Source organism: Oreochromis niloticus, linkage group LG12, assembly GCF_001858045.2.
Source record: "Oreochromis niloticus isolate F11D_XX linkage group LG12, O_niloticus_UMD_NMBU, whole genome shotgun sequence".
In the NCBI taxonomy this organism is placed as follows: domain Eukaryota; kingdom Metazoa; phylum Chordata; class Actinopteri; order Cichliformes; family Cichlidae; genus Oreochromis; species Oreochromis niloticus.
Genome location: NC_031977.2, coordinates 9,992,712 through 10,054,807, shown reverse-complemented (window position 1 = coordinate 10,054,807; position 62,096 = coordinate 9,992,712). Strand labels below are relative to the sequence as shown.

Here is a 62,096-nt window from a genome sequence, read left to right as displayed (position 1 = left end):
CCAGGTGAGATGAATGACTTTCCAACTTCAAATCAGCACGTAACTTCAAAACTGTTAATGAAAAGTGGCTGCACGATGGTGCGACCAGTGAGCTGTGTTAGGATGAGGATCGGTTTTGGAGGAATCAGCTTTCGTGTACAGCAATCAGTCGGCACACGCTCTCTCTGGTGGATTAAATGGCAGAAACAAGCGTGCTGTTTGAGTCACAGGAGCAGCAGGGGGTAGAGTGGCAGATGTTTTGGGACCAGGCTTCTTTCTCAGAAATATTTACTTGCTGCTAGGATGTTTTTTTAATGTTCAGGAGGTAATTAAAACTTAAAATTTAGAAGTCAGGGTCAGCGCAAATTAAATCTGTTTGAATCTGCTTTGTGCTAATTATTTTACTATACATTTCTAAATCCCGTTTCAGTGGGATTCATTATGCTGCAAAAAAGCAGTTCCGCCCTTGCTCTATTATTCAGGGTTCAGTCAGTCACAGACAGTCATTAAAGTTTCATAGTAAGCAGTTTGGTGGCTGAGGTATTTGCAAAGTGAGGTGAGTGCATATACCTTTTTGTTGTTTATGCCCAGCTCTCTGTGCTTTTTAAAGTCAAAAGAAAGCCATTCTTCTGGTCTCTTATGGCGTTAACTTGTTCCCGATGACTCTTGAGGTGCTATTATCAAGCAGCAAAGAAACCCACGTGATCGTCTCAGTTTGGCAAGCAGATGGATTTCAGCTTGAAAGCAAGAATAAGCACAAAGCAAACATGCAAGTGAGAAAGGTTTAAAGGAGTTGAGGTAGACACGTTCTTTTCAGTGTAAAAGTTGCCTATAAATGTACTGTGAAACTCAATTATTGCTTGCATATGCCAGTTCTCGCAGATTCCAGAAAAAGCTGAATGAAACGTGAAAGTGGGTCATGTTAGATTTGTTCAACAACATAAATAAGAAGTGATGCACAGACCACAGGGGATTTAAAGGAACCCAGCTTGGGATGATTGTACAGCAGGGACATGCTGTGATTTTTTTAAAAAAATTTAAGGATAGGAATACAGGATATAACAGCTTTTTCCACCATAAACATCAAAATTTCTTCTTATTCCATACATCCATATGTGGAAAAAACTTTTGAGATGTTTGTGCACGAGGACAAAAGAGACCCCAAGGGGATCGACCTCATGGACCGACTAGAACGGTGCAGTACGTTTCACCTCAGACACGTGCAGTTTTACTCTGGATTTAAATTACTCAACACAAAAGTGGGCCACCAACAATGGGGAGAGATCTTGCGATATTATATTGCTAATATTACTCTTCTCCATTTTATTTCCATCCACCATAAAATATATATTAAAAATCAATGTGTCTTTTAATTTTGTCTTTATAATGTATAGAAGTGAATAAATGGATGACAGGGAATCACTCTTTTCATGTCCTTACTGCTTCTTTTAGCAGACTTTCATGGCCAGTCTCAAGGGATGACGTAGTTCCACATTCTTATTCACGCACTGCAGTCTGCTAACAAAACTTACTAATCTTAAACTTACTGTACACTCACTGGCCACTTTGTTAGCTAACAACTGCTTGTTAATGCAGATATCTAATGAACCAATCAAATGGCAACAGCATGATGCATTGCAGACATGGGGAGGATGACCCGCTAACTGCAAACCGAGTGGGGGTGATGATTGTGATGGCTGTTGGCTGGTTGGAGTTTCCCAGAAAGTGCTGATATGTTGGGATTTTCCCTCACAACCATCCCTAGAGTTTACAGAGGATGGTCTGAGAAGAGAAGATATCCAGTGAGCGGCAGTTCTCTGGGAGAAAATGTCTCGTTGATGACTGAGGTCAGAGGAGAATGACTGCTTCGAGCTGATAGGAAGGCAACAGTAACTCAAATAACCACTTGTTACAACCAACAGATGCAGAAGAGAATCTCTGAACACACAAAATGTCTCAATTTCTGCTGTGACATTTGGATGGTAGGGTCAGAATTAGGCATAAACAACATAAAAACATGCATCCGTCCTACCTTATATCAACTGTTCTGGCTGCTAGTGGTGGTGTAATACTGTTTGGGATATTTTTCTGGCATACTTTGGTGCCAAATATGCATTGTTAAAACATACAGCCTATCTGAGTATTGTTGCTGACCGTGTCCATCCCTTTATGACCACAGTTTGCCGATCTTCTGATGGTTGCTTCCAGCAGGACAACATGTCACAAAGCTCAGATCATCTCAAACTGGTATTTTGAACATTGTACTCAAATGGCCTCCATAGTCACCAGATCTCAATCCAGTAGAGAACGTTTGAGATGTGGTGCAACGGGAGATTCACATCGTGTATGTGCAGCTGACAAATCTGCAGCAACTGTGTGATGCTGTCATGGCAATATGGATGAAAATCTCAGAAGCAGCACCTTATTGAATCTATGCCATGAAGACTTAAAGCAGTTCTGAAGGTAAAAAATTGTAACAGTAAAAAAGATGTAACTAATACAGTGACCAGTTAGAGTACGTTTAAAGCCTCCAAGAAGCAGACTTCATATAAGCTGAAAGGATATATTTGCTCTTAATATGCACAATATATATTCAAGATAAATACATTTAAGTAAATCCAAGAGCATACAAAGTAGATAACAGAAAAAGTTGGTAACCCATAAAAAAAGCACCAAGCCTGAACATTAGTGGTGTGTAAAAAATGCATACACACAAAAGTTTTTGATTTAAGTTTATTTCCATCCTTTTAAATTCAAATTACTGCAAAACTGGGTCAGTGCTGCTGCACTAATCAAATAAATAGAACCACTGCTGTCACAAATCATTCCCCAGATAACAAACCCCACGTATAACCCTGCTTTACACGTGTACACGTTTGGGAGCCGTCTGCTTATATCACTGTTTTGCACCACACGGTGTCACACGTCTGCTTAAGAACACATAAACATTTCAGAAATGAAAGTTTGGAAGCACCATCAGATGGTTCTAAACACACAGATGATTGTGAGGTGACTGCACAGCACACTGAAGGATAAAAGCTGTGCTACCGTCACTGCCACTTCTTCAGTGCTTCATATGTGCCCATGCCAGAGAACGTGATTGTGTATGTGAGTGTGTGTATCTGTAGATTAATGCCCTGCCCTTCACCTCCAGTTAGCTTATCGATCTAACACTGGAAATTAAATCAGTGACTGATGGCGAAGTGCTACATGCATCCGTTTTATTTTAGTTTAAGCAATTTCTTTGTCACAAACTATTTGTGATTTGAGCTCAAATATTCATTAATGTCCATTACTGGTAATTACGCTGCTCATTAAGTGCAGGGGCAGAGGGACCCATTAGAAATGATGACTTTGACCCGGACTCAAAGTCCCATTATGAAGCCTTGAGAGCATCCTTTGTTTACGCATGATGTATTTCAGTATCACTACCAATAAAGAGTTCCTACTGAGCTCCTACTTAATTTTTACACTTTTTCTTGCTCATAAATGTATCATAAGACCAAAAGAGAGCATTTGGAATGCTAATGTAGCAGTCTGACTAAAAATGTCACCAAAACCTTCATTGCAAAATACATTAATTCAGAAAATAAATAATAAAAGCGATATGGAGATTGAGAAATGTTTAACAGATATGATCTAAAACCTGCATCCTACCTGTACAAGCCAGACTGCAGGCTGCATGTGTGATTTATTTTACCACCAACTCCTTAACAACTTCTTAACAAGCTGACCTTTTTGTTACAGGCCCACCTGCCGAAGCCCTAATTAAAGACCCACGTTAACAGATTTTGCCAATAGACCCTTCGATGCAGGCTCAGATAGAGTAAAACTCACTGCATAATTCCACTTAATTACCGGTGAGGGAAACAATCTGTGCGCGGACTTCGCCAGAATAATGAAGTTTACGTTTGAGGTCCTCGCATTTTCCTTGGATATTTATCCCAGAACCCCCTCCTCCTCCTCCGTCCTCTGTTTCTTAATCATCTACTTGAAAGAAACACATGTGGTGAACCTCAAAATATGTGCAGACGTACAGACAAAGAAAACTAAGTAGTATAAAGGCGCAAATTAACTACCTCCAGCGGCCAAATGGTTCTTAAATAGCAATAATATTCAAGCAAAAGATAATGGAATATTAAACAGGACTGTGCTGTATAATGACTGCCTCTGCCTGTGACTCTTAAGAATTCATATGTGCCCGAAAAAAAGAGAAAGAAAATCAGGGCATTAAAGTTACATAACATTTCTTCGCTCATTATAATCTTAAATTTGGTGGGGTTTAATTCTAATGAGCGCACATCTTGCGGCACATGTTCACAAATATCCACACAAAAAGCTAACAGGCTTCCCATTCCCTCGCCTATAATTGATATGCAGGCTGCGTTTGTGATAACAATGAAGTCTACTTTAGGTTTTTCCGGTTGCGGAGTGCCACTCTGCGGCCAGAAGAGGGCATCTCAAGTCCTGAAACCGAGCACCGGCGAGCTCCGTAATAATCTAACACCAACATCATTCCTGTTGCTGTACAATTGATTTATTTTTAATGCCACGGTTAACGGCTCTAATCCACAGCAGCCTGCGCCTTTCCCCCCCCTCTCTCTCCACTGTCCACGCCTGAAGCGGGATATAACCAACTTATCGGCTTTGGACCACAGTTTATCCCTCTCAGATTTCTTCACTTGGTCGTTTTCCAGTGTTTTTTCTCCCTGTCTCTCTCGCTCTGCCACTTAACCTAGATTCAACAATTGGCGACTCGGTGTTTAGACTGTGTTTTTTTAATAGCCTCCCACGACAGGCGCTAAACTGTCACTCTCATGAGGATACGAGCTTGAGCGCATCCATCCGAGGGCTTTCGGGAGAAAAAAAAATACGCGTTATCGAGCTGATGTTGTGCGGTAATGTAGGAAACTACAGACGGGGAGGCTGATGCACACCTTTTGGAGCTGCTCTCATCTCCGACAGGTGTGCGATTGCGAGCAGAGCGGATCCGGCTTCGGCGCAAAGTGCCCGTTTTATCCGCGCAGACGGGCGTCCTGGTTAAGTGTCCAACTATTTGGGCAAAACGCCGAGTGCGTCTAAACATGTGGACCGGAGACGCATGCAACAGAGATCCCTGAGCAAGAGGAAGAGCCGACACCGAGCAAATATGGGTATGTATAGCCAAAATCTGTTCCGCAGGGTGCTTAAAGGGTTCATTCCTGCGCAGTCTTTTTTGTCGTTTGCCTAACTACAATTCACTTAGTGCTGGTGTCGCTGGCGTCTGTGCCCCCCTGCGGTTTATGACTGATGACTGCAGGCAGGGGAATCCGAAAGGAGGCTTTTCTCTCAGCAACTGTTTGTCACATTGTGCATCATGCGTGTGGTTTATCAATCACCTTTTCAAGAGCATGACTTTGGCTGATAATAAGTGTGTGTGTGTGTGTGTGTGTGTGTGTGTGTGTGTAGGTGTGCCATGAATGCTCCAGTGCAAATTAAGTAGGCAGGAAATTACCCCCCCCCCCCAGCAAATGTCTCAGAACATAGTGATAATATTTATTTGCTCGACTCAAAAATTTTGCACATTCTATTTTCATCTCTTTTATTCCCTTCTAGTTCATGTAGTCTACATGTTCTCTGTGTTACATGTTCTGTGCTCATAAACCTCTCACTTTCCTGTGTGTCTGCAGGACTTTTTGTGCTTTTCAGATGGCTTGTGTTCACAGTGGTGGTGCCCTCCTGGCTGCTTGCTGTTCCAAGCGGCATCCGTGAGCGTCCCTGCCCCCAGAGCTGTCGATGTGATGGGAAAATAATATACTGCGAGTCCAATGCCTTCCGTGACGTGCCAAACAACGTGTCTGTCGGCACACAGGGCCTGTCTCTGCGTTATAACAGCCTGGTGAGCCTTAGAGCCCACCAGTTTGCGGGCCTCAGTCAACTAGTTTGGCTCTATCTCGACCACAACTACATCAATGCCGTGGATGGCCAGGCTTTCCACGGGATAAGGAGGCTCAAAGAACTGATTCTCAGCTCCAATAAGATCACGCAGCTGAAAAACAACACTTTCCATGACGTCCCGAATTTGCGTAACCTCGACCTTTCCTACAACAAACTGCAGGTCCTCCAGCCTAATCAGTTCTGGGGTTTACGGAAGCTACTCAGTTTACACTTGAGGTCAAACTCCCTAAAAACAGTCCCGATGCGCGTTTTCCTCGACTGCCGTAACCTGGAGTTCCTCGATATTGGCTACAACAGGTTGAGAAGCCTCACACGTAATGCCTTCGCGGGACTCCTGAAGCTCATCGAGCTCCATTTGGAGCACAACCAGTTTTCTAAGATAAATTTCGCTCATTTCCCTCGCCTGACTAACCTGCGGGCTCTCTATCTGCAGTGGAACCGCATCAAACTGCTAACGCAGGGCCTGCCGTGGATGTGGACTTCCTTGCAAAAGTTGGACCTCTCAGGAAATGAGCTCCAAGTGTTGGATCCGAGCACATTTCAATGCCTGCCCAACCTTCAGACTCTCAACCTGGACTCCAACAAGCTCACTAACATCTCTCAGCAGACAGTGGATGCTTGGATCTCCCTCACAACCATCAGTTTGGCCGGTAATTTGTGGTACTGTAACCCCAACGTTTGCCCTCTGGTGTCCTGGCTCAAAGCCTTCAAGGGTAACAAGGAGTTTACAATGATATGTACCAGCCCTAAGGAGGCACAAGGAGAGAAGGTTACAGATGTGGTGGAGACCTACAACATCTGTACCGCAACTCCGACCCCTATCCCCTCAACGACATTGCCCCTCACAACGGCGTTTCAGCCTGAGCTGAAACCTCTCCCCACGCAGTCTGCAGTGGATAAAAAGCTAACCTGGAACAGGACAGCCTCTCCAACTCCTTCCGAGGCCTCCCCCACCATCCCATTACCAGACACCGAGTACGTGTCCTTCCACAAGATCATAGCCGGTAGCGTGGCCCTCTTCTTATCTGTGGCTATAATTCTGCTGGTTATCTATGTGTCGTGGAAGCGCTATCCCAGCAGCATCAAACAGCTTCAGCAGCGCTCGGCGGTTAAGAAGCGCCAGAAAAAGGCACGGGAGACCGAGCGCTCCTTTAATTCACCACTGCAAGAGTACTATGTGGACTACAAGCCTTCACACTCAGAGACTATGGATGTGCTGGTTAATGGGACAGGACCTTACACATACACCATCTCAGGCTCCAGGGAATGTGAGGTATGACCGTTGCCCTCCAAAAATCCATTTCCACTGCGAGGCATAAGAGGTAAATTTTCTAATGATCTGCAGGGTGAAAAAAAAATTGTTTTCTCCTCTGCTTCTGTCTGTAATAGGATAAGGACGCAAAGGGCAGTGCATGGTGACTTGTTTTGCAATATGCTGGGTTTGTTCAGTTCCATTCGATTACCCAGCTGTTGTTTTGAGTCATGCAATATTATTGCTAAAATATGATACCCATTAGCTGCGAGTGCAGCGGCAGCTCCTCCTCATGGGTAACTTACAGTAAGATGCATTACACGCAAAGTGGCTCCATCTTTCACTCCTGACACAAAACATCTCATTGATGAATCTGTGTATTCTCAGACTTTTTATTTATCCAAAACGGCTCGCCGTCCTGAACGAACTGGTGTAAACCGATTGGATCAAGTCACTGTGCAGATGGTCCTCTCCTATCCTGTGTGCTTGCTGCCACAGCTGTAGCGGCAAACGTGCAAAACGTGTGAGTCTTGATGTTTGTTTGCGACTGTCTGAAGTGTGCCAATATTTACAATCACACCAGCTGATTGTAAATCTCATTTTCTTTGCTTTTTCCCCCCCTAGCCTTTAGCAATTGTGTGCTTAGGTTTTTTTCCTCATTAGTTTAACTTACAAAGTTCAAACAGTCGCCACAGGCTGGGGAACACTATGAAGGCCTGCAGCCAAATAAAAGATAAATTATGCATTTGGGCTTGCATTTTTCCCCGGTTTTTGTGTAACGCTGCAGGAGGGGACTGCATTATGCTACTTTTGTTTAATCTCAGCACTATAAAGAAACTGTTTACTCCTGTGAAACTTTTACTCATGGAACTGGCTTTAAGATCCTTGCACTAAAACCAGACTTCCTCCACGTGACGGATGAGGCCCCTGCGTGGCACTAAGGGATCGGGACAGAAAGGCTAATCAATTTGCTCGTGTTTAATTAGGCACTTTTTTGCCCATGTATTCTTTGTTTTCTCTCCGAATGCTCTGTTTCTGTCTTCTTTTGTCCAGCAGCTTTTCTTTTTTCTTCTTTTTCATTTGGCAGTGTGGTTAAGTGTGATTAACAGAACATGTTTTGCTGGGAAAGATGTGGAGTCGCTGGAATCTTTGCGAGCACCTTTTTGTCAGAATAACCAGACATGCTGTTTAGTACAGGAGACATCTTTCTTCTCCGTTGTCTGTGTCAACGCAGCTCGGAGACAAAGTTTTATCTCACTGCAGCACAGCTCATTTTCTATACTCTACATGCACCATGTAAAGCATTTTATAAGATGTTTCACGTCAGTGGATTGTGCTGTAGCACCAGTTAGGTTCTTGCTGTGCCCTTTACTCAAGTCACTGTAAAAAGGCCCGCACAAATATGTTTCATTGTTTTCAGAAATGTCACTTGGTACCAGGTGCGCGGGTAGCTAAATCAGCTCTTTGTCAGATTATCTGTGGCAGAGCATTTCTCAAGCGCAAGGGAAGCTGGAGGTGAGATGGTCGGCTTATCAATCTTGTAGCTTTCATGTGCGAATGTGGCGTGGGAGCATTAAATGGCAGACCTAATGGGGCTTCTGCTAGCTGGAATAACTAATAGCCCATCAGAGGTAAGGAGCCGAGACTTCCCTCAGCTTTGTTATTCCTTGCCCTCTACAGCTCAAGGGAGCAGCATGAGTTGTTAAAAATGTAATGGGATTTTTTTTCTCTTCCATTTTTTTTGTTTCCTCTGTGCGTGTTACATATCATGCCAAACACTGCCATGCAATGTAAGAACACATGCTAGAGCCGGACACCTGTGAAACCACCTGCAGGTTTGTCGTGCTTGTTTAAGTTGCTGTGAAAATGTGCCCACTAGATCATCGTGTGCGTTAGCTATGAACGCTGCTGCCATTGTGCTCATCAATAGTGTCATGGGCTATTTGCATCACAATACAGGCAAAGTCTCTTCTGACACACGAGAAGTCTTTTTTCAGTTTATATTGAGAGGCACAGAGTGCAAAGTGGCAAGCGAGATGAAGGTGGGAGAGATGCTGTAAAAGGCTGCCCGAGGACTCAAACCTTCTTCTCAGGAGCGTATTGTAAACGCCAAAATCCGCTGCACTCCCCGCACATTATTTTAGCTATTCCAGATAGCAAGCACTTAAGCTATTAGCTGCATTTTCAATTAGGAGAAAGAGCTTTGTAATTGAAGCCTGTTATCTTCTGCACATGCCCAGACCAACAGACGTGGAGTTAATTTGTTTCTATAGATTTACTCCAGCACAGCTCAGCAGGTTGGCTTCGACACTGCGAACTGAACTCGCAGGCTGTGAATTTTGATGAACACTTTGAACTGTGCGATTCTGTGGTCTTCCTGTGGCACATTATTTAAAATTAAAAAAAATAAAAACCCTCTCTCTTCCTTGTATGCTATCCACTTCTGAGCTCATAGAGCAGCTGCAGTGGTAGCTGTCCACCCACAGATAATCCCCTGCAAAGTTATTTCAGAAAATATTATGGTGAGAATCCCACCGTCTCAGCCAAAGGCAATTCTTGTACTAGGGTGGAATCTGCAAGCATTAATAAGGTGAGGAGATCCTGCTCAGAGATAATTAAGGTGGCCTGTGAAAAAGGCGAGCGAAGTGAGGAGAAAGAACTTGCCGGTGCGACGGACTGACACCGCTGTTGTCCAAAAGACAAGCTTAAATAATAACTTTAAAAATCAACTCATTTTCCAGCTGGCAGGGTTTGTCAACATTCGGATGCGTTCGAGGCCAGCACAAGCTTCATTCATGCATGAAGTTGTTCTTTTTTCCAGTTAGAGTGTCCCCCTCCTGGTTATATTAAAAACTAATGGCTCCTGTGGACCTAATCAGTGTTTTCCTGGGACGAACTCTGTATCTGGGGGCGCATTTTGTTCAGCAAACATTTGTTTAATTTGTGGGCGCCATAATACGAGCCCGGCCTTCGAAATGTCAGAAATAAGTATCAAGCATGATGGATGATAAACATACACTGTCTCTACTTGCCAAGATGGCAGCTTGCACTTCATCTCTGCGTAAATGCACAGACGGCTGGCTGCCGTCAAGTGAAGAGAGTTTTGACAGTCTTTGGTATTTGTTTCCAAATAAAGGCTAGAGACATCAGTAAAATGGACCAGTAAAAAAAAAAAAAAGTATGTGTCATTTTTTTAACACATCACTTAGCAAACTACAGGTGCAAGAAATCCTTTGGATTCCTGCATTGATTAGTCATGAAATATGGTGTTCACTTCATCTAAGTCACAGTTACAGACAAACAAAATTTGACTACTTAACTAATATGACTGGAACGCTTTTCCTGTCTTTATTGAACACACTGAAAAATCCTCTACAGTGTCGGGTGAAAAAGTGAGCGTGCAGAGGTTTATTTAGCAATAACAACAAGTTCCATCAGACCTTTGTGATTGATGCTGATGAGAGTTGAAGCACAGTGAGGAGGACGTTGGGTGATTCCACCTGTTTTAAAAACTGTTTCAGTTTATCTGATTACACGGCCCAATTCAAGTCATGCATACTTGGGGACACAGCGTCTAAATTTTACAGCGTCTTCTTTAAAAATCCTTAATTTTGTTGATCCTTTAATGATTCGATAGCCCCAAACCATGATGCTCCCTCCACCGTGCTTCACAGTTCATACAATCACACATGCAGCCAAAAAAAGTTTCAACTTTTGTGTCCACACAACAAAGTGTTGTGTAAGAAACTACAGCTTTGTAGATCAGTGGTTTCATTCTGTGGTGTGTTTCATTCTTATTCGGTGTTTTTCCTATAGTGGACACATGAATAAAGACCTTGCCACTTGTAAACAATTCTGCAGGTGCTTTGCTTTTAACCTTAGATCCCTTTTCACATCTTTCAGGATTGCATGTTGTGCTCTTGCTGTGATCTTTGCAGGACCCTTAGCGAGAGCCGAAAATGTCCTGACTTTCCTCCATTATCTAGACAATTTGTCTGTCTGTGGATTGATGACCACCCAGGTCTTTAGAATTGGTTTTGTAACCTTTTAACGGCTTCATGCATCTTTATAATGCTTCTTCTAAGATCCGGTGAAAGTTGTTGTGATTGAGGAATGGCTCACACCAACCAGTCTGTCTTCAGAGCAGACTTTGTCAGTAAGCAGTCTTCGTATGGTCATATTTTTAGAGATAGGAACCTCCACAACCCACACTTCAAATCCAATCTCCTTAATGGAAGTAGAGGAGTCATTAATACCGAGGTTACTTATTGTTTCCAGCGAATTATTCCCGAACGTGTTCCTTAAAGACTTTGATTTTGTGTGTTATTAGTTTAGTCAAATTGTGTTTGTTTATAATTGTGATTTAGATGAAGATCAGGGCATATTTAATGAGTAATCAATGCATACATTATTATAATCCTAAAGGATAAAGAACTTTGAGGGTTTACATCAGTGAGTGCACACCCGACTGTGCACACTGATCTAAACCCCTCACATGATAGACAACACAACACAACACTATGAAAAATAAGGCACGTGCAGTATAGCAAATGAAATGTCTTTGTTTTTTTTCCTTTTCCTTAAAAAAAGGCTCTTTATGCCATTAATTTTTATTTTGCTCAGTTGTCTTCTTGTTTGGTAGAATTGAAAATTACTGTACCTGCAAGACTGGGTGGCAATGATCCATGGACACACAGAAGTACACTACTTCGCTTTTATCATACCTGATGATTTCGTGAAAAATGGGCTCCAGTCAACTCCATTAAAACTCAACTGCAGCAAAATGCAGTAAGAAACAGACTATTAAGTGAATTGGCTGTAATGGCTATTATACAACATCATTTTTCAGTGGCCTGTGGTGATGTTAAAAAAAGAAAGAAAGAAAGACTTCTGTTTATGATCAAGAATATTAAGCAGATTTGAGGTGTTGCATTTTAATTCTGTATACATGTACACATTGCATGTTTATCTGCTGCGCATATAAGGAATATAATTACATATAATTCTATAGAAATACATAGGGTTTTTAAAAAAAAATGAAAATTTTTTATTGCTAAGATAAGGCAAATTAATTGCATTGAAACACAACAGAATACAAATATTTTCATGTTTAAATATTTTCATGTTTTATGCTTGACATCAGGGAGCTTCTTAATATGAATGGTACCGCTGCATACACTTTCATTTTCACATTGTTTCTGTCATAGTCTGAGTCACTTGTAGTTTCGCTGTGCTTAAAGCAATAAGGTTAGCAAGCAGATGCAGACTTTCTCTATCATGCTTCTACCCTTTCAGGCTGCGTACAGGCAGCCCTACTTTATTACTGAAGGCTGTTAGGACAGCGTGCAGCGTGAGCTCAGGATGAAAAAGGGTACAGTGGCTTTTAATCTTTGTTACATTTAATAGTCTCCTAAAATCAAGCTGGAACTGAACACCAGTGTTTTTTCTTAAAAGGTAATGCTTTACCTTACTTAATTACTCCCCGGCGAAAGTAATGTGTTACACTTCTCATTACTTTACTTTCATGTTACTCCATAAGATGGTCTGAAATACACTGTCACATAATCACTAGTTAACAATATAACCCTTAGGCTACAGTCCCACACACTGACACAAATCTCTTCTCTAATGAGGACATACATACGACCTTTCTTTTAATGTTTCAGTGTTTGAACACAAAGCCGACAACACAAAGAAAAGTTGAAAACCAGCTCAAAGAGAGACTTTAAAGAGAGCTCCACTGACATTCTACTATAGGAACATGCACAGGTAGAAATGGAGGCTTCAATCCTACGAGCTCGACTGCCCCTCACTGCCTTTGTTACCTGCTGAAGGTCAGGCTCTGGTTGCTGTGCAATGCATTACATTACTGTGTTATGAAAATATAATGTGATTACAGTAACAGTAATCAGTAAACAATAAAAGTTACAGTAATATAAAGTACTAGTCAGCGCTATTCCAGATCAACCAAACCTTCTCATTTAATGGTTTTTCTTTATTTTCGTGACTATTTACATTGTAGATTCTCACTGAAGGCGTCACAACTATGAATGAGCACATATGGAATTATATTGGAAACAAAAAAGTGTGAACTAACTGAAAACATGTTTTATATTTTTATTCTTCAAAATAGCCACCCTTTGCTTTGATTACGGTTTGCTCACTCTTGCCATTCTCTCGATGAGCATCATGAGGTAGTGAGTTGAAATGGTTTTCCAACAGTGTTGAAGGAGTTCCCAGAGATGCTGAGCACTTGTTGCCCCTTTTGCCTTCACTCTGCGGTCCATCTCATCCCAAACCATCTCGATTGGGTGTTTTTTGGCCCAAACAAATCTCTTCTGCTTGTTGCTTTTACTTAGTTGTGGTTTCTTAGCAGCTATTTGACCATAAAGGCCTTATTCACACAGGGAACTCTGTGTGGCATTTATCTGGGCTCTAATCTGAGGCGCTGTTAACTTGTGATTTCTGAGGCTGTTGACTCGGATGAATTTATCCTCAGCAGCAGAGGTGACTCTTAGACTTCCTTTCCTGGGGCAGTCCTCATGTGAGTCAGTTTCGTCGTAGTGCTTGATGGTTTTTGCAACTGCACTTGGGAACACATTCAAAGTTTTAGACTGACTGACCTTCAGTCCTTAAAGTAATGATGGACTCTCGTTTCTCTTTACTTAGCTGATTGGTTCTTGGCATAATAAGAATTCTAACAGTTGTCAAATAGGGCTGTCAGCTGTGTACCAACCTGACTTCTGCACAACACAACCGATGGTCCCAACCATTAAGAAAGTCCACAAATGAACCCTGACAAGGCACAGCTGTGAATCTAAAATATAAAAAATATTTAGAGTTATTGATCAATTTTTTCTTTGTGACATAATTCCATATATCTTGCTTCATGTATTTGATGTTTTCTGTTTGTTTCTACAATGTAGATATCTAAAAAATCCAAAAATTTATAATATAGATGAAAATGTAGATGTTAATAATGGTAAATAATCTATGTATGATGATGTTTGTGCAAACTTTTGTCCAGATTGGCCCACCTGTTAAGGAGAGAGTACATACAGACTTATATAAATGGTAAATGGTAAATGGCCTGCATTTGTATAGCGCTTTACTCAGTCCCTAAGGACCCCAAAGTGCTTTACACTACATTCAGTCATTCACCCATTCACACACACATTCACACACTGGCAATGGCAAGCTACATTGTAGCCACAGCTGCCCTGGGGCGCACTGACAGAGGCGAGGCTGCCGGACACTGGCGCCACCGGGCCCTCTGACCAATACACTACAATCGTTATAGCAAAGAAGATAAGGTGTCAGATCTCTATAAATGAAACAAAGTAAATACAGATCATTTTTAATTTTTCTTTTGCTAAAAAGACTATACCAGACTATATATTTACATATATATATTTCCAAACTCTGGTTGCTTAACAAACGTAGAGTCCCATCAAATAATACTCAGTGTTTATGCTGAACCAAGCCATCATCAAAACTAACATCTGCCTAAAACGTTAAAAGCATTTCTCAAATGAACCCGTTCTTACTTCACTGTTAGCTGTAAACGTACCTCATTCTGCATTTACTTAGAGACTTCATACCAGCCTCAAATATGCCCGTACAAAATTAAATCTGAAGCACACATAGCTGAATAGATGCAGCGTATCCCACCTCGTTCCAGTCAAGGTTGTGATTTCAAGCTGAGTTAAAATGTTGCAGTGGGATTCATTAGCAAAAATGCACATAATCAGACCTCAGACTTATCTTTAGTAAAGCACCTCTCAGGCTGCTGTGTGTGTGGGGTGAGATCTCCTCATAAAAAAAAATACTCTGCGATATGTATGATTCAGACTTTTGACAGATGTTCCTCTTGGAGGTGTGATGTCTGCTCGGGTGAGGAGGTGGAATACATTACAAAAAAAAAGAAGAATACTTAGCAGCAAGCCGAGGCAACGTGAGATCTGTGTAATAATAGCTTGTAATCTAACATGGACTGTTAAAATGAATACGGCAGTTGTGTTGTTTCATAATTAATCTTAGCATCTCTTCTTTCATCCGATTGATGTTTTCGTGATTTTATTACTCTCATTATGATGTGCTAATAGCACATGTCTCAGCCAGCTAATAGCTTAATCTGGCACAACCGGAAAATATGATGTTCCTCCTCCACGCTCCAACACAGACAATATTGAATTTCACTCTGGGTTAGATGTACTTATTTACAGAACACATGCGACGAACTGCTGTTTGTGTCTCTGGCTAATCATTAAAGATTCCTGCAAAAGCTTTAAAGCCAGAGAAGTGGGTGTCTCCGCTGAGCCCGCACCGAGGAAAACTAAATGAAAGCCATCGTTTTGTTGACCTTCACACCTTCATTTTTAACTGAGGCCGGCGTTGATTGACAACATCATTAATTGTGATATGCACTTGATATTACACGATAACCTAGTCCTTCATTTCACCCCAAGATCAAATGTCTTGTGTGAGCAAATCGGTTGATTTTGTACTACTTTGGCATGACTGAGCCGTATGTTGCAATGAAACAAAGAATGGGAAGTTTTGAAATGGAATTAGAAGCCCCCTTTTTTGCACAAACTAATTTGGGAGTAAATGAAAAGACCACAGAGATAAGTCAGACTAATTCATCCCTCCCCATCACACAATCTCCAGTGGTCCTCCCCTCCTGGAGCCACTCACAAACCATGATGAATATTTAATGCGATATTAAACTTCTCCACTGTTTTTTTTTCTTTTTGTTCAAGGCCATTTTTTTCATTCAGTAGTGATTAATTAGAAGTATGTTTTGATCAGAGGAGCCTCTTTCCATGGAGGCAGAGGATCTCGCGCCTCCTCCTCTGCTTTTGAGATTCAAGGGGGAGCCCAAAATATAAACGAGTAATTGGTTGGAAAAAGAATATTACTAAATCTTAGCATCATTTCTAACATATTTCCCCTCTCTTCTCTGGAAAGAAAAAATCCATTATTGCAACTCTGATTAAAATTCTTCAACAGCAAAACCTGCAGGGCAGGAAAAAGGTGAAAGATCAGTCTGTGTGAAGAGTTGGTGGGTGGCGGAGGAGGAAGCAGGCTCCTGTTGATGCTCCCTAAGGCCGCGCCTCTTATATCAATTTAATGTACTTTGTCTTTTTTTAACGCTCATGCTGTTATTGACCAAATGAATGTTTCAAATAAACAATTTCACATTCTTTTTTTTAATTCTTCACGATTTTTGTGTTAAATTTGTGCTGTTACATAGTGGATGCTGCCATACATGTTCTAATATACAGCCTACTGTGTGTTTTTGTGTGTGTTTCTCTAAGATACAGTATCTTGTGTGCCACTGTGTTGCTACCTTACCTACCCAAAATAACAAATCCCTGTAATAAAATAACAGCAGAGTCAATTTCTTGTGAACAAAGCTCTTTCTCAGCTAAAGTCTTACTGACAGAATAACATAATTTGTCATTTCCTTTGTTTTTTTTTTTTGTTGTTGCTTTTTTTGTACTTCACTTGTACCCCACGCATAAAGCCTGAGCTGTGTCCTTCTGTCATTGAGTGTTGTGTGCTGGGTTATTCTTTACGCTTCCTTGCTGGCTACAGCTGAGGCATTGCATTTGTGGCTCATCCGTCTGTGTCATTCTCTTGAACACCTTGAGGGTTTCTTTGAATTTGGAACAAACGTCCTGTTGGACTCGAGGGTGATCTGTTTAGAATTGGGTGGTGAAAGGTCACTGTGACCCAACGAAACGATGTTTTTGTCTACAAAATATGCTAATTGTGAAATCATTTTTCATCAAATATCAAACAGGATAAAAAAAAGGCATTTTCTATCCACAAGATAAAAGTTCACCTTTGCTGTGATATCATGGTGTTGAATAAAATGGCACAGCTCTGGATTAGACGGCTTGCTTCACTGTACAGCCATTCCAGACTTTCATCCTGAGGAGGCTGTGGCTCAGGAGGTAGAGCAGGTCACCTACTAATTGGGCAAGACACTAACCTCAAGTTGCTCTCTCCAATGGTGTGAATGTTACATAGAAAGCACTTACATAGAAAAAAAAAGTGCTAGTATGAACGGGTGAATGAGGCAAGTTGTTTAAGAGCACTTTGAGTGCTCAGTTGGAGTAGAAAAGCGCTTTATAACAACCAGTCCATTTACCATTTACAGGTACCAGGAAGGATTCATACTGTCCAGTTCTGTCATTGTAAGAGTGCTAACTGGCTGCTGTCTATTGATTCATATTCGGTACAGGTGTAGCAGATAAATCCTCCACAAAAACATCTCTGTGTCTGAAAAATTACTTAATCAGGCGCTCCGTCCGAGTGTCTTTGTTCTGACACGGTCAATTTCATCTGGATGTGGTCAACATAGTTCAGCTAGCTGGGTTTATTATGAGGTGTAGCATTATCTGCTGTAGTTAAAATTGATTTCTTAGTCAATTTGAGTCTAACTGTGTGTTAAAGTGTTTACTATGCTCGCCATCTTAGCTTAGCTTGTTAGATGTCAGCTTTTGCTAACAAAACGAAGCTAAAGCATTTCAGTAATTTACCTAGTATTTGTTTCTTCTAATGTTATCAGTCCCATCCACTAGCTGCTTACATGCTTCATGATCCGGCAAACCTCTTCGCACACCATTTGCACATTTACTCTCAGCATAAATCAGTCGTAATCCTGTGTCTATTAACAGCACCGATCAGTAGCGTGTTGTTGTTTTGGTGCCTCGGCTGTAGTCATGCTCCGGTGTTTCATCAGAGGACAATCATTTTTCTTGCAAGGCCAGCCTAATAAACCGAAGGCTGTGTCTCTTTTCAGCCTTATCTGAGCAATTAATACAAACGCCTTGAAGGATTTACTTCCTAAAGTAGGTGTAATGCTCCGGTATTGAGGAATGTACTTTTCTTTCCAGGACTCATTTTGTTTGAACTCTTTCATGTGCTTCAACGTTTCCACATTGCTATAACTCCAGGGGGGTACATCTAGTTTTGGTGTCAGACACTGTGAAAGATTGGCCCACAATTTTACACAGGCATTCAACAATCCATCATAAAAGAGAAATTCATTTTAGAAGAAGCAGAGAAACCAATTTCTCCAGTTGACAGCCGCCTCAATAGACCACAATGCAATGCAGCCTCATGACAAGTCATGTCTTGTTTTTTTATTATTTTATTTTTACTCTCCACCTACCTACTGCAGCTGAATCAAGCAACCTGACCCTCAACTCCCTGGCGCTCGTCAAAAGGCATACAGGGAAATGCAGGAAATCACTAGCTGATGTCAAAGCAGATGTGGCAATTTGAGGGAAGTTCAGTACCCGAAAGACAATTTACATCAGATCTGCGCTTCTGGCATCCACAAAACATTACAGATTGATGATACATATCAGTGTAAGTCTATCCAAGGGTGGATTTTTCCATTAAGTCTTCAGTCTGAGTCAGAGTTGAGGAACAAAAGAACTACTTGAATTCCCAAGGAGTCCAGATCAATGTCTCTTTTCAAAGAAAAAGAAAGTATTTGCACATATCAGTAAACTTCTAATAACTTCTCAAAAAATCTGAATCCCATATCGAGTGTCCTATTATCATGGCGTATCTATCAATCAGCAATCACACGCCCTGGATTCCCTCAGTTTAAGCTTCTCCTCACTCAGTCAGCGACACTTCTGCTTTAATAGGATTTGACAGCTTATCTAGCACTTTATGAAAAGTCGGGCACCGCAGACAGAATGAATAATATAACATGAAAATATTAGACATAACATTTTATGCCGTTTTATGGTCACAGCAGCCACGTTAATTTTTCATCGCAGCTTGAAGCAGTTACTGCGTGTTTAGCCCTTCATTTTATTATGATTCATTTAATTAGAGCTATTAAGACAGTTTGACGGAGACGCTGTAGTTCTGCCTACTGTGTCACTTTGATTCCCTTGAAAAGAATTTGAAAGTGATATTTAAAAGAGAATGAAATGATGAAATGTTGACTAGGCACATTAGTGCTTGCCCTTCTAAGTTGTTGGACTGCAATTTGTATCTCCACGCTTCTCTGTAGAGTGACACTACAGTTTCTTTTATCATTTTCTGCTCAGAAGAATTTTGATGTAACGTTCACGTCTACCTCAAAAATAGTGTTTTCCCAGAAACTAAAACCTCTTCATCGTGTAGCAACAGCATACCAGTATGTTCTCACTCTGTCTGATGGGACACGGTGTGTCAGTCAGCACAAACTGAAAATGATGCAACACTTCTGCCATCTTCCTCACTTATAGTGAAATATAAATATCAGAACATTCACAGTGGCTGCGCTGATGTTCAGCAGGTAGGTTTGTCGTGTTTACTGCCTGAGTTACTGATGCGTTTAATGTATATGTGTACGCAGTTTTTATCCGAAAGTAGTTAGTGAAAACAAAAAAAAGAACAAGATCCAAGAGTCATTAAAATTAATTAGCAGGGTTAAGGTATGAAGACACGCTCCTTAGAAGCAAGTCAAACTTTATTTATACAGCACATTTCAGTGTGCTGTGCAAAGCATGAGCTGCCACACACTACATACTAAGTAATATCTAAGTACAAATAAGTAAGATAGATTCTATTAGATAGAAATTGTTAAATAATTAGTACTACAATAAGATCATAGAACCTGTAGGTCCAAAAGATAAACAAAATAATTAAAATACATTTCTACTGAAGCGTCAAATCACAACAGCAGTTACCTCAAGGTGCTTTTTATTGTAAATCAAACAACCCAGTTTGAGCAAGCACTTGGTAACAGTGGGAAGGAAAAACATCCTTTAAACAGGAAGAAACCTCCGTCAGAACCAGGCTCAGGGAGGGGCGGCCATCTGCTGCTATCGGCTGTGGGTGAGGGGAGGGCTGCAGGGTAAAAGACACACTGTGGAGGTGAACCTGAAATTAATAATAAGTATTGATTAAATGCAAACATAAGGAAAAGTTACGGTATCTGGACTTAATGTAAGCCATCATGAGAGGGCATATCTGCATTTTAATTCAAATTTTAACTGCAACCCAACATAAAAGTTTTACTAAAAATAGGAATGTCATTTAACCTATTAGGGGGTGTTTTTATAGTGCTCTAAAGCCTTAGATTAAGCACTTTTAACCATTTGTTGTCTTGGTTCTTTGAAACATGACTTCACAAGCAAGGGGTGGACCTATCCAAGGATAAAAAGACAGCATGCTAACTTGTCAATCACAGGTTAGCCACAGACTCTTTTTATTATCTACCTCTGTCCAAACGGAAATCTAATTTACAAAAATAACATCACATTGGATTCAGTAAGACTTTAAAACCCATTGAAAAAGTGTTTCCTGAGGTCATGAATGAAGTGGGACCATTTTCTCATAGACTGCTACCTCCTGCTGGCCATGGGAAAGAATGCCAGTTTAAAGCACCTCTGCTTTGCTTCACTTTTCAGACCCACACATATATAAATATATATATATAAACACACACAGATACATCTCTTACATAAGGTGTACAAGCACGCTGCTAGAGTGGGCGTAGCATGTCTGTAGAGAGCAGGGGAGCAAGAACCAGCCTTATTAAACAAATCTATCAAATTTTTGATCAAACTCATATGAAATTTTGCCGAAGCGCACAGCTGTTGCAGCACATGGAGCAAATTGACTCAAGGAATGAAATGTTGCAAGTGTCAGATTTCATTTCGGTGTAATATTGATGTTAAATGCTATGGAGATGTTTAAATATTTGCTGCCGTATAATCTGCTTTGACATGTATTGTGAACAGGTGGAGGGAGCGGAGGGATTCATCTCTCCGTTTTCACTCTGGCTGCCAATGCTTCTTTTCAAATCAAACAAATGGGTCAGCCCTTTGTTCCGGCAGAATATTTTTACTTGCCTTATCTAAAAGGAATATAATACACTCTGATCAGCGGGCTGTTTCTGCACTCTAAATTTAAAACGCTTTCTGGATTTGTGTAGGCAGACAGCAGTCAAACATTAACCGAAAAATAAAAATTTACTCCATGCTGGGCAAAATTATAGTTAATTTTTGGTCATTCACAGAAAAGAAAAACAACGCTGTCTACACAATGCAGGATGTGGGGCAGATATTCCTGTTGGGATTAGGTGTGCTCCGAGTGAACAGAATTTAAACAGACCTCAGCTGATTTCTGGATCTCTTTCCTTTCAATTCGACATTCCCCAGGTACCTTACTCCATGTTTTAGTACCGTGTTTTTTCACCAACATCCTCTCCCAGCCATGTTTCCTCATACAGCGAAAAGTAAACAAGCCAAACTTAAAGTAGGAAGACAAACTGACAGAAAGAACTTATACTTTTAAATTATATAGGGTGAAACTGCACGGCCATGTGCTGGAAAACAAAATCAAGGCAATAAACTGGGAAAAAGCGTAATTAGCCAGTTTCCTTGGAGATGAGCCAGTTTTTCCATGCCAATATATTCAGCAATCAAATTAACTTGAGAACGACACATTGACATAAAAATTCAATTCTGTTGTAACGTTGGTAGATGGGAGAGATTATGGGAAGAATATTGAGAGCCAGTGGAACTTGGTTTCTAGAGTGAAGCCATCATTTATGCCAATCATCCAACGAACTGAATGCAATTAATGGAACTAATTCAGTTTTGTCAAATGAGCCAATTTAAAGAAGGAGAGCTGAACAATGTTATCTCCTTGTGCACTTTCTGAAAATGTTGAGTTGATTCTGTACAGCCAGTTTGTGTCCATGCACAGAAAACCTGTTTGCTTGTTCACTTTAACTCTTCTCCTTTGGTAGACGGCTCAAAATGTTGTATTATGACAAAAAAAGATTGAAAGATCGCCAGATGTCCATTGTTTGCGCCTTTGAAGGGGTGTTTTAAGCCCAAACCACAATCCTTTCCTAAATACAAGTTTAAAGTGACAGCAATGGAAAACAGTTGAGGCCATCATGTAGCATCCCCTACATGTCAGCCTATTCTTGTCTGATATAGGACTTTAGGTACTCAGCAGTCCTGGATGTTGCTTTCTGTGTTTCTCATTTCATCATGTGCCAAATGTTTACAGTTGGTGAAATGTCTGGACTGCAGGTAGGTGAGTTCAGCACCCGGACTCTTCTCCTACAAAGTCATGCTGCTGTAATAGCTGCAGTATGAGCTTTAGCATTGTCTTGGTGAAATATGCAAGGTCTTCCCTGAAAAAGACGCCATCTGGTTTGTAAATCTGTTGCTCTAAAGCTCCATAGGCACTAGTGCACTTTCATACCATTAGAGATGCAGGCATTTGTAGTGAGGACTGATAAAAAGTCGGATGCTCCCTCTCCTCTTTAATGCAGGGGAAGTGGTGTTCATCTTATGCAAAAAAAAAAGAAGAAAAAAAAGCCAAATTTCTATTTGTCTGACCACAGGACACGTTTCCACTTTACCTCAGTCCACTTTAAATGAGCTTTGGCCCAGAGAAGACATTTCTGGATCATGTTCACACACGGCTTCTTCTTTGCACGAAAGAGCTTTAACCTGCCCTCTTGTAGATGACACAGTGAACTATGTTCACAGACTGTGATCTCTGGAAGTGTTCCTGAGCCCATGCAGTGATTTCCATGCCAGGATCATGCTGCTTTTAATGCAGTGCCCCCGAGGGCCTGAAGATCACAGGCATCCAATACTGAATTTTAGCCTTGTCTCTTGCACATAGAGTTTTCTCCAGATTCCCTGGATTTTTTGATGATATTATGTACTGTGTCTCAAAAATCTTCAAAATTGTATAGACACAATTTTGGGGGAATTGATGAACGTCTGCTCATCTTTACTTTTGACTCTCTCTAAATTCTCTAATCACATTACTGACCTGTTGCCAATTATCCTAATTAGTTCAAAACGTCCCTCCAGCTGATTCTTTTTAGTACTACTTACTCTTCCAGCCTTTTTTTGCACTGGCCCAATTTTTTTTGAGATTTGTTGCTTCCATCAAATTCAAACTAAGCTAATATTTTCCTTGAAACAGTACACATTCCCATTTGATATGTTTTTAATGCTCGATTGTGAGTAAAGTCATTGCATGTAATTGGCTTTACATTCTAGCAAAAGAATGAATAATAACAGAAGTAAACAGCAACATAAGACACAGCTTTGTCTAAAATTGTGCTCTAAGTGGGTGAAAGTCCTGTCCTACTGAGGTTTGTATCTGATCCGATATCACGCAGGCCATCGACATGATTTTATGACAGCAGCTATGTGGCATTACCATAAATTCAATAGCTGCTGATTATAAACTGCTCAGGAAGTGTCCTTAACCTCCTTTATAAGTGATACATATATTAATACAAATCATTCGGTGACCATGGTAACACATATGGCTGTCAGTATGTGAGCGCGTGGATTCACTCAGATCAATCAAGACAGTCAAAGGTTGTTAAAATGGTCGTGAGCGTGCATCCTACTCTGTTCACTTTGATACTTCATCAGCTCCAGTCAGCGAAGCAGCCGCATGGAGATCCTCTGTGCATGGAAATCCTCTATGTGCTCACCTCATTTTCCTCTAATTATTTTGTTTTATCAGTTCAATTGTTGCTCACAATGAGTTACTCATGAGCTCCTAGTGTCACCATGGAACACAAATTAGAGCCTTCCAGTGCTGCATGATCCGCTTTCAAACCATTTTATTACCGGTCAGCATTACAGCAGCTGTTATAATGTTATGATGGTTATAATGTGATTTTGAAATGTTTCTGAACAGAGCGCCTTGGAAATATTTTGCTGGCCTCTCTCCACTGCTGGAGCCAGCGTTCTTTGTTCTCTGGAAAATACCAGCACTGGAAAGCACTCCGATTTCTAGGCTATTCTACCGGAGTGAACCCCAAATGTGTTTGTGGCTACACTTTGTTTGGATTCTCCATTCAGTTGCAGCTGCTGTTTCACGTCCGGCATTGTACTTGTCCTCCAGTTAGAGAGAGATCATTGTTTGGGTTCACCATAAGAAAACTGAAGCTTCTCCATCAAGGCTAAAATGAGGCCCACCGTAGTTAAAAGTAGATTTTGGGCAGTCGTTGCTTCTGACAGACTTACTTCTCCTCATGTAGCAAATAGATTCAATCTCCAGAGTAAAGAACAAAGCGTAGGGCTACGTGTTCTGCAGAGCATCCTTAGTACAGATAGATCTGTAGAGTTTAACCCCGGAGGAGGGGTGTTTTCATCAATTTGAGATCAGGACTTTGTATTGATCCTGCATGCCCGTACATGCTTGACATTACTGAAGACTCCCTGTTTTTGGTGACTCTTGTATCTTAGTCAATCCCTATTTCCATAAAGCACAGAGGTGCGAGCTCACAGCTGTGGCAGAATGGAGAGGTCATGCGCTTCTCTTGCTCCTGAGGCTTTTTGTTTTTTTTCCCCCTTTCTTTCCACCCACCTGTCAAACAGCTTTTCTCCTCTGTAATAGTCTGACTGTATTGCACAGACACTGCCCTCAGTTGCAGTAGATTTCCAGCATTTTTCATTTGTCTTTTTGGTCCCTTTTTACTCAAACCTGATTTGGTGGTGTACTGCCAAAATCTAATGAAACAAAAATGACCACGTTTAAATGACAAATGTAGCCCTCCATATTAAAGCAGCTTAATTCAATCTCAAATGTTTTGCTAAGGATATCATGGAGTGATGGAAACTATTTTCCTGCATAACATTTTTCTTTGCCCACAGTACAATTTAGTGGTAAATGGGTTTTTTTTCTTTTCTCCAGTGTGCCCATACAGCACTACGTTTTGTAAAATACCTCTTTATGTTCTAACTTGACATTTCAGTGCCACAACATGCTTGAAAAAGTTGAGAAATAGACTCCATGAATTTAGATGTCTCGAGTGAGCTGAGAACAAGGCTGCTGATATGAATCGTTATGAGCAGCAGCATTTAGTCCAATCTGCTTCACGTCGACCCACATGTCAGAGAGATGCACAATTCGCATTCATGCTGCCTTCGCCTCTCTCCAGAGCACAGTCACACACACACACTGACAATGTATAACTCATCAAGAGCTGCGGAGATGGCAGCAGTCACATCTGACTGCAAAGTCAAGAAAATTTTTTTCATTTCATTGTGGAAATTCTGAACAAACCTTTTATTATGTACTGTCTGTCAGCAGTTTCCGAGTCAGGCGACTGGTGTGTTGTTTTTTTTAAAGAACAAAAACATTTAGTGCAAACCCAAGGTCCTTGGAGCAGCCCCTAACGCTTGTTTGTTGGCAGAAGGGCAAAAATGACAACCCATCAAGTTTCAGTTTGTTTGCTAAATGGAAAGATTTTTCCAGGGCCTTGAATTTCTCTCTTGTTCAAGAATGCATTTCATTTTTATAACTGGCTGCACTCAAGGAAAGGCTTCATCAACCTGGGTTCAATGTTACCTGGTAACGTTTAAATGCTGAACAAAAGTCTTGAGCTACTCCTCATTTCTTCATATTTTGCTTCCAAGCACCCAGACTTTCTTTAAAATAGTCTTGAGCAACAGTTCTCCAGGCTTTTTTAAGGTCTTTTAAAGTTTTACTTTGGACATTTTCTCCTTTTTCACTCATTTTCAGTCCATTTCTTGCACGTGAACATTTTCACTGGTATGTTTTCTTTGTTTTCTATTGTTTGTTAAGCCACTCTCCTATTAGTCGTTTAATTCAATTCAATTCAATTCAGTTTTATTTATATAGCGCCAAATCACAACAAAAGTCGCCTCAAGGCGCTTCATAGGTACAGAGAAAACCCCAACAATCATATGACCCCCTATGAGCAAGCACTTTGGTGACAGTGGGAAGGAAAAACTCCCTTTTAACAGGAAGAAACCTCCGGCAGAACCAGGCTCAGGGAGGGGCGGCCATCTGCACGGTTGGGGTGAAAGAAGGAAAACAGGATAAAGACATGCTGTGGAAGAGAGACAGAGATTAATAACAGATATGATTCGATGCAGAGAGGTCTATTAACACATAGTGAGTGAGAAAGGTGACTGGAAAGGAAAAACTCAATGCATCATGGGAATCCCCGGCAGCCTACGTCTATTGCAGCATAACTAAGGGAGGATTCAGGGTCACCTGGTCCAGCCCTAACTATATGCTTTAGCAAAAAGGAAAGTTTTAAGCCTAATCTTGAAAGTAGAGATAGTGTCTGTCTCCCGAATCCAAACTGGAAGCTGGTTCCACAGAAGAGGGGCCTGAAAACTGAAGGCTCTCCCTCCCATTCTACTTTTAAATACTCCAGGAACAACAAGTAAGCCTGCAGAGTGAGAGCGAAGTGCTCTAATAGGGTGATATGGTACTACAAGGTCATTAAGATAAGATGGGGCCTGATTATTTAAGACCTTGTATGTGAGGAGCAGAATTTTGAGCAAACAAAAGACACCTAACTCAAGCAGAAAACAGGCAACTTTAAGAGCCAAGTTTAAATCGAATCTTTAAGCGCTTTGTTACTTTCCAGTGAGTGTCTACAGCCATCTGTAAAACACAGTGGAGGCTCTGTCATGGTTTGGGTCTGCATTTCAACTGGTGGAGTGGGAGATCTTGTCAAACCTAATGGAATATGAACCCAAAAAAGTACCATCAGATTTTGATCCACCATGCAATACCATTTGGAAAGCATCTAATTGGCAGCAGCTTCATTTGTCAGCATGACAATTATTTCAAACACTGCCAATGCAGTAAAAGCAAATCTGGATAGAAAAACATACAGTGGAATACTGTCAGTGATTGATCAGCCTCATCAGAGCCTGGATCTCAACGTTACTGAAGCAGTGTGGCGTCATCTTGATGGAGAACGAAACAAAAAGAAGTCGACATCCAAAAAAGAGCTTAGCAATGTCCTGAAGACTTGTCATTTCTTAGATGCAAGCTGCCAAACAGAATTCAGGCTGTGTTGAAGAATACACGCAGTCATACCAAATATTGACTTCCAAGCTCTTTAAAATTGTACAAACTCGGATTTTATATATTGCAGTGTGTGCAATATTTCACTAAATTGCTGTGTCTGCTTCCCGTTTTTCTGGTAAAATATAAAGATGTGAGGGCTGGCTCAAGACTTTTGTACAGTACTGTACAGCTGCAGCAAGGGCCACTTTAAAACCCATACATACAAATTATCTTTCAGCCATTCTGCTGTCTCAGGACTTGGCTTTAGTGTACATTTTGTGGTGATGGTTCTAATATTACATTATTTAAAGTGGACTACTTAATAGCCTCCTGAATTTTTGAGCAATTATACAGACAAGAACACTCTGACTGTAGTGGTTTGAGTGAGAAACTGCAGAAAAGAATATCCTAAAGTTGAACTTCCTGATATTTCGAAATTACTTCCATTAATCATAAGCCAACAACCATGGGCTCTATTTACAAGAATCAATGGTGCAGTTTATAAGGTCTCTAAAAAACCTCAGCTGGTCCATGCAACATGGTGGAGCAGCAGCAGAACACCGAGCTCTGCTCACATCATTGAACTTCTCACCCTATTATGCAAAGCAGGCTGAGCCGTTCTGCAAAGGAATGCCATTGGGCTACTTATATTGGTAATGGTGAGGTTTAAGTCCCTGATAGCTGAGAGTGAGGCTTGAGCTTTATTTGTAGCTCTGCAATTTCTATAAGTCAGCAGTGACTCAACAGTTTTTGACCACAGTCATTAACCTAACCAGCTGCTCTTAATGATGATAACATCACCAGACATTTAGAGGACTCGTTTCAAAAAAGTGTGGATTTATTTTATTTATTTTTTTAGCTTTTTATACTCTTGGTAAATGAGCTCCAGTTCTTCGTGGATCAATAAGTTATTAGCAATAAATAGAACGAAAGATACACAAAAAGACAAGACGCATTTTTCACTCTCATGCCTCGATCCTCCTCCAGAAACATATTTCTGCTGCTGAGGTGAAGTGCGTTATTTCTTTTCTAAAACAAAAAAGCTAAGGCGCTCTTCGAGGTCAGCTGGGCTCACCATGCTGGTTTATGCAATTACACATTTTTAATTTGCTTACCGTAGCAACTTGTTTGCATTTAATTTGCTGTTTCTTATTACAGCGTAGCTGTTGTGCCTAAACACATGCCTACTCACACATTTAGCAGAAATGAGGCTGTATGAGAATCCAATTAGGGCACCTTTTCCCCTTGTCCAGTTGTGCTTTTGCTTGAGTGTGTAATGACAGAATTACTGAACCTTCTAGGCACATTGTTGGATAGATTTTTAATAGGGCTCTATGAAGGGGGCAGAAAACACTGTGCATCTTTGTGGTTTTGGTAAAACTAACCCAGTGTCACAGTTTGGTTCTGTGGCGGGCTGGATGAGGACCCAAAAGCAGGACTCATAAACATGGAGAAGATGGACTTAAAAAGGTGACTTTATTGCGCTGTTGACACTTGAAACATAAACTCATGAACTAGAAACTAAGAACTTAAACACTAGGGAAACCAGAAAACTAGGCACAAAGTCACTTGGAAACGCACAGCAGATAGAGTGATACGACACACCTAAGGGCAAAGGAAAACACAAGGCTTAAATGCACAGGCAAACGAGAGGATGGGGAACAGGTGGGAACACAGCTGGGACAAATCTGACATAACGAGACAAAGGAAGCAAAGCAGAATACACTGACATAAGGCAACGACTATCAAATTAAAACAGGAGGCGTGACATCATGTAGATGCAGACTTAACATGGAAACACGACAGACTCTGGGACAGGAAATACAAAAGAACTAGACATGGGGCACAGGAAAAACATGGGAACAGAGACTAAACATAGGCTAAACACTAAGGGAGAGAGGACTTAGATCACTGAGAACTAAAGAAACCCAAAAACATGAACAACAATATTCAAAGAATCTATTTCCAGAAGCTGAAACACAAATAGTGGGTTGCAGACCAAGTACCGTGACACCCAGCTTCATTTGCCCACTTACTGCAGTCTGTTTCAGATGTTGTCATAGGTGTCCATCAGTGACCTCAGTGGACATACCCTGTCAGAGCAGAGAATAAACTACTGCAAATGTTCACATTTTGTAAAGTTAATTTAGGTTTTTCCAGCTCAGCTCTCATAGAGCAAACCCTGCAGAGATCACCAGTCCATCGCAGGGCTAACACAGAGAGATAGACCTGTGTTTGCACTGGTTCACACCAGTGAACCAGTTAGATTTCTTTTAGATTCACCAGTTACCTTAACATTCATGTCTTTGGAGCGAATAAATAAGCTCGATTACCCAGCGATACTGCACGCAGGCAGAGGGAGAACATGCCGACTCCACACAGAAAAGCCCCAGCTGGTTCCTACTGTGAGGTGATAGTGCTAATTACTTAACCACTGTGCCTGTATAGATGGATGGATGGATTCTAGTACATTTTGTCCATATAGTGATAAAATCAGAACACACTAGAGCTTTACACAGACTCTAATTCCTTTTATTCATTTATTTCACCAGGCAGCTCTACCTATATAATTAGTCTGGAGAGACATGGATGCACACTACAACTTGACTGGGTGGCTGACACATCATCACAACTGTTAGGTGATAACTGTCATTTCAAATAACTGAATGAAGATTTTAGTAGCAGCTTGTAATGATGCTGTAATAGGTGTAATAAGATGGAAACAAGAAGGTAATAATATGCAAATAGCAATTTATTATCACCTGATTAGCAAAGTAATTTCTAAAAACTATAATGGCCAAATAATGATCTTCTGAGTAATATTACATTGAAATGTATGTAATTACGTGATAACAGGGGATAATAATGTGGAAACAAATATATGTCTGTGAGGTAAAACAATTACTAATAGTATCAAAATATTATAGTAATAATATGAACCTCCTGACCATTAAATTGTAATATCTGTGGATTTTTATATACAGACTTGTGGTAGTAAACTCATAATAATAAGGTAATGTTGTTTGCTTTAACCGTGGCTCCACAGTAGAGTGGTTTACACTGCTGCCTTACACATGAAAGCTCCCCAGTTTGATGCTGGAAGGAGACTCAGATCCCATTGGGGGCTGCGTCAGGAAAGGCATCTGGTGTAAAACTCTGACAAATCACATATAATGAGCCATCTGCTGTGGTGACCCCATGTGAATAAGGGAGCAGCCAAAAGAAGCTTCATTGATTGATGCTTTGACATATTAGGATACTGTTATCATATTATAATGCTGGAGTTATGCCTGCATTATGTCCTTAGCATTCTTCTTTCCTTGAAGGTAACAGGGTAAACATTATATGTAATGTGTGACTTATTTCCTGGAACCATCTGAACATGTGGTAGTTTCAATTGTAATAACCAGGAATCAGGGCTGCAACATACAAAAATGCCTGTTTCTGTCTAATTCAATATCACCGACATATTAAAGCAAACTCAATTACAAGACGTGTAATTAAGAGATGATAACTTGCTATTTCCATACAGAAATCATTGGAATATTAGCAGAGTAATATGGAGCGCTGTCTTTTGTCCTGTCTTCCTCCCCTCACCTTGAACTGGTCGCGGCAGATGGCTGCCCCTCACTGAGCCTGGTTCTGCTTGAGGTTTCTTCCTGGTAAAAGGGAGTTTTTCCTTCCCACTGTCACCAAGTGCTTGCTCATACGGGGTTGTCTGATTGTTGGGGTTTTTCTCTGTGTTACTGTAGGGTCTTTAGCTTACAATATAGTCCATTGGGGTGACTGCTGTTCTGATTTGGCGCCATATAAATAAGATTTAATTGAAATTATTGTTATCTCCTTGTTTCCATATTATTACTACATAATTCCTAGGCTATAATAGGAAGTGCTGCCAACATTTTAATCCAATACAGGTCAGGTCATTAGCAACAGGTTGCCAGAGACCACAGAGGTGCCTTAAAATGACTTGAGCCCAAAAAATGCTTACGAGTCAGTTTTGTTACCAATCTATTCATAGATAATCCACTATTCAAAATATTCAGAAAGCATTTTTTCAGTTAGCAGCTGTGCAATAAATATATTCATACCAATATGTATGTTGTTGGAATGGATTTTTTATATTCGATTATGAATAACTTCATTTTAGCACAATAAAGGGACATTGGGAATTTAATGTCTTGCTAACCACTGTATGCGTCATAATCGACATTAACAGGGTTTGTGTGGGGACAGTATTAATCATCCGCACCTACATTTGACTCAGTGTCTGATCTTTATGATAAGAGCATTGTATGGAATAAACAAGACATCTACAGTACATTCACATTGCTAGCACTATTCTTTTTGCCCTTAACCTCTGACATTGCGCTGTTTAACAGCACTACACGTGGCATGCCTCATTATGTAAATTGTTTCCATGGTCACTAATAGTGTCTTTTGTTCGCAACAATAAACTTAGTGCACGTACAAACACATGTAAATGCTTGGCTGAAATTATATGCTTCCTACGCTACACACATGAATGTCATTGCATACACATCTTCGTCACACATACACAGAACCCAGGCTAGACACATTGATGACTCTCACACTGTAGGTGTGAGTGAGCATGACTAAGTGTGTGTCTGCAGTGGGCTGGTGTTTGTCCACACTTTTTTTCAGCCTTCCGCCCAAAGCACACTGGGACAGGCTCCAGCTACTGGACATGGATGAGACTTACAATGCAGCACAATGAAAACAGATGTTTACTGTTGCTGTGAAATGGTAGAGATGTCCAAGCTAGGTACAATGGCATGTTGAGGAGTAAAACATGGAGAGGGGAGAGCAGTGTGGCACAGATATAAATTAATGTTGATAAATCACTGAATATAACCTTGATTGATGCACGGGTGGAATGCAGCTAAAAAGGTAACCGGGCAGATTCACTAAATGGTTGAAATACGTAAAAAGAGATTTCGGTGTGCACCACTGTGTGCTGCTCAGTGCTTTGTACATGAAATTGGCTTTATAAGGTTGGTAGTGATCGATCTGAAGATGAATAGAAACCGAAATGGAAGCCAAATGTCTGCTCTGTCTGAGAAAGCGAAGATGAAAACATTTGTGTACTGTGTCCATCATCTCCTGCCGTGCCCACGCTTCTTCACACAGCTCAGTCATGAAAGTGAAGCACGGCCAGCAGAAAAAAAGAAACTGTACCTCTTTGTTAATGGGGCTTTTCTTTGAACTGAGCTAGCAGAATTTACTTGTTGTAAGCAAGTGTGAGATCGTCGGAATGGGGTATCTGAGGATATAGCCTTAAGTTCCATTTGAATAATATATAAGCCACATAAAAGGTTGATGACAATGTCAGGTGTAAATGGGGTACTTCTGTCTGCACAGCTGAGGAAAAAGGAATCTGTTGCTGACACCAAAATATTCATCAGAGATGCAACTGATGGTGATAAAGCTTTAGGCCTGGCTTTTATACAACAGGACTCGAGAAAAGATGAGTCAGTCCACTTCTTTTGTATTTTTCACCTTTGCTAAACATACTGGAGCTCATGAAGAGCCAAGAGTGCTGGGCTAATTAGTCCTTCTGAAATGATTGATATGAAGGTTGTGGACACCTGCCAAATGAGTAAAGCCTAGGATGACTCATGAGCTTGGATTTTGCCTTTAAGTTTTATGCATTGTTGCACAGTACAAAGATGTGAGATACTCAAACAAACTGTTTTTGACTTCACAGAGTCCTTGATGGCATGCAGGGCTTACTTTATTATGATGGCTCATGCAGAGATAAACAGAGTGTGGAATTTTATATATATATATATGTGTACAGTTCTCCCTTAAGACAGTCTGGGGGAGTTTGTTAAATGAAAATGTTTATACATTTATCATATTAAGGCAAGTTAGCCCAGAAATAAAGCCAGTTGCATTCTGTTATTTTTCACATATAAATGAATAAATTCATTTTGCAGACCTGCGTGCCCTCTGCAAGATGGCACTAAATACAAAATCGACCTTGAGAAATGAAAATGTCAAACTTGGAATGACATTTTTTACAGTATGGTGTGAAAAATTTCATATAAAAAAAGGAAATAGGCGCAGTGATTTACTGAAATATGCAAATATACATGGAAAAACAGAGTTTGTACAATTCTAATGAGCTCAGAAGTCAATGTTTGGTATGACCACCTTTATTTGTCAACCTCTCTTAGACAAGGTTACTTGTAATTTCTTTAAGCAGTCTTCAGGAATAGTTCTGCAGGCTACTTGAAGGACATTCAAAGCTCTTCTTTGGATTTTGCCTGCCTTCTGTTTCATTCTCTGCCAAGATGATCCCACACTGCCTCAATAATGTTGAGGACTGGGCTCCGGGGAGACCAATCCATGACTGCATTCAGAATAACATCAGTTTTGACAAGATTCCCAACACCACTGGCTGAAATGCAGCCCCAAACCATGATACCAGTCCTGACCTCCTCTGTACACACTGATGACAATTTCAACTACATCAGACCTGTTGATATTTATTTTTAGTCCAGTTCTTGTGTGATGTAGCGTACCTCAGCTTGACCATTTCTGGTCTCAGGTGAACTGTAGATCAGCCAGATGCATCTCTCAGATCCTGTATCAGGTTTCTTCTGGATTTTTTCCAATTTCTAAGGACAAAGCTGTCAAATATTTTTCATCTGCTATAGATAGTTTTCAGCCCTGTCACTTTTACTTTTATCTACCAAGTGTCCAGTTTCCTCAACATTTTTTAAAGGGCACACTCCACACCATGCTGATGTATTCTAAGCTTTTGATTAATTTTCAAAGAAAAACTTTGAGAGACATTCAGAAAACCTGGAGAACTACTCCTCAGGACCATCCATCCAGCCATTCGTTTCCGCTTATCCTTTTCAGGGTCGCGGGGGGGCGCTGGAGCCTATGCCAGCTGTCATAGGGCGAGAGGCGGGGTACACCCTGGACAGGTCGCCAGTCTGTCGCAGGGCCAACACACAGGGACAGACAACCATTCACACTCACATTCACACCTAGTGACAATTTCGATTATCCAATTAACCTATCCCCACAAGCTGCATGTCTTTGGACGGTGGGAGGAAGCCGGAGTACCCGGAGGGAACCCACGCAAACACGGGGAGAACATGCAAACTCCACACAGAAAGACCCCGGCCTGATGGTGGAATTGAACTCAGGACCTTCTTGCTGTGCGGCAACAGTGCTAACCACCGTGCCACCGTGCTGCCCAGGACCTCCTCAGGACCACTTTTAAAAAATTATAAGACAGTCTGACTCCTCGAAAGCCAAATATAAAGAAATGAAGTACTTTAACACAGTAATGTGGAGTATATAACAGCTTTCTGTGCAGTCTGGTATTAAATATAACAAATGATTTTAAAATGAAATTTGAAACAAACACTGGAAAAACTTGGACACAGTAGCTTTAATAAGCCTTCATTGACCATTGAGTGTTATTGGTTTAATGAGCTGGTCAGTGGTAAAGTGACTGCTGTAGAGTATGAACAGAGATTGTGAAATGATCTTGGTTTAGGTGAAGTCTAGCATGTAGTGACATACAGTAGCAAAAACATCCGGGACTCAAACCTTTTTGAGTTAAATTTGGCCACTGTCATCTTCGACCAGCAGCTGCTCTGCTACAAACACTCCTGCTACTGGGAATTTCTGTTGTAACCACCTGGACATTTGCACTTGATCACTGGAAGTCTCAACTGTGTCATCTCTTCATCATAATTTGTGTTTCAGCAAAAAAGAAAAAAAAACTGCTAGGAGACAAATTTGGCAAGTGGGGTGTGTAGTGAGCGACAATCATGCTCCTGCTGGTGCGTCTTCACCTTCAGGCTTAGGCACGGTAGACTCTTAACTAAAGCCTGCTGTTCAGTCTGTGGTTTGTATCCAGAGACCCAGCTTTCATCAGCAGTGGTCGTGGGCAACAAGAAAGTTGGGTTGGTCTGATATAGAAGTTCATGTTTAATGTCTGGACTAGTTTGAGAGCCATTTGTGACATCTTAAATGCACATACAGATGATATTGTGGAGAAATCAGCCAAAGATACATCTGGTAAAGTTTTTGTCTCTGAGGTCGGAGAATTTCTCCAGTGCACCTTGTGGTCTAAAGCAACATTTCCCTCTCCTTATATCAAACCGCTTGTGGCAGATGGCTGCCCCTCCCTGGTTCTGCCAGATGTTTCTTCCTATTAAAAGGGAGTATTTCCTTGTCATTGTTGCCAAGTGCTTGCTCACAGGGGGTCATCTGATTGTTGGGTTTTCTCTCTATTATTGTTGGGTCTTTATCTTAAGATATAAAGCACCTTAAAGCAACTGCTGCTTTAGATAAATAAAAAATGAAATTACACCTAACAATGTTTTAGGTTTTAACCTGGAGAAGCTGGGGTATGATTTTTTTTTTAACATATTGTATTGTCAGTGAGGCAGTTTGACACTTAAACTGAATAATTCCAATGCAAAAGCAAAGTTTGGCCAAGGTAGTTGGAGTGCTGTGCTGGGAATTCTCTAGAAGCTGTCTCCTTCAGTTGTCATTGTTCTGTTGCTATATTTATTCCAGCACTGAGTCTGAATGGAGCCAGTTATAGGGTTTGCCACCTCTGTGTGATTACTTAAACACAACATTCAGCTTAGTCCGCTCTCCATTCTGCAGTTTTCCTCAGTGCTGTAGAGCATTTTATCGTCTTTACGCTCTGTTCTTTTGGGGAATTTGAAGCTTGCAGCTAGCTTTAATCTTTCGGTCCATGCTCTGCCTCTTGCATGAACCTGGTTTGCTACTCTGTACATATATAGTACTCCCAAAGTTACAGCTGTAAATATTTTAAAAGGAAAGTATTTCCTTACATGTACTCCCTCGCTTTAGATACTAATAATATGCACGTGATGTTATGTACATCAAGGAGTTTAGCTTTTCGTGTGTGGCTTAGTATAAGTATTTGTACTACTACTCGTGTAACATCTGGGCAGCTTGTTTCTCAAACCAGTAATCTCTTCTTAGTGCTTGTTGAGCATCTTTACATGTGCTGTGCTCCGTGTTAATCACTGTGCACATATAATTTGTTTACACCAACATACATACATACACGCAGACTGTATTGAGCTGGCTCGATGACCAAACAAGTGTACTGTATGGTCAATATAAGTTTCACAGTCGACACTGTGCAGAGGAGATGACAGGATAATTACAGGTATGTACGGTTTGCTGATAGCACAGTGGGAAAGGTCAAGGGGTCAGCAGATCAATAGATTTCTTTCTGTCAGCCGTGTGAATATTCATAACAAGGGCCGAGGTGATCATTTGTTCACACAGTGAAAGCAGTAAATCAGTGGATCAAAGATTCATCTTTAATTCATTGTTTCGTTATCTGATTCACAGTTCCCTTCATTTCCCTCGCGGGTGATGCTTCAGATAAACATGCAAATGATCACTAGTTTGCATGCACGTATTTATGTAATTTTTTTGTCCAGTATCGGACATCCTAAAATCTTTTATTTCAATAAAACATTCAACCTTATCCCATTAGGCTGTAGTCCTTCCTTTTCTTAGCTAGTTACTGTATACTCTCCAATTTTATTTGGTGTATCTGGTTAGCCTTTCTAAGGTACACAGGAAAAAGAAAACATTTCAGAGAGGCCTTTGTGCCCAGGGTAAGGACTAACAATCTCACTGCCCTATAAAATGAGATCTGTGCCCTTATTTGCACCAAGGCCCCACAGCACAATCTTACCACGAGGAGGGAAAACGCCACAAGGCTGGCAGATCGCATCCATGGGCAAGAGGTTCAATTACTTCAGTTGTCATGGAGCAATAAATGACAAATTAAGTGGCTGGCACTGAACACTGCTTGAAGGAGGCTGTGTCAGAATTCTAATGTCAGCTGTGTCTGACAGTGGGTAAAGAGATAGACAGCGAGAAAGAAAAAAAACCTTAAAGTTTGGCAAAGGAGAAAAACAGACAACTGTTTTTCAGTAGGATATATTCTCCTTGACCTTGATTCACGATATTAGGCGTGTTGGCTGCTTTGCTGCTTGAAAGATGGTTCGTGGATGTTTTAATTGCTTTTTAAAAGACCTTCATGTTATTTATAGGTCCAGTAAACAGCAGGGTGTATTGTTTGGCTGTGTTCATTTAGTCTAACATCTTTGTCTGATTATATCCTTTTCAGATGCCCGTGATCTTTGCTACGACAGACTGGAACAGGCATTGTAATCCTGTAATTAATAGAGTCTGCATAGAGAATTTAGACACCGGCCTAATGCAAGTTCTCTGTAGTGCCAGTTTTCATCACGCTGCAAATCTCAATAACTCTAAAGCCACACCAGCAGCATTGTGAAGCTTTAATGAACCTACACACTGAGAAACAAAATCTGTGGATATTAAATGGAGACATTATGCCACTCTCCATGTGTTACTACTGTGAGGTGATACATGTAAAGATTGGTCTGATGGCCGTGTTGCATGAAGCAGACATGAAAGCAGCACACATTACTTCATTAGATGTCAATGCAAAACAGAAGACGTCTTCATAGTGTATTAGTGGATGACAGAGAGTACATATATATATATGGAGATGTAGGTGACCCACACCTACCCCACATTTGCCTTATTGGTTCAAGAGAAGGAAAAGAAACACCCCCCTTTGTGATATTCAACTGCTAGCTATGAACTACAAGCCAAGTGCATGTTTATATGAGTTATCGCAAATTACGTTTAACTGATTAATTGCATTTATAGTGTAAATATAAAAATAATTTTGGAATACACTTAGCAGCAAGCACGTGGCCAAATAGCAAATTTGAGATCATGATTTACTTTCTTTGAAACTGCTGAACCCTCAACCTTTGGCAACCACTTTTGATCACAAGGCGACTGCACAGGTCAACTTGGGTTGATTGGAATCACTCTCAGATTAGCAAAGGCTTGCCATCCAATTTATAAATGCAGATAGACTGCCAACTCACTGCAATGAGTCTGAGTCATTTTGCTGCAATGGGGGCAACTTGTCTGCTATGTGTCTCTTTGCAGTACAGGAGCTGACTCAACTCGTAGCCAACTGGTTGCATTCTGGTTATTTTCCTTTGTAAAAGCAAGGCTGCCTGCAGAGCGCTTGTGTCAATTTGAAGCAACAACTACGTGACGACTCATGGTGGAATTTCAAATGAAGTTGTATCTGGACCCTGAATCCAAGTAGGTAATGTGAATTTCCATTTCATGTGATGTAGATGGCAATGGATTTGCAATGGATTTTCAACAGATGGCAGCAGATTTGCAAGTTAACTGAACTGTATCATAAACAGATTACATGCAAACCAATGTGACCTAATTCAGTCAGAAACTGGTGGCAACCTGACTCTGTTTTATCGGGATTTTATTGCTGTTTTATCAAACCAAAGTTGCGCAGACCTGGTGCCCATTTTTGAAGCACCCATTTCAAAGCCAACAAGCCGGCTGGTTCAGTGCACACAGCTGCAATAAATTTTGTTTGCACTGCAGCCTCCAACCACTGTTTCCCCAGTGTGACTGTAGCATTAGCTGTTAAATGCTAAAGACTTAACATTTCTATTGCATTCCATCAGGTAACATTGGGTTAAATTTGTAAACTTGATCGTTCTACTTGAAATGTCATTTGCATTTAGACAAACAGAAACGGCTAAAATCTGGTTTATAAATATTGGCTGAAGGATTTAACTGAAGTGGCCATCTAAACAGTTCATTCAATAATACAATGAAGTGAATGTAATAATTTAATAATTAAGTATAAATATAGGCTTTAGTCAGTTAGACAGACTGGACAGATTATTTTAGGACAATATCTACAGAGGTGTGAAAAAATGTTTTCCCCCTTCCAGAATTCCTTTTTTTTTTGTATGTTTGTCAATATTAGACAAAGATAAGACAAGTAAACAAAATGCAGTTTCTAAATGAAGGTGTTTATGATTAAGGGAAAAGAAATCCAAACCTATATGGCCCTGTCTAAAAAAAGTGATTGCCCCCTAAATCTAATAACTGGTTGGGCCACCCTTAGCAGCAACAACTGCAATCAAGCATTTGTGATAACTGGCAATGAGTCTTTTACTGTGCAGGAATTTTGGCCCACTCATCTTTGCAGAATTGTTGTAATTCAGCCACATTGGAGGGTTTTCAAGCATGAACCGCCTTTTTGTTTTGGTAGACAGCAGAATTCATGGTTCCATTTACCACACAGAATGTCTTTTTTCAGTTTGCAGACTTATTTGAATCACCTTCAATATAAGACATTGTTCAGAGCGGCTTTAATGCTCGGCCGAACGACGGGTCTGCCATCCGCACTGCCGATCCACTGGCTTGCCCGAAAATAAGGATTTTTAAACTAAACTATCATCGGAAGTTTTGAAATTAATGTGATTGCTAAACACAGCGGATTAATGGTCAACCTTTAATCTGCTTAGTTTTTATTTCCCATTTTGAGCAGAGGTAAATAATCAAATGACTGAGACCAAACTGAACCACTAGGTCTTGTAATCAATTACATTTTCTGTCTCCAATCCAGCTGGGCTTAAAGGAGGGGGGTGGGGCAATAGAAAAAAAAAACATAAAATCATTTTATATCACTGCAGGATACAGACAGACCCTGCTGGCATCCTTTACACCCACCTTTCCGTCATCTTATCGCTGAATTTAAATGTATGTTGTTCGGAAAACATTGAGGTTGCTGACCTCTACTCCCTCGCTCCCTTCATTCTCTCCCTCGCTTTTCTTATGTGATTTATTACTGGCCGTCCTGCTGGGTACATTGCATCCTACTCAGCAGATAGACAGTGTAACTGAGTCATGCTGCAGCAGTTTTGTCAGGGTAACAAAACATTTGCACTGGGACTGTGAACTTACATCCCCAAGGTGACCTCCAGGGACATCCTGTTGGGCTACTCAAGGTGACAGCTGAGCACTTGAAGCACACTGAGCAGAAAGGGAATGTGCTGCAGTAAAATGAAGGAGGGCATCACACGGATGAAATTCATTCATCTTAATAAAGAGGACCATCAAAGTGATGTGGCTGCAAAGCTCCTAGTTAGACAGAGGAAGAAAGGCAGGGAGACAGAGAGAGGAGGGAAGAGAAGCAGACAGGGCTATGGGTAAGGCTTTCCAGCTGTAAACACAATGTTCTTTCCCCGGCATCATTCCCCTGAATAGAACAGTACCTACCTGTTGGCAGCATACTGGCAGAAAAGCTCGTTTTGCTGAAGTGCTGCAAAGCACATTTTAATTTGACACCCCAAATGCTTGGTAGCACAATTATTCTTTTAAGTGAAAATCTGTCACACTTTCATAAAGATAAACGTGTTTTGCTACTCCACATCAGTGGCTGACATACAGTAGCACAGCAGCGATTCAAAGAAGAGTCGAATCACAAAGGCTGTTACATTCCTGTTTTAAACACCCACGTCTGTGGGGTCTTTCCCATAAGATATCTTCTGGCATACAGGGAATGAAGCATTTTATGCTGCCAGCAGTGTGTCTGTAATAAATACCGGGTATTTATCTCAAGCAGGGAACAAACTGGGAAAATTGCATTGCCTACAGATGCTACGGCTACACTCAAGTTCATCATAAAATAGAAAGGCAAAGACGTCACTTATTGATTGACAAGTAATCTCCTGTAAAAACAAAAGCAGAGTGACAGCTTGAGTGGTTTTCCTTACAAGAGTGATAGCATGCAGAGAAAAGTGTACCGCATCACCTCCTACCTCTTCATGCAACCAGCTGCTTCCCCCTCCTGCAATATTTAAGACTGATCTGCTGACAAAAAAGCTCCAAATATCTCTATATTTTCATGTAGACGGGCTCTTTTTTTGTAGGCTTGTTTGTGTTTTGACAGAAATCTGGTCGTTTAGCCCCGTAGAGGATTATGCCTAATATTCCAAAAGCTGTCTTGTGTGTCTACATGACCAATTTAAAACCAAATTAATTTTGGTTGATGGCCCTTTTTTCAGGGGCTTTTATTTGATGGGGCAATGTAGAGTAGATGGAAAAGTGGGAAGAGGGGGTGATTTACATTTGAGCCCAGACTACTGCAGTGAGGACCACGGCGTTCGGTGCGGGGAGAAAAGAGCGTGAAGTAGATTAAAAAATTAAATTTGACATCTTTCATTTTGAATGTGTTCTATTTAAACTGTAATAATAGCGTTCGGGTCTGGCTTGGAAATGGGTGATCTACAACATTCATATTGTGCTTATTACTTTGTGCACGTGGGGTTGTGATAAAATCATTGTGCATGCATGTCACGGTAAGTAGAGTTAGTACAGTTGGTCTTACACTGGGATTTTTTACACAGGTTTTATTGCATTTTCTAATGCACACTTAAAGGTCACTAATGAGGTTACACTGTCTTTACAAGAGAAGCCCACCGACTGTGACTAACATTTTCAGAACCACTTTACTGTACACAATAAAAAGAAAAACTTGGTGGCAGCAGGATATTATCTTTTTTATTTCATGCAGCCTTCATGATAAAATCTTGTGCTTCTGCTGTCATGGTTAAAAACAAAGTACACAGGATTTAAGTATGCGGGCATTTATAAAAAAAAGTATGTAAATCCTACAAGGTCCTAAAATTAAATGAATACAACTTCAGATGAACAACAATGCATGACACATTACAGTGTGTCATTATTTAATATTATCTATCAAATACACCCTATGCATCATCTGGAAGAACTACACTTTGCAGCAATATCTTGAAGTAATCATTTTCTGTATGACTTCATCAGTAGCTCATATTGGTGTGAAGGAATCCAGGTGCATTCTTCTTTACTGTATTGGTTCAGTTCATTGAGGTTTGCAGGGATATACACATCTCCACTTTGTCTGTTCAAAGGACATTGTTCCAGAAGTCTTGTGGTTTTGTTCAGTTGCAACTTTGCAAATCTAAGTCACGCTCTCGTGTTCTTTTCTCGAGGCTTGTTCCAAGTAAGCCGTACTTATTTAGTCTTTTTATAATCGTCTAACTGTCATGAGCTTTAATGTTTAACATGCTAACTGAGGCCTATAGAGGCTGAGATGTAGCTCTTGGGTTGCGCAGTCTTGGGTTTCTCTTTACATCTTTACAATACAAAGTGTCTTGTACAGCGTGACTTACATTGTGATTTGGTGATATATATAAAAAACAAATGTAAATGAACTGGATGCTATTTGAACCTTAAGCCTCAGGCTGCATAGTCAGATGGCTGATTGCATGTTTCCTGTTGTTGATTGATCTCCCTTTATAGGACAAACCATTTATAACCATTCAATACAGTTTGTAGCTGGGGAAGTGAAAGATGAATGGGTGGATATTTTTGGTAGACCCTAAATTTTACCATTTTTTCAGAGTCATGTTTCATTTGCATAAACATATACATATGTTCTTTAGCTGGCACATGGGGAAAAATATCAAATGTTTATAACTGTACAACAATAGTCGCTCCTGTTTCTGTTGTAATTTGGACAAAACAGGCACAAAGTTCTCTGAAGTGGATGAATCATGATACCAAAAAAGAAAATGATAATAAATCCAGATTTCAGAAGAGCTGTAGAGAAACGTTACTCAAATGACACCCACATTCCAGATGTGCCAGTTTGTGTTGTTTACTATCTTGCATGATACATGCAGTATGCCAACAAAAAGAAATATTGAAAAAGGAGAGAAAAGAAGGTTCAGGGGGGTTGAAGTTATGTGAAGAAGCTTGCCTGATCATTTTATGAAACCTTTATTCTTATAAAAAGAGACGGCAAACAAACAGAAACCTGTTTAGAAACAAACTGGTTTTTTTATATGTGGAATAAAAGCGACTGTGTTACAGAGGATTGATCATTTTAAAATCTGAAGCAGATAACAGTCAGCCCATCGGCCGGCTAAGATGAGGTGCAGGCTGCAGAGGTCACACTTCTGTCTTGCTCCGTACTTACAGATTTATTTTTATTTATTTATTTTTTATCTTTCAAACTCTTCAGTCTTCAGCCTTAAGTGACAGCAGTGCTCCCTCTGGAGCCACAAAGGGCTTTGGAAAGTTTTATTTCCACATAATGCAGTAGTGCTTTCAAAGACCTGTAACCAGACTTTGATGTGTAAAATCAGCGGCTATCTCCTCCAAGCTTACGGCACTTTCATCTGCCGCACAGAAATAGAAGAGTTAAATAAAACAAACTACAAACACCATGTGTCACTAGAGCCATAAAGACTGATGCTCATCACAGGGAGCGCTATATACTATAGTATTTTATCTCTACCGCAGTCAACAATCACATGTTTATCAGGTGAAGACAGTTTAATGAGAGTGCAGTTATCGCTGCTTTGTGCAGCTGCATGCATGAACAGCATTTGTAATATCCCGGGCTTTTAGGGAAGTGGCATGAGCAGCACCAGCGACACGGCATTAAAACAAAAACCAATCTTTGGGATCAGTGCCGTGGAAAAGACAGTTTGAGACTTCTGAAAGTGGGGCAGAACAGTCCGTTTGTTTGACAGGAAGAAGAAAGACGCTGTAATGCGATTCCATGCAACAGCTATTCTATCACAGAGCTGGCCTCGTGCCTCTTTGCTTCACTTGTATCCTTTAGCAATTTTCACTTCTCATCGACGCAGATGAATCTTTGCTGGGCCTTCAACCCGATCGTCCTAGTGCAGATTGTTCCTCTGTGGAAATATCACAGGAGGCCAACAGCTGGCTGCAGTTCATTTTTTGTCACCTCACTTTTTCAGCCACATCATTATTGAACAAGTCTGTTCAAGTTCAGAGGAGATTTCAGACTGTAGCACTTAAACAGATGGCAGTCCTCTAGGCCTTTTCTGCAGAAACAAAAGACTGACAGAGATAAACCTAAATGTAATATCTTTTTCCTGCAGTTGTCTTTGTGCAATCAGTTGTTTCCCTGTGCATAAGTTGGTTCTCCAGCCAAGAATGAGGCGTATTTAGAGCAGTGGAAATCTGTGTGTTTTTGTGCGTCTCCTTCGGTATATTCTTCCTTAAAGATTTGATATTAGTGTGAAACTAAAGCGGATATTCACACAATGACCCAGAGCATAAACTATCATGTGTGGCATACAGAGACCCGCATGCAATGGCACATAATCTTCCACAGCATTAAGAGTTAGACATACAGCCTATCCTGTAGAGTTATCACCATGGAAACTGGACAGAAGTGAAAAGCCTATACTACGGTGGATGGAGCAATGGCATGACAACATCCTAGGCCCTACTCTGTGACATACACAATATGGAAAAACTTTATCTGCCAGCCTCTCAGAAATGCAAATCACTGGCCGTCTTTAGCATCCTTTATTTTACTTCAACCTCAGCACTACAGTCTATGCAGATCAACCTGAGCTCTCAGAAGGGGTCAGTCAGGTATTTAAAAAGGGTGAGAGCGGTAAGAGTAATAACAATTCATAAAATATTCTTCAGAAATCCTGTTAAGCTCAATATATCAAACGCTAATGATTATTACCTTGTTCAGACTTTGAGCTCTCATGGTTGAATGCTTCAAGAAAGTCAGCTTTCACAGTATATGCTTAAATCACCGCAGCAACATTTTCTTGGTAACCACTGACTAACAAAAAAATCCATGTCTTATCAAACCAGCTGTCTATTTTGTGCTACTGTACTGGCTGCCCAAAATCTAAGAGCTTCTTTTCCTCTGCCCTTCTGTACTTTTGAAAAATATATATACTAAAGCCACTACAGGGATTTAGATGGGCAATGGATGAAATGACTGTGGAGGCCCATTGTTTTGGTTACAGCCCTCAACTTGACTTTGCCACCTTTGGTAGTGTATGTGTGCAGCAAACATTTTGTCAAATATCCAAATAACAGTTTAGGCTCTAAGTGAAGCTAAAGCATTTTGACAGCGTGCCACCAGTAATACAGTGGAATGTGCATAATTTAGAAACCTATGAGTAATAACGCTATGTTTACAAGAGCCTCCGCCACAGAGGCCTAGACACAGGTAGGAGACAGCCAGGCAACCATCCGTTGCTAGGGAAAAATGAGCATTCCTCACCTGGTTGCGAGTGATTACTGGAAGTTAGCTGTGCAATCAATTGCTAAAGCAGGCCTAAAGACTGGTCAGTGACACCTCTCCACCCGTCCACCCCGCTAATACCAGTCGCTGCTGAAAAACGATTTCCACTTCTCGTTTGCGATGCACTTTTTCAAGTTTCACTGTGGTTAGTTAGCAAGTTTTTGCAGAAAGGCCGGTGTCGTCCATGCAAAATTCAAGCATCCAGGGGAACTTGCTAGCGATCAAAGCAATCACAAGGAGGTTTTTGGTGCAGCACCCTCTTTGCTAATCATTGCACACACAGCCAGTAACCTCTGGCAGCCCCTTGCACACAGTTTTGGGAATAGTCTAAGTTGCTTGGAAAGAAAGCGGCTGGCATTCTTCCGAGCTCCTTAGACTAGCATGACCTGGATGCCTGAGAACCTACACAGACTGTTTTGAGAATACATGGCAGGGGGTCCCCAGCCATTCTCCAGCCCTGTGTGATTAGGCTTTTGAAAGTGCGCCACCTGTAATATAGTAAAATGTGGATTATTTAGAAACCTAGCCTGTTGATACTAGCTAACATAAATATACCATTTTATATAACATTTTAGCTAGCTAGAGGCATCTTGCTAAAATTTAGGACCTCAGTTTCATGTTATGATATGTTTGGCTGACAGTTTTTGCATACAGTTAATGTGGTTTTCATAGCATTTTTTTTTTTTTTTTTGCTGTTTCCACTGACTCCTGGCCAGGAAATGTCATGTAATTGAATTTGGCGGCATGTTTCCTTGATTGACAGGCATTCATGCCTCCTGCTTAGCCATGGTGGTTGCTAGCTGTATTCCTCCCATATCCCACAATAATTTTCCAAATTCTGGCAATCTGAAAACCAGCCTGAAAAAGGATCCCTCTATCATATAGTGATTTCTGGCAAATATAAAATGTGCCTACGGTCATTTGTTTAAACAATCAGAATCTTCAAATGCAGAACTTCCAGCATGCGGCTCATTTTCTAAATATAGTCCAGGAGAAAAATGTAACAGGAACAGTTTGCTCGAGACTAATTACTTGCCTTATGGTATTTGTCAGTATTTTCCATAATTAGCGGATAGCTTGTTAGCTCGTCTGCTTCATGCTGTTGTGTCTCCCTGACGATTCTAACATAAACTGGAAAGAAGAGTCAAGGAGAACAGAGTGTCATTGCAGAGGAAAAAAAGCCACCAGGAGGATTATAGAAGTATTTTTTTGCTTTTAGTTAGTCTGATGTAGGCCCCAAACCAAGGCTGAGTTTAGGTTTATACCGATCCCCCTTTTTAATCCTTAACCCCAACCCCTATCCTCTCTGCATGCATTTAACTCTAATCCCCAAATTAACCTCGAGCCCAAACCTTCACTTATCCTTTTTACAGAAGTTACGGCTGAACTCTGTGGCTTGTTACTAAATGCAGTCGCTTAATTGGACTATCGGTGTAAGATGTGAGCAAATTACCATATCTCTTATGTCCTGCAGTTCTTGCATATCAGCAGATTCCCATAGAGTTAAGATGTTTTAAATAAGCGGAAGGCAGGACTTAACTGTACACACTGTATCTGTGCAATCTTTCAATCAAACAAAATTTGGCCCAGCTTCTCTCCAGCAGCCATCCGCACAGTCAGTAAGCATTCAGTCTGAACCAAGGTGACTGTAATATTGCCATTGAATACACTAGTCTTTTATATCTTTCTTTAACTTACTAAATTATCTGTGCTTTGCAGCATTAGCTCTGCTTTTCACCTGGCCAAGGCAAGGCTGATAAACTATAGATCCATCAGACAATGAAATAGCTCGGCTGTGCCGCACTGAATCGTCTTTCTTTAAGAATTACTGACTGTATGCATCCTGACAAACTTCTTTTTCTTTTGTTGATATAGAGCTTTTTCTAATTTTAGTTACCTCCCTCGCTTGTTTTGTTATTTCTCCAAGATATATCTTATATATGAAGATGGACTTACCTTAGAAAACTGGCATCACATTTTAAGTGAATATTTGCAAATGTTACTTTTTGATACAGAGTAACGTTAGCAGTGTTCACCATGCACTCTTGATTGCACTAACTGATGGAACAGCAGCTCCTATAAATCAGGGGTTCTGTTTTCACCCAGTCCAGACATGACCGCAGTGTCCTAATGCTTTACTTTGTTAACCAGCTACGCTGCTACAGTAGGTGCTAAATTCCTCTGTCTGCACTTTGATGTCTGGAAGAACTTGTAGAGATTTATGACAAAAACATATGAAAGTAGACCAAATCAATCAAACTCCCATCATCAAGACCAACTTCCCCATGCATCCATTCTCCAGAAAAAAAAAAGAAAATAATTATTGAAAGTAATCATAGATGTTTTACGTTTGTTTTAACTGATGAGTAAGCCTATTGCATTTGCTTTAATTATCACCAGACTGCATTAAAATTTTAGAGACCTGTCTAGCTGAATTAAGTCCAAAGCAATTAAAAGAAATTAGTATATATACCCCAGCAAATCCAACGTGGTCTCTATATTATTTCAAATGAAATAATACCAGCTCTGACTTGTGGCAATTATACATACAAAAAACAAAACAAAACAGCAGTTGGAGTTTCTTGTTGCAAATGATATCCATTAGAGGGTCTGGCATGCTAACAAGGTTTACTTTAGGCCTTTGTTCAAATGGTGAGAAAACCCTCTGCTGTGATTTTTCTTTCCCTCTCACAGGAGTGTATAGCCTTTAATACATGTTACAGGATAAAAGCAGAGTTTATCTTTACTGCATGTGTGATATCAGCTACATAAATTAAATATGAATCTTTAGCAATATTTTATTACACTATATGATGCATCACAGTTTCAAGTAAAGAGATGTGACCTTAGAAGTGAAATTATTATTTTTTTTATTATTATCATTTTAGAACTGGGGTTTTTTAATGGCTGTTTTGACAAGCAGCATCAGTACATACTGAATGTGTGTGCTTGAAAGAGTGTGTGTGTGTGTGTGTGTGTGTGTGTGTGTGTGTGTGTGGATGTGTGCGAATGTGCACTTAGGAAAGTGTGTGGGAGTGTAAAGAGAGAGAAAAACAGTCAACGGGGGAGAATGAACCAAACAGTGTAGCACACATCCCTGCTTAGTGCATGCCTCTCGATGAATATGGATTCATCTATGCATCTACATTTTCTTGGCTTCCATATTCAGGTTACTTATATCTACATATATCAGAAAAGACTACGTAGTGACTCATAAATTGTCCCTCCAGTAAATAACAGTAAATCTCAGCAGGCATTGCCAACATTGATGAGCAGAAAATGGGATGAGCAGCATTAGGAGGAGATAAATCCCCACATCTGAAGGATTATGGTTATTTTGACAAATGCAAAATGCTTTTCAAATAGAAATGTAATTACATGGTCAATATTAAAGTCAGCAGAAGATGATCTTTCTGGAATTCTAGCACACGCAGTATCAAATTGTAAAACTATTAGTTGCCTTTCAGATGGAGGTCAACGTCTGCTCTCCTTATTGCTACTAAAGCCCTATATGGAGGGTGCTAACCGCCTGCTATCTTGTTCAATTAATGTTACATGATTTATGAAATGAAACGTTCTCCAAGGACAATTTAGCCTCTGTCCCTTGTATGCACATTTCTGACCTTCATAACAACGCATTTCCGCTGCTGTACCGTATGTCCTGCTTAATTAAGCTTACTGACTACTTGTTATCAGCTTCATGTCGGCAATGCTCATCCTAAAATTATTTTCCAGTTCATCCATGGTAAGCAACAATCAGAGAAGGGGAGTCTTATGGCCATTAGGATGCCATTCAGCAGCCTTGGGTGTGCAGCCTAATAGACAGCAATGATAATAGAGGCTTGTCTGTGCTCTCTCACCGCAGCGTTGACCACTGAGTGAATTATCCAGCTGACAGAGAGCAGCAGCACAGCTCGGGCGGCGGATGTTGTTAATATGCCAATGAGAGCTCATGCCTCCCGTGCCAGTCTGAGGCATGCTGGCATGGTGCAGCTGCCTATCACGCAAATGGGAATTATTTAGCTGCAGCTTGACCTACATTCAGAGCAGTGCAAAAGGGGGACCACCTATGCGAATGTTTTCATTAGCATCACAAAGCTAATCGCTCGGGAATTAGAATTAATTGCTGTGTACTGTTCAGATCACTGGCCTCTTTAGCATCTGCTGCAAAGTGTTTTCGAGTGGGTCAGCAGAGCGCTCTACTGGAGAACTGTGACATTTGTAATGCAACACCAAAATCACGAGAAAGTCTGAAGTTACACTGAAAGTTTATGATGCTAGGAGGCTGCTTAGAGTCAGGACAACGCTTTGAGAAAATGAAGCTCCTGGCTATAGACAGCTAGCTTAGATGAGCATGAAGACTTGCATAAGGGGGAAGTCTTTAAAGCCCACTGATTAGCATGTTATAGCTTGTTTTGTCCATACAAAAATCAAATGTTACACACTGTTTCCAGTCTTGGGATTAACTTTAACTTAGAAATTTAGTAGACAAAATCCTCTGAATCTTCTTAAATAGTTTTTTTTGCATTTACTAGTTTGATTTTTTTTTTTTTTACTAGCTATTATTATTATCATCATTATTACTATTTTTACCATCCTGTGGCACTTGTTCGCTTCACGCCTGTATTAAAAGCCAAGACATGCATGTTAATTTTGTTTTGTTCATTTTTCCTGTTTTCAGCGCCTCGAGGCATTGTAAAACCTACACAGGTTTTTGTGTTTTTATTTTCTCTTTTGAGCACATTGAGTAGACTTATAATGAAATGCGCTATATAAATAAAGTTTTCATTGCCATTGTCAATTTATTATATTTATTTTCATCATATCACGTAAGTAGCCAGAGGGCAAAAATAACCAAAGAAATGAATATTAGATGCATATATTTATTCTACTTTGCAAGACACATATTCATTGCACGAGACAACAAAAGGCAGTTACAGGAACTATTAGCCAAGCAAAATTTAGTTACAAACAACAACATCCATATAACATAACAAAAGACGGAATGGCAACAATGTACATGTAACGCAAGTTCAATGTTCATTGTGAGAGCAATTGCTACACAAAACATATATAATTAGTAAGAAGACAATTCACAGACACATGTGAATGTACTGGTAATGTTTGAGATCAGCTGCTATTCATAATACATTTAATTTGTAAGGACTAGAGTGCCAAAAAAATTCTAAAAGCTTTTTAGATTTTGACAGTTCTGGTAATCTAGATTAAACTGACCATGTAGGAGGAGTTGTGGAACAGACATACATACACTAGGATTATCATAGTAATATTATTATTATCATTGTATATTTTGCTGTCCCACATATCATAGATTTGACCTTAAACACCATGGATTATAGCGAGGAACAGAAAGTCTTCTATCTGAATCGAAGTGGTAAAGCAAAAAGGGCTTTTTTAAATCAACTACATTCATAATACCTTATTCCCAAGAACCATATTCCTGATGTTTCTTTGAAAACTGTAGCTATTCCAAATATTTTGGCATCTGTGTAATCCACTCTACATTTCATTAGCAAGACAGTGCTAACTTTACAAAAGCACTAGATGTCACACAGACAACTTAATACCACACACAGAGCAGGTCTTGGGAGAAAACGGCCGCAGGAGCTGGTAGTGAATAATTTTTCATGTTGCTTGAGGTGAGGATTTTAGTACTCATGTTTTGCTGAGGGCACACACAGACTGTAGAAAAACCACACCCTGTAGTCATTTATTTCTCCCAACTTTTTGTTTAGGTAATTTCTCCGTGTTTTGTTTTTTCTTACTTTGTCGTTTATTTTTTTTCCTCGTTTCCATCTCATCCAAAAATTTCATTTTCTCTCTTATCTGAAGCGTTAACCACTGCTCTTTTTTGTGTTATCAACACTCAATACCCAGTACACAACGCCACACAACTAAACTGAAAGAAAAGAAAATAACCTAAGAAAAAAAGGCATTATTGTTTATTCTAATAGCTGTCACCACTTCAAGCCCAGAGCAATTCCCACAACAGTTGAGAAGATAATTTCTTAACACTTTAAACTCTAGAGGTTTTCAGTGATAAACAATGAATCATAGCTGAGAGGAAGATGTGGGGGAAAAAATAGAAAATAAATACGGGATGTAATAACCCGAGGTATAAATGTACCTCCGTACAATATAAACAGCAAAGAGTACCTGAATTAAAGGTGTAGTTTAGGTAACGGCCTCTGCGGAGGACACTTGTCGTGTTCGCTTCTCCTGAAATTCACTTCAGGGTAAATAGGTCAAGCTGCAGTTTAAACAGTTAACATAAAGTGAAGACAAGATCAGGCTGATGCCAGATGTCCGCTCTATTACCTTGGCCGGTAGCCAGTGACTCACTGAATAACAGCGTTCACTTGTCAGGAGGAAACAGAGCTATTCTTAGATGGCTATTGTAATCAAGAGATTTGAATTCATTTGATACTTTTCTGCTTTCGTAGAGCACAGCTAGATTGGAAGGGACTTTAGGAGCCATTAAAGTTGAGGAAAGGTGACGATCATTCCTCAGGCGAAATCCAGCTATATGCAGCGTTCAGCTCTGTTGGCAAATGTCCAAGCAGAGGTAGCCAATGACTCACCTCTGTAAGAGCTCCAACTATAACAGCCAGCGTTTCCCCAATATTCCTGATTAAACCTGAATGCTAAGTCAGCTTAGATGGCCAAAAAGGGTTTTACTCTTTTCCTCTGTGTAAAGACATGAAACTGATCCTGTTTTAGATCAGCGCTTCGGAGATATTAAAGATGGCCAGTGAAGAGCAGGGAGAGGACTCTGTGCTCTGTGGAAATGGAGCCCGATGTTCCCCTGACCTCACAAATGTTCTGTTTAAACACAAAACAGCATTTATCCCAATTTTAATGACCGCCAGCTGCAGCAGCTTCATCAGACCTATGAAGGGAGATGACATTAAGTTAAGTGACTTTGTTTTGACATTTTGTATTTGAGTTATTATTGGACGCTATTATCCACAGAAGCTGACAATGGGTGAAAGAAAAGCTGTTGTCTTTAACAAAAACAGCAGAAGAGAAAAAAAATCAGCTGGTTAATTCAAAGTGGCGTTAGACAACTTCCCCCGCACTGCTCCCCCACACGCCGCTGTCATAAAGTGACTGAAAACAGAGGCAGGTTTTTTTGTTTTTTCCTTTGATGTAGTAGAAGTTATGTCAACTGAATATCAAGTCTTCCAGCTTCCTCTATTGAATGAATGGCTGTATGAGATTCACATTTTCAGGTTTTTCCACTTTCCCTCTTTGTCTTAGTTGCCTTCCTTTTTTCATTGCATGTTAAATTCAAATGTTACTGCAGTTGGTCTGATGCCTACCATTTTAGCAACATGGAGAAAGCTATTGTTAGCTACTGGGAAACAAAGCAGTACCTCTTCTGCTTTGGCAATTAAACCTTCTTGTTTCTGGGAGACTTTTTACCAAGCAGCAGGGACAGTTGCTCAGTGAAAATTCTGTTTAGGCCTCAGTTACACCAGCCTAGAGTCTGTTTGACGTCCCCCTGGAACCGTGATTGTCACAGTCACCCATAGTTTGCATGACTTTGACTTGACTGCAAGCATTTGCTAATTAACCAGGGAGCAGTAGTGAAACAACACAAATCGAAAAAGGAAAATATTTTCTTTCAAAGTAAAAGTCTTACTGCTGAAACCAACAGGATTTTCAGTTTCGCTATAGCTTTGTGAGCAGGTAAGTATTTGCAGACAGGCCTTTTTCTTTTAGTGTTGCATGGTATAACTCTTTGTGACTACAGTAAGCAACTTAATGCAACCGCTTGTCAATCAGTTGGGGAATACATATTTCACCAGCTGATGAAGGTGTCACTGCACCACTGTGGCTTTAGCAGCTGATTTCACAGTGCCTGCCAGTAGCCTCCAACAACCACTCACAGTCACGGAAAACTTATATTTTCCTAGCAAATGGTGGTTTCTGAAACAGTTGCCAAATGGTCTCCAGGCTTGTGTGACTGAAGCCTTCTGTAGCCTGTTAAAACCCAGATTGCATTACGCTGTAGCCATTCACTCTGCAGTCAACATTTGTTTCATAACGACAAGTTAAAGCTAAACTGCCCATTTAGACATCAGTACATTGTACACAGATAGTGACCTTTGAGTTAGAGGATAGCTGTTTGCGTGGCTCACAGCATGGTTAGTCATTTCACCTGTTTTGTTCAGACTGAAATATCTCAGCAGGATTTCCTGATTTCTTTCCGGTTTTGAACAGTCTGTACGATACTGGATAGTAGACATTAATTTTCCCAAAATACAGATTGGAAAATCTTTGGTGACCCCTCTAAACTTTAATTGCACCATTAGGTCAGATTATCAGTTTGCTATTTCGTTGCTTTATGGCCAGGTACATGTAATAGTACTCCAATAACCTCTGTATAGTGCCAAGTAATACATGTTAACTAACATGATAAACTAAACAGATAAACAGTGAGTTTTAATCCTGCAAAACCCCAGAGAGGGTAATCAAATACATACATGCCAAGGTTTGTAGCATTAATGTAGCATTTTTTCATTTTAGCTCACAACCATGAGCACAAATGATTAGATATTTGTCACTTTGATCACTAACAATGCTTAGTGATAAGCTTTCAGTTTCACAGATTTTATTCAAAGTGGACATCCTGCATTGAATTTCTCTTGCTTCACCGCTGCCTGAGAGTATATGCCCTAATGTTTTGCATTGTTTTAACACATGGCGCTTTATGGGCTCGTGCCGCTTAGTCTTGTTGAAGAGTTCATATGAGAGGGTGCCAAAATATAGGGTAGAGTGAAAGATATTCAGTAAAAATCATTAGGGTGATTCATACTGTAAGTGCGAAATCCAAGCTTCCACTACTTGACGTGTCACATCTCACTACTTCACTCACTGTTTCAGTGAAAACTATTCTCAATGATGAGTGTTTAACAGTTACAAACGGTTCTGCTGAGCTTAACTCTGCAGTGTCTGTAGAACGCCCACTATAAGGATTCATAGATGAACTGTATAGCATGGTAATGTGTGGCTGTATTTCTACTTTTTACAAGACGAAAGCCGTAGCTATTCCTGATGGTCATTGAAAAAATACTGTGGAGGGGCTTTAATAGAAAAAAACGGAGCCCATGAAATGGAAATCATAGCCGGATTTCTTGGCATTTCATCCCACGAATAGAAACTTAGTGAGTGCACTTTATATAAGCTGTAGTAGGTGACAGTGTGAGTGAAGTGCTGGAAAAGGCTGCAAATGATTAAAGTGTTTGAGGAGGTGGCAATAAACAACAGGGAAAAGGTTCAAATGCAGCGTGGTTGTTTTGAAATTGTTGTGGGTTTGTTGTAATGTATGTGTTTATTCTAATATGCCTATGTGTTTTATGATGGGTGGCATATAATTACCTATGTCTATGGTTTTCACTGAGGCATCTCCGCACTTGCTGTACCACGCTGCACCCTCTGGTCAAGCAGAAAAATGAATCTGACTTTGGCGCCATTTGAATGATCAGTAAATTTTATATCCCGCCCACAAAGATGCAACTTTAAACCTCTGTATAAAGATTGACTTGTAAACTCATACACAAATTTAGACTGGAGACAGTGAATAAATAATTCTATCTGTATGACAAAAGAGGAGTCTCTCTCAATGCTTAGGTTTGCATTTTTCTTTTAACTATTTGCATTTCCCATTGAACGTCACAAATCCTTCACAAGCCCCAAACTGTTTAAGAGGTCATAAGAAGCTTTTGCGGTGGCTGTGGTGCCTCGAAGGAGATAGAGCGGGCTCTCCGCTAATCGAAAGATCCCGAGGTCCTCAGTGTGCATGTCGAAGTGTCATTGGGCAAGATACTCAGCAGCCCTCAGAGTCTCATAGGTGTCCGTGAGAGAGCAGTGCATGAATGTGTGTGGAAATGGCTGAGTGTGGCTTGTAGTGTAAAGCACCGCGTAGCGAGAAAGACTGAAGAAGCACTTTGTAAATGGTGCCCATTTACCATTTCTCTTTCAGGTCTTTTTGTGATGTCTGAACTACTGATGCTGTTAACAATGATGAGACCTATATGATTATAGCACTATTCCTTCCTAAAGGTGTATTTATTTTGTAATTACAGATCTGTACAGGTCCCTGGTGGATAGGCGCGAAGGCCAAGAAAGCCTTTTATAGTCTCTGCAACTGCAGCTCAGTTTGTTTTATGGTACCTTTGGATTTCATGTGGAATTAACTGGTGAAGTTAAACACAGGAGGCAAGAAAGTGTTGTAGAGGCAAAGGTTGTGGGTGCTCTGCCAATTACTTCTGCAAAGAAGGAAAGGGCTATTGGTTTGACCAGCTAACCAGGAAAAATTTATATCCACTTCACTGCTTACGTGTTTGACTTTTACTATTGTAATAATTGGAGAAACAAGTTCACGGTGTAGCCTTTCCCCTTTGGCAGTCTGTACCGAGAACTCACAGATCCGGATCCCCCCGCATTTACCTCATTTTGCATTCAGAGCATTGTTGTTCATGAATTTTTTATCGAGTCCTCCGTGTAGTGTGCAAAGTTCAGCTGTTGAATTAGACAATGGAGTGTTTTCAACTAATCTTCCCATTAAAGTGGAGAACAAACCGAGTCGTATCGTTTCCGAAAAGGAAAACATAACCTTTAGAAAGCCGTTATTTGAAATTTAAGGGTCTGAATGGTGACGGCACTCTGAATCTTGACCCAACGAGATAAAGAGAAACCTATCTGAAAGCCATTTCTGCATCAAATCAGCTTTAAGCAAATCCTTTTGTGATCCAATAAAATAATCCAAGACAGCATATTTTACAATAGATGTGCTGCCCACAACTAAGATTACAGCGAACTGTGATTTTTCTCACAAGCACTTTGAATATATTCTCCATTCTTTATCCTACACGTGAGGAAAGATTACATTGTAATGACTGATAATGGGATTTTATTCCTGAGGATATTGTGAAAGTAAATGAAAAAAAATGATGTTATGTATGTTTACATGAATCTAGGTTTAGAAGAAGTATTAAAGCTGAAAGTTGTTCTGCACGTGTTCTTTCTGTTGTTATGTGAATGTTTCTGTAGACTGCACAATCACATACAGTGGGGGAAATAATTATTGATATGAATATATACTGAATTATAATAAGAACCAAACAGTTGACACCTTCTTAAGAAACTTCTTGCTGATGGTGTTGTGCAGGTCTATAATCTATAATCATTGACAGCTCTTTGGTCTTACCCATAATGGTGGAGTGGTTGGTGACGCTGTGTACAGCCATGCTTTATATAAATGATGTAAATATAATGAGTTGAGATCAAGAGTATCTGTAATTTATTGATTGATTGATTGTAATTGAAGTGTCATATGGGCCAATCTATCAGAAAATTTTGGTTGCATTGTCAGGAATCAAATACTTATTTCACTCATTGACATGATCGTTAAAATGAAAGTACCATAAAAATTATTTCTTTTGATCGTTTTTACACTTACAAATTCAGCAGGGGATCAAATAATTATTCCTCCCCACCGTGTGTGTATATATATATGAATATACATTAGGATATTAATATCAATATTGCACAGGCTCTGATGCAGCTTTATCTCGTTTAATTGACAGAATTCAGACCGCAGTAGCACGTAAAACGAAGAGGGGTCTTTGAATCAGCAAAGTGCTTGTAATGTAATAAGCACTCTCTTCTAAATGGAGCCTTGACTCCATTTAAAAGAGGGCAGAAAATATGTGTGCACTCTTGCTTAAGGCTTTCATCTTGCATATAAATCACTCCTGAAAGTGGGTGTTTGAGCGCCACAGATTTCAGGTCTTGGGGCGCATGCTGTATTACCGGCCAAGGCTGCATTAATGACAGAGCTGTGCCATGGCAGCATGAAGTAAATTAAGCCAATTCCAAATATTCTAAGGATTTTTTTTCTTGCTGTTTTAAAAGCCTTACCCTTACATGTGCTTCTTCTTTCCCTCTACTTTCTGTTTCTGTCTAGGTACCGCGGCAGCTGAGTGCTCTGACATTGTACAGGTGTGAGCAGTCGGTTCTGGATTACTGCCATACCCACCTGTCGCTGCACCTCAATGTGGGCATGGAGCCCTCCACTCAGGCGCAGGGAGGTCCAGGGCCAGCATTGTACCAACCCAGCCTAATGGCTGCCCTCCCCTCAAAGCCTGTGCTGCCTTGCCCCCAGACCCACTCCCACCACCACTGAGCTGTGCACACCACGAGGCTCTGTCTCCAAACTACTGTACGTCAGCTGCACACAATCACAGAACTGCTCATACGAAATAAAAGGCTGTGTGGGAGGAAGCTGGGACTGGTAAAGAAGCAAAGGAGACAATTAATTTACTGCAGAGCATCCTGGAACCAGGGTAATGAAAATGAAAATATTTCTCAGTGGAAATAAAGGGGTGCAGCAGTTTTGATTAGTGAGCTTCTGACCTATCTGACCCTCAATGTCCTCAATTAGCAAAGGAGGCTGAACTTCAGCATGACTTTCTGCATTCTGCTTTGCCTCTTGAGGAGTATTAAAGATAATAATTTCATGATTTGTTAATCTTATTAAACATATTTCCTTGACTTCTCATAACGTGGACACCCCTCTGCTGTGCAGGTAAAGTAATCAAAATGCAAAACGTTGTAAACAGAGCAGGGGGAAACAGCATGATAAGCAACTGAGTAGCTGAACAAACGAAAGCTCGGCCAAGCTGAAAGGGTTTCTACTGTTTTGGTTTCTTTTCTTTTTTCTGATCATGCTGTCAGCCAGAGGTCTCTCTCAAACTCAAGTCCCTGTAGCGTTTTTCATTTCGAGAAATGAGCCTCTCCAATGAAATTACCCAAGACAAGAGAAACAAGTCCGAAAATAGCGGACAGTAATTGTTTTATAAAATGTACAGCCCACACATCTTGCTGGCAGTCAGTATAATTTACATGGTGACTTTTGAATTGCTTAATGATTTGTGATGTTGATCACGTTCTTATTCATTTGAGAAATAAACAGAGGAAAAATAAACACCAACTACAGAGCTCGGTGCACTGGGACGTTCAGATGTTTACTTTTCATCCTTCATTTAAATCACTTATGTGGCTAATGGTTTTTGGTTTTTATAATGTGTTATTCAGCCAATTATCTGATTGTACACTTGCATATCTACACGTGTGCTTTTTACAAAATGCTACAATATAATATATGGCAAATAAACTGTGGTAAATGACCGGAAACAGTGTCATTCATCAAGTTCAGCGGTATCAACCCAAACAACTGTCTGCTGTACTTAGCCAGCTGTGTAGGTGGTTTAAACTGCAGAGCACAGAGCACAGCACAGGCAGGACTGTCTGATAATGATGTGTGTTTGGTTTTTGCCTTATTGATCAAGACCCTGATGGTAACTTCTCTTGCTTTTCTTCTTCTGTGACTGTGTGGTATCTGATGTGATACAGTAAACTCGACTCGCTGAACTCATACACTTCTAGGCTATATTGCTTTCAGGGAAGGAAAACGTGTACAGATCACCCAATTAATATCCTGAATATTGTTCAAAGCAGCAGTTCTATGTTCTTAACATAGACACAATTTACGATGAAATTGGTAAAAGGTTATTGTGATATAAAAGTATACATAAGGTTTTTCTGCTGGGAATTGACCGTTAGCTAAACCTGTCCAGTAAACAGCAAACATCAAATAATAGTTTATCTACAATAACTATTTGCAGCAGTCCTGCCGAGCTTCGGATTTCTGCACATTTTGAACTGCTAACCTGCAAAATCAACACTCACCATTTAAGGAGATTATTAAGTATATGATGTAAATGTTAGCATGCCCAGCTTACAGCAGTAAGCAGTTATAATACAGTTGTAATAGAATAGAATAATCCTTTAATTGTCCCACAAGGGGAAACAGTTTTACACACAGTTTTACCTCTGAGGCCAATGAAAATTAGTTGACTAAATTGTTTGGGGTTTAGCGTCCTACAACTACCAAGCTCACTACACAAGTCCCCAGAAGTTGGTCCTGAATACTGATTCAGCATATTGCAGAGTAATATTAGGAGCTCAGTCCTTTAATTAAATCTACGCTACACGCCTAGCTAACTATACCAACCGGCAAAAGGAGTAACAGTAAACATTTAAATAAACACAGGAGGGGCCGCTTAATCGCATGCACGCTATATGGACAAAAGTATTGGGGAGACACGCCTCAATGTATTAATTCAGGTGTTTCCAGAATTTTATACAGGTGTATAAAATCAAGCGCCTAGCTATGCGGGCTGCTTTTTTAAAAAAAACATTTGTGAAAGAATAGATTGTTCTGAAATGCTCACTGAACTCAAGCATGGAGCTGTGATTGGATGCTGCCATTGCAAAAAAGTCACTGTCCAAAAATTTCTGGCACAACTTCACCTGCTTCCAAGGTGCATTGAGAAGGACAAAGATCTGGTGGCGTGAAGACTCCAGCGACACTTGAAGCACTATAGAACAAATTTATTAGCTGACCAACGCGTTTCGGCTTGTGGCCTTCATCAGGGTCATCACAAAATACCAAACAGTTTGTGTTTAAATAAATAAAGAAATCCAAATGAACCAATCACACATAAACAAGCTGACCAGTCAGCATTTAAGGGGGTGGTACTAGCCAAGGCATTCTTATTACCGACACATAACACAGTGACATTTTGTCGCGTCCCGAGGCATCACATGGGAACCCAAAAGGTAACCTTCAACGTCCCTATGATACGTGCCCGATTGTGGATGGAATTCAATAGAATGACGCTCCCGGCGGTAACACACATTCCTGCCGTGTATTCGAGCCCTAGCCCTAATCCTACCTTATCCCTAACCATAACCATAACCTTAATCATATCAGATAGTGTTTTCCAAAGCGATTCATGATGAGAAAGTAAAATAAATGTACATGTGCAGATTGAATCCAAACAGTTCTCATGTTTCGTCCTGTTTCCGAACGCGTAACATATTGATGATTTGTCACATAGTGTAATATGTTACACTTTGGGAGTGAGAACGTGTTGTACTGGCTGACTGGTTGGCTCTGGCTGAACTTTCAAAAAGATTTAAAAAAATTATCAACTCCATAATAAAAATTTGAACTAGTTAACAGCAATTATCATTACAATAAAAGGTTTTTGGTTTTTGTTTCTTTTAAAAAGGTCTTTGAAAATCTAATTAAAAATATAAAAACAAAATAGCATAACTGGCAGAAACTCATTAATAGACCTGCTTTCATACCTCTCTTTAAACAAAATATCCAGAATGCTTCATGATGAGCTTTATTTTTTATTGGCATTGACGCATTTAAGCCCAGTCAAAGAGGTGATAACATTAACTTTATCAGGAAAAAGAGACATCTACTTTAAGTTTTTATTATGGAATTAATAATTTTTTCAATTAATTTTTTTTAAGTTCCTGTGATTGCTCTCTGTAACTTTTAACTTTTTCTGTCCACCTTTGAGAATGAACTACTTTTGGATATGTGGAGTGATTTCCCCTTTAAATTTGTAGTGGTTCAGTCCAGAGCCTATTTGGGCTGTGGTTCAACCAGTCAGCCAGTACCGCCCCCTTAAATGCTGATTGGTCAGCTTGTTTATGTGTGATTGGTTCACTTGGATTTCTTCCTTTATTTAAACACAAACTGTATTTTGTAATGACCCTGATGCAGGGCACAAACTGAAACGCGTTGGTCAGCTAATAAAGTTATTCCATAGTGCTTCAAGTGTCGCTGGAGCCACCAAAAAGTCACTTGTGTGAAATTTTTTCCTACCTATAGATTTCATAAGTGGTATTATTGCAGAGTTACAGAGCGAGGTTGCCAAGTGCTGAGCTGCATATTGCGTAAAAGTCTCCAACACTATGCTAACTCAATAACTGCAAAACTACAAACCTCTGACATTAGCATCAGCATAAAAACTGTGTACCAGGAGCTTCATGATATAGCTGTTCATGGCCAAACAGCTCCTGTAGGTATAATGTGTACAAGGTAGCTCTGTCCATTTGTCCACATAGTGTATATGTAAATTTTGGTCTCCTGTTTTTGAGTTAAAGAAGAAAAATGCTTAAGTTTAAAGTATAATGTTGACTATGTTTGAACTGCATCTAAATTACATTTTAAGAAACTCATCAAAATATTATATACCTATTAAATTTTTACTAAAGTAGTTTGCTAGCAGCAGCTATGAAGATCTATTTATCTTAGCTGGCCAAGCCATTGCTTGCAGGGGCGTCTTGTGTGCATCCATGTGAAATTAAGAACCCAGTGAATGAAAAATAACAGCGATGATTTAACAGTAGATTAGCCCCTAAACTCTAATGCAACAGTAATGGATGGGGATAGGGCTTAGCAAACGGTCAATTGTTGAGAGGCTTTTTGCAATATTGATTTAAAAAAAAATGTTTTTGAACATGTGACATCACAGATTAAATTGTACTGAGAAAATTATATTTATTATACATTTTGTTTTCTATGTGTTTGAATAGAAATGTCCAGGGATGTACAATATTCTGTCATTATCAATACTGTATCCATCTCCAGTCATGCATAAGCTGTACTCTGAATATTTTAACGCTGATTGTATAAAACAAGTCATCTGGCATCATGATGAACAAATGAATGACGCATTGATTGTGTACGGCAGCACACGTGTATGTCCGATTTTCAACAGTTCCTCAATAACAGACATTTTGACCATGCTCCGCCTGGTGTTCCTCTGTTAAAAAAAGAAAGAAAGAAAAAACAGGCAGTGCAGAAGATATATCTGCTTATGACAACACGCTCTGACACACGACAGATTCATGCTGCTTGAGGATTTACTGCTCTGTAGCCGCGCACACGGAACAGTTTAATGACACTGATAGACTGCGTATACTGCACTCGCTTCAAGTGTTCAGAAGAGCGTTGAGAGAATCAGGACAGTGAGGAGCAGTAGATGCAACACAATAGCATCAGACCTAAGCGTTTGCATGGATTTACACTAACAGGCTGATGACTCATCATACTTCAACCACCACTGACAA

At 40.2% G+C, this 62,096-nt stretch overlaps 1 protein-coding gene across 2 annotated transcripts; it reads left to right on the top strand.

Annotated features, from left to right (window-relative positions):
- The first annotated feature begins 4,432 nt into the window (after positions 1–4,432).
- On the top strand, positions 4,433–61,772 carry LOC100703069 (leucine-rich repeat transmembrane neuronal protein 4). Of its 2 annotated transcripts, none has more exons than XM_005473059.4 (3): positions 4,433–5,132; positions 5,649–7,189; positions 57,064–61,772. In XM_005473059.4, exons 1-3 carry the CDS (start codon positions 5,081–5,083, stop codon positions 57,280–57,282), a joined length of 1,812 nt encoding a protein of 603 aa, XP_005473116.1. In that variant the 5' UTR covers positions 4,433–5,080; the 3' UTR covers positions 57,283–61,772. The 2 variants fall into 2 exon arrangements, with proteins under 2 accessions (XP_005473116.1, XP_005473117.1); XM_005473060.4 differs by having other exon boundaries at positions 5,649–7,238; positions 57,064–57,195.
- Positions 61,773–62,096: the final 324 nt, after the last annotated feature.

Coding starts and splice junctions, on each gene's coding strand:
- LOC100703069 (XM_005473059.4), top strand. CDS start 5,081: ATGCAACAGAGATCCCTGAGCAAGAGGAAGAGCCGACACCGAGCAAAT. Junction 5,133..5,648: donor CCGACACCGAGCAAATATGG/GTATGTATAGCC, acceptor GTGTGTCTGCAG/GACTTTTTGTGCTTTTCAGA. Junction 7,190..57,063: donor CAGGCTCCAGGGAATGTGAG/GTATGACCGTTG, acceptor GTTTCTGTCTAG/GTACCGCGGCAGCTGAGTGC.